The following is a 72,089-nucleotide window of genomic DNA, read 5'->3' on the forward strand; positions in this document are numbered from 1 at the left end:
CAAAGAGCCCTGGTTCATGCACCAACCCCAGGGTGCTCCTCCTGGAGCTTCGCCCTGTGTTGCTTGTTCTGTGGGACTAGGGGAGGTCTCTGCAGATTCCTTGTGTGACTCTTGCCCCTAGACCATCACTCTAGGTATGGGGGTGCCCTGCTTCTCCTTGTGTCTTCACTGCTAACACAGCCTTTCAGGGAGAAGAGGCTGTGTAAAGGTCTTCAGAATAAATGAGCCAGTGGGCAAGGGCTCAGATTATTTGTTGGCTACTTCCGTAAATAAGCCAGACAAACCCAAATAAACAGATAACTTAGGTTTTGAGAGTGATATCCCAAAAGGACAGGAACATGAATTCACTATGATCACCTTGATTATAATCTAAATCTTCCCCCATCAGTATTGCTGCTAAGTAAGCTCAAGTTTGCAAAACAGTTCTAATTTACATTCCAATGTATCCCCTTCTGGGTCACAAAACAAAATGGAAAACTTCCCCATCTCTTTTACAAAAGAGCAAAACTCCTGTACTTGAACTCGGTAACTACAAACACATTTTGATCCTCATCATTCACAAACTAAGACATTACATGTTATTTAACCTTCTATTAAACTATCAGAGTTTGAAATGTTTCTAAAGAAAGCAGAGATGAATCTCCATGTCATCATAGAAAAAAAGAACCCAAAGATGCTACACACCAGTTCCCCAAACTTGCCCAGGCCCTCACTTCTGAGAAGGCTGACCACTCCTTCTTCAATGACAGAGGGAAGGATCACCTGACTCCTGCTCTGGCTCAGGCGCCCTCTTCCTCCTCCCTTGCAGCCTCTGCAGACAGGGGTGGGAAGGCCCTCAAAGCCCTTTGTTTGACCCTGAGCACACATGCCATGACTTGCCACTTGCTGGTCTCCAGATAGGCCCGGGGATCCCACAGGAACTCATAGCGGGCAGAGTGACTGCACTCCCCGGGTGCAGAGGAGGCCAAGGGGGATGCAGCCTCCCCGAACTCAGCCCCCAAGAGCTGAACCTCCACCGCACCCTGGGCTTCGCCTGGGTCCTGAAGGTCTTCCTCGTGCCTGCTTGGCTTGCTCAGCTCACTCATCTCGACCATGAGTGTGTTGCCTGTGATGAAACCACAGACAGGGGTGAGGCAGGGGACAGATGGGTACCACAGGTCTTGGCTGAAAATCACACCCGGGATGGTCTGACACAGGCCACTTAAAAACCTCCTATTGAGGGGTCCCCTCAGTCCGCCCACAGGGTCCTCAGTCCTCCCTCAGGGTCCTCACCTAAACTCCTTCAGAACCTAAGAATCTCCTGTCCAATCTCTGAGGCCCCGCCCCTTACATCACATCTCCAGTGTTGCTAGACCCTGTGCCCATGCAGCCAGCAGAGTCGCCCCGGGCGGAAAGCGGGTTCCAGGATCTGTGGGGTTGCCTGTGCCCTCTCTCAAGGTCCTCATCTCGAGCCCTGGCAGATCTAGGGATGCCCCTTGTGTTGACCAGAGACAGGGCCCTCACACCAGGCCATCACTGACCTGACACTCTCAGGGGGAGTCTGCGGACATGACATCAGGGCTCCAAGCCCAGGGCTTCCCAGAACTGAGATGTTGCCCTGACATTCCTCAACCCTCCTCCTGCTCTTCACTTTGACTCTCAGCAGGTCTGGGTACCACACTCGTACCCCGACATTGCTCCCCTTAGAACCAGACCCTCCTCAGCTGGAATCCCTGAGAGGCAAGCAGGAGTAGGGCGCTCATTACCACAATCCTGCTGAGGTCTCCCAGGGCTGAGAGCATTGATGACCTTGATGTCCTGGGGTCCCAGTCGTCCCCTCAGGGTTCCACCTTGACTCTTGACACAGCTGGTCTCCTTCACTCTGCTGACCTGAACACGGGCACCTGACCCAGGCCCTCACTTCTCCCTTCCCATCAGGATCAGTGATGTCACATCTGGACATCAGGATGCATGGTCCCCCAGGGCTGTCGGGAGGGTGGCACATGCATCCCCTGGGGAGCCTCAGTCTCCTCTGGTCCTACCTCGTATCTGGGTAGGACGTGTGCACCTCCCTCTGCCCACCTGTGACTGTGCCCCAAAGACCAAGCCTCTGAATCCCTGAGTTCACTGAGGAAGTAAGGGGGCTTGGGGTCTCAGCCTGACAGCCCAGACGGGGCCCCCAGGAGGCCCAGTAGTGGTGGAGTTGTGTTCTATGGGGCCCTCTGTTCCGGGGTGCCTGGACCCCCTCATCCTCTCTCAGGATGGTGCCTCCTTAACACTTGAGAGAAGGCTGCAGTCCCAGCACAGATGCTGGATGGGAGGCTGCTGCACCCATGACAGTCAGGGACCACTCACCTTCCCATGGGGCCCCTCAGGAATCACCACACTTGTAAAGTTTTGTATTAAAGATATTTTAGCCAAAGACAGTGACGAGTGGCACATGAGTTAGCAAGAATTCAGCAGCCTGGAGATGGCCATGGCCGCGCATAGTGACTTCACACTCCTCCTCTCCGGGGTATCCCAAGGGTCGTCTCCTGGTGGGTCTCTTTCACTGGTCTACCTGGATGTCCCCCCACCATGGACCCTTCTTGTGCAGAGTGGCCAGAGGGGTCGAGGAGGCCACGAACTCCTTTGTTTTGGATTCTAAGTCCCCACTGCTTGGGTGACCTTAGACTCTTCTACCAGGAAGGAGAGGCATTCGGGAGGAGGGTGGGTGGCTGAGCTGCTGTGCCCCTGGGGCCCCTGAGGGCCAAGGATTCAGCCTCACTGCAGTCCAGCCCAGCCCCCATGATGGCCTGGCTGACCCCAGCCCCCAAAACTTCCCAGAGCACTGCTCGAAGATCAGAGGTGCTGCCTGAGTTAGACATGGGCATCCCCATGTTTGCTCAGGGCGGGGGCATGCAGAGCTCATCGTCTGGACGGTTTGCATGGGGCCTCAGGAATCCCTTGGTTGGGACCTCAGACCCTGGAGATGGGGACATTTCCTCCCTTTCCAGAGGCTCAGCGGATGGCTGAGCACCTTGCTGCCCATTCAAAGGCCTTGTTTGTCGGGCTGGGCATGGACAAAACTCAGGCCATGGTGTCTCATCAGTCTCCCCTGCCAGTTAGTAACTCGACTCGTCCCAGGGCCCTTCCTCATGACAGTTCCCACAGAGTCCCAGGCGGTTCCTCCAGCAGAGAGCTGGCACTCCAGACCACCGCCAAGTTTGCTCTTCACAGGTTAAGCCTTGTTTCTGTCATCCAGTAATCAGATTCTTCCAGCCTCCCCACCTCATCCCTGTTTGGCCATGGCACCGCCCTTTGTGAAACGACAGAGCAGGGGAGCCCAGGGGACGAAAGAGCCACTGAGGACCCAAGATGAGCACTTGGCCGAGGGAGGCTCAGGGAGAGCTGGTGGGAAGTGAGTTGGCCGTGGATTACCGGCTCCCCGGGGTCTGCCCTATTGGGCCCCCAAAGTCACCCTAAGCTAGCTGGAGCACCTGTGAGGCAGGACCCCTCTCTGAGACACCCTGTCTGGTTGAACTGCGTTTCCACTCTCCTCGACAGTTTTGCCTGTGCGGCTTCAGGGACAGAACAAAACCCATGCCTTTAGAGCCACCTGGCCTCTCCTCGGATGACCAGGGCATGCCTGGGGCTCGAGATAGCTTGACTGTCCAGGGCCAGCCCATAAGGGCCATGCTCCCTCCCTCCAGTCTTTTGTGACCTTATGCTGCTCCCTCTGCCCGGCCCAGAAAGACCCATGCTTAGCCACTTCACTCCACAGACATCAGTTGAAAGCTACCAAGGACTGAGTGGGGGGAGTGATGTACCCCATGGGTCTCTTTGGACGTCAGGCAGCCTTGGCTTTGTAAATAAAAGTTACCTTTTGTGACAAGCAGGTGACTTGAGATTGCAATCAGCACATCTCCACTTTATAGATTGACAGGTAAGCAGGTGCCACACATGCTGAGATTCCTGGGAATGTGGTTTTTAAAAGCAGCATCTGAATGTAATTCCAGGTCAGGTGGCATACGGAAGTCAAGACAAAAAAATCAAATGAAACCTTCTGAAAAGGTAAGGTGTTCACCGGACAGCGAACCTTCATAAGGAGCTGTGTTTTGACTTGGAAGTGAGTAGCTTGGTCAGGCGTCATGGCAGCTCAGTGCTGGGGCTGACAGAGGTCTGGCCTGCACCGCCCTGTGCCCTTTCTCAGGGGCCTCCTCTGCCTGCACCAGACTGCCAACAAGGAGACCCAGCCTTTCGGTTTTGGTGGACTGGTGTGCGCGCTCTCCCCTCTCCTGACCTTAGAGCCCTTGTCTCTGCAGCATGACCCTGGAGGGCTCTTTGCTATGCTCCTCAGGACAAACACTCTTTTAAGAGAAAGCGTGTTATAAAATGGACACCCCAGCAAGCAAAGGGTGCTGAGGTGTGACACCCTTGGAGTGCTCAGCTGAAAAGGGAAAAGAAAGGAGAAACAAGAAAATGTCACCAGATGCAGGCCGTGCAATGAAGCCAAAGCTCGGGCCTGCTGTCCAGACACCAGCGAGTCCCCAAACTGAACACCCGCAGGCCTCGGACAGGGACCACAAGCTCCAGCCCTGTGCATTGCAGGACAGGAAGGGATCTTTGTGGGCCCCCGACAAGGACAGGCTTAATTTCTCCTCATATGTCAAGTGAGGAGCCTCCTGGACAGTGTTCCTTTTTCCATGGAGCCACTCCACCAGGCTCTTGTCAAGCCCTTGATGGGTCTTTTCAATGAGTGGGTGCAGAGCATCTGAGGGGCTTCCCTGAGTGTGTACAAGGTACCCATATTGTGCTGGAGGTGGGCAGGCATATGTCCTGCCTTCCGAGCAAGCAGCTGCCTGAGGGGACTCAAATGTTAAGGCAGGCCCAGGATGGAGGCGCTGAAGTCCTGTGCTGGGTGGGAAATCCCTTGTGTTTTCAGGCTCCTTATTCCATGGAGTGTTCTGACGCCAGGACCGCCTCTATCTGTCTCAATAGGTTGCATATTTGGAGTCCTCTAGGGGTGAAACTGAACACCGTGGGGATTATGGGAAACAATGGCTGGAGTTTATGGGAAAGAGCGACTGCCTGAACAGCAATAGAAGGGGTTCTGGGCCTGAGTCATGATGGGCATCCAGATGGTGCACAGAGGTGCCAGCATGGCCACTGGGAGCTGCCCAGGAAGCAGGCTGAAAATCTTGGTGGGCACAGTGTTCAGGCCCACCACCACCACAGGAGGAGGCATGTGTTCAGGAGGCCAGGTGAAGCAGAGCCACGGGCACATGTAAAATCGGGAGAGGCCACATCAAAATCTGGATTTACAGCTCAATTAAAAAGAAAAAAAAGTTTTGGGGGGAACACTGACAATACTTGGCCCCTGTGCTTGGCCAGTGTTTCTCCTGGAGCTGGGCAGTTTTATTCATTTTATCAGCCAGCGAGCTCCCAACAGCATCTGTATTTGTGTGTTCCTTTTGTCTTTCCCTGCTCCACAACCTTCTGTTCTGGCCATAGAATGACCCTACTGTGACTTCTCACATAGGACTGTACTTCCAACTTCTGGGTTAGCGGTGCAGGCAGTGACTTTCCCCTCTCTCTCCTATTATTAGCTTTTCTACGAAGCCTCCTCCCAGTCTGCCATTCGTATCTGACCTTACTCTTCAGTGTCTCTTCTGAACCTTGTTCAGATCTGAGCAGGCAAACTTCACACCTGCCTCTGCCCTAGGTATTTGCATACGTTCTATGGCCTCCACTAGACTCTCATGATGATTTCTGTCTTACTGATTGCCACCTTGACTGCGGTTCCCCCTAGACACCCTGTACATAGTCAGTTCAGTTCAGTCTCTCAGTCGTGTCTGTTTGCGACCCAATGGACTGCAGCACGCCAGGCCTCCCTGCCCATCGCCAACTCCCAGAGTTAACTCACACACATGTCCATTGAGTCGGTAATGCCATCCAACCATCTCATCTGTAGGTGCTTAATACTTAACATACTGATAGTCCTGCTGGCTTGGCCTGATACTAAGGAAGGAAAGTTGCTATCAACATAGGAATAGATTCAGCACAGAAAATCATGGTACACTAACTCAGAGGAGCAGTGACAAGTGAAGGAATTCAGCAACAAAGACCATGGGAAAACACTCCTTGCTTGAACTGAGCTAAGCCTGTTCAGAGATATTCCCATTCAGAGATATTTCACAATGTGGCTCAGTGGTAAAGAATCTGCCTGCAATGCAGAAGATGAGGGTTTGATCCCTGGGTCAGGAAGCACCCCTGGAGGAGGAAATGACAACCCACTCTAGTATTCTTGCATGGGAAAACCCATGGACAGAAGAGCCTGGAGAACTGCGGTCCATGTGGTCACAAAGAGTCGGACACAACTGAGCGACTGAGCATGTAGGATCTCACTCAAATTGGAAGTGGCCTCATTCCTTGCAACAGCAATGCTCTCCTGACGGTGGCTGATCAATGGCATGCTGGCAGCTGGAGGAGTGATAGGTGGTCTGGCCTGTGCAGTCAGTGCTTGCAAGTCTGACGGTCACGTGTTCTGACAATCCCATGGGCAACGTGCTACTTCCCCTTCCCACTAGAACAGGCTAGACTGCAGGGTTGATGTGCAGAGCACAGAAATCACTATTTATTGGCTGTCTCCACCTGTGAAACCACCTGGAGACTAGGGAAAAGGCCACGAACAGACGTTTGGAGGTGGGATGGGGGCTGGAAAGAAAAGACCTAACTTCTATTTTCCTTTAAACCACTAAGATCAATTTTTCTCTGCGGTCCTTGCTCTTTAGTCATGAAAAAACTTCTTCTCCAGAATGAATGAAATCACGCTCGTAAGGAATTGAGAACAACTCTTGCTAGATGAGTAACTAACTGGAGCTTCTAGAAAGTCTCCACTGAAGAAATCAGGCTCGATACTTCCGACTATGTGTTTGTGCTAAGTCATTCAAGGACTGTAGCCCACGAGGCTCCTCTGTCCATGGAATTCTCCAGGCAAGAGTACTGGAGTGGGTTGCCATTTCCTTGTCCGCGAGATCTTCCCAACCCATGGGTCGAACCTGCATCTCTTATGTCTCTGGCATTGGCAGGCAGGTTCATTTCCACTGGAGCCACTTGGGAAGCTTTTATTTTATGGGTGGTAGAGAATTAAGCAGCAGAGTGACATGATCACACCTAGGCTCTCTCATCCTCCTCAGTTCCTTTTCTAAGTGGGATTTGGATCTGTTTTCTGGGTATGAGAAAGGCTTAAATGTTCTCAGTTTGCGATGTACTTATGAATACCTCAAAAGAAGGGCACCATTTAAACTCCCATCTAAGATCAACCATTTGCTCATTTTGACATCAAGTTGCTTCAATAAGACACACTTTCAGTTCACCTGTGTTCTCTATATTCTTTCAGATCAAACTCAATCCAGTGACTGCTCGACATCATGGCCCCAACTCATGAAAGCATGAAGTATTGATGAGGAGCTGAAAACATCAGCTGAGCATCGTCATTGTGTCTGATGGACTCTCTAACCTATGGTCATGTGCAATATTGCATTTGCATCTGAATATTGGTCCTAGGCCTATTTTTGTGCTTAGATTTCTATCACCTTACTGTCTTGACCTCTCTGTTGCTAGAAGGGTGGATTTGCTAACCAAACACAGTCTCAGGTCCTTTGGACTTACGCAAAAGTGAAACAGAATTACTCAATACTGGTTTCATACACTCACTTTTGTATAATAGTGACAGGAAGGCCATGCCTGGAATTCAGACTGTGCAGGCACTTGTATCTTGTGTACTGACATTTAACACATACACTATCAGGGAATGGTCAGAATGTTTATGCTGTTAGAAGAGTCAAAGGTCTCTGTATCTTGAATGTGCCACAGGATATGTTAGGAAAGGCCTGGGTTTTATACTTCTGGAAGTCATCAGAATATTGTATTCCTTCAAACCAAAATAGCATTCCTATTGTGTCTGGTTGGTCATTTCCTCCTAAATGCCACTTCTGTTCTCCCAGCACTTGGAGGACATGGGCTCAGCTTGTCATTCTATGAGGAACTCTTTCTTGTCACCATTTTGTTCTTTCACAGCAGTGATCAGATTTTCATGAAAAAAAAAAAAAATTGGATGTTTTAAACCTACCCATGTGCTCAAACAGTTCTGTCTCTCTTGGCTGTGTGTCAGGCACCTCTCCACAGATGTTTGCAGAGATGTCCTTGTGTCACTGCTCCCGTTTGTGTTTATGGTCGTGTTGACCTGTTACATGTACTGGGGGCCAAATAGAGTTGATCCATCCAGATTGCAGGAGCCATGAGTAAGACATTATTTAGCAAACACTTTCTGATCTCCCACTGTGTGCCAAGGCCCATGGTGGACACCAGGACCACAGAGCATGATAAGTAACCCTGACCCAGAGGAGCTCACAGTCTTGGTAGCTTAGTTGCTGCTAACTTTTGACAATTCTTCAGATTTCTGATAAAGATGGTTCTGACAATTTCTGTTTTGAGTTTTATTATATTTCTGAGGTTCTAAAGATTTTCTTCTTAGAAAATTTCAAAACGTGATATCCATTCTCTAATAGTTGTAGTACTATAAAGGTTATACATTTCATCAGGGGTGAGTTGGGTAGTTTGTGAATTTTGAAGAATTTTAAATTCCACTTAAGTTCCTGAATTTATGTACTATACATAGATTTGTTCTTAGTGTTTACTTTTATCCTTCCAACATCTTTGGTGTACAGGTTGTAGAATTGTAGTAATAGTTCTTCATTTCTGATATTAGTCATTTGTCTTCTGTTTTTTAGATTTTGAATATCTGGCTAGAGTTTTATCAATTTGGTTGATCTTTCCAATGAACCAGTTTTTATCCCATGACTTTTTTTTCTTTATTTTTGATTTCAATTTTTTTCTCTTCTGTTTTTGGTTTGTTTTTTTTGCAGATTGCTTTGGGGATAGCTTTCTCTTTTTCCATGTAAGATTTATGACAAAGGTAACTACGAAAGGAGATGACAGGAAGAGTTCTTAATGACCAATCCGAGAACAATTTGAAAATAAAAATATATAAAGTTGTATTGGATTGTAACCCAACATGTAATAAAGATACCATGATTCCATACTGAGAAACAGAAATAATTTCTTAATTACACAAACAAGGATAGGCAAGTGTTCCACACAGTAACATTCCAATTTATGCAGACATTCCCACTTGTAGAAAGGGGAGCATAACTCCTCACCCCTGAGGCATGGACTGCACATCGTGACTTTCTTCCAAAGAGGACAGGATAGAAAGGGGGTATAAAACGATCACTTTATCACATAGACACATGACAAGCACTACCTCAGCCACATGATCAATGGGAGCATCATCAGTGATCAATTGTGCTAATAGTATACACCCTTGATACAATGTGATGAGAATAGGATTTTACATCTGTAAAATTCCTCCCCCGAACTTGTAATCCCAGGCTAGTCAAGAGTAAATTATCAGACAAATATCAGTCAAGGGACATGGTACAAAACATCTACTGAGTACTCCTCAAAAATGTCAAGACCATCCAAAACAAAGAAAATATAAAGCTAAGAGGAACCCAAGGAGACATTACAAGTAAATGTAGGGTATTTTCCTTGCCAGGATCCGGGAATGGGTAAAACTAACAGAAATCTGAGTGAAGTATGGGATTTAGTTGATAATAAATAATGCATCAATACTTCCTCATTAATTGTAATAAATATATCATATTACTGTAAGATATTAGGAATAGGGGAGACTGGGTGAGGGGCATAAGAGATTTCTGCTATTTTCACAATATTTTTTTTTCAAATCATCATGGGTTACAAGGGTTAAAAGGGTTACAAAGGATAAGGTGAAAATAAAGACTATTTTCAAAATAAAAAAGGCAAGGAAACTTTGGGCAACACATGCTGAGTATGATAAAAAAGGAAATAGAAAGGAAACCAAACACAAGCACACGGAACCTGTAAGTGTGAAACAACCCTTGCTAAATTAGCTTCAACTTTTCCTCTCCCTTAACATCAATCCCATATAATATACTCACCGGACCACTTCCACCACAGAAACATCTCTGGATCCACTATTTTTCTCAAGTCCCACAAACACTGCCCTAATCCAACCTCATAGATGTTTTGCCTGGATGTGGCAAAAGCCACCAACCGAGGCCAGGGGTCGACCTGGAACTCCATACTTGCTCAAAAACCATTTTAAGACGTCTGCCAATATTATTTGCCACAGAAGTCTGTCAAGATCAAGGCAGGGGTCAATGTCTTGCCAGGGATACAAGGGTCCAGAGCAACCTTTAGTTGTGCATACATGTGAGTGCTCAGTCGATCAGTCATGTCTCACGCTTTGCGACACCATGGACTGTGGCACACACCCCTCCACCCCATCTCCTCTGTCCATGGGATTTCCCAGGCAAGAAGAGTGGAGTGGGATGCCTTTTCCTCCTCTAGAGTACCTTCCCACCCAGGCATTGAACTTGCATCTCCCACATTGCAGGCAGATTCTTTAACACTGAGCCTCCAGGGAAGCCATGAGGAAACACAGGGACTTCTCAGAGGAGCAGAACACTCACTGAGAATCCTTAACCCAAGGGTGGTGCCTGTCCAATCTGTGATGCCCTAGGAAATATCAGCTTGGGAACAGGGTGGTGTGTGTCCACACAGAGGCTGCTGCAGAAGATGCTGGATCCTGGAAATGACCTCCAGATAAGTCGGTGGGGGCGGGGGACAGTTTGGGCCTCCTTGCAATCAAAGGCCTGAGGTTCTTCTGTACCCAGAGCAAGAACCCAACCACACTTAACATTCATATCCCATAAGGCGCATGAGGAGTACCTGCCATGAGAACTGTCACATATACATCCTGGCGTGCCCCTGGGGCTGTGTTCCCAGCCTTGGCGCCAGAGCACAGATGTCCTCATGGAGACCGGGGTGGCAGTTCACCTGCAGTGACCTCTGCTCCCCACTACGTCTCCCGGCCAGCCCCGGGCAAGTCTGATGGGATCTCCAGGGGCTTGCTGCTTCCATGTCTCTAGGGCTGTTGACCATCTTTACAGCCCGCACCCTTGGGACCCAGATTCCTCTCCTGCCTGGCTCCTTTCTGAATCCTCACTGAAGTCTGCGACCTCGGGCGCTTGGGTGAGTGTCCTCCCAGGCAACCGCTAGAGCTTGACCTCTGCTCAAACAGCCTGACTGGGGTCACCAAAGTCCTAGCAGGCTCTGCGGGTGGCTGACCAGACACCCCTCTGCCTCTAACACTCAGGCTCAAAAGCCAGGACCTCACAGTTACATTCACAAGACCCCGAGCTTACTCCAACACCCTCTGCAGGGATTCCACAGGGAATGAAAGGTCTGATACACCTCAGGACCTGAGAGATGTGCCCCACACTTCCATGGCAATGACTACTGCTGACCTCTCACAAGACTTGCCCAGGGGCTGCTTCAAGACCTGCTGGTTCCACCTAAAGCACAGTGGAAGGGGATGCTGCTATGGGATTTGCAAATAAAGTTACACACATGAGGTCATCAGGACCAGGCCCTAATCCACTCTCAGTGGGGCATGGGGGGTGGGGGGTGAGAAGGAAAAAATCCAACGCCAGGTTCCGGGGGAGAGGGGGCACTGTGGGCAGCAGGGGTGGGGGGCATCGGGGCTGGGCCTCATGAGGAGGAAGCCCCCAAACCCAACAGGGGCCTTTGGCAAATGGCTGCTGCCCTCGTGATGGAGACTGACCACAGCCCAGAGGGTTCTGACAGAGAAGCTCGTGGGGGGCAGGGGCAGGCTGTGGGTCTTTTGTGCGGGTGGGTAGAATCCCTGCAGCCAATTCCCTGTGGGGCAGCCTGTCAAGGGTCAGAGGTGAGGGATTTTAGTCTCTGGAAGAGGAAGCACACTCGGAGTGGTCTGTGTCTGTGTGTTGTCCTGACTTGGGGATTAACCCCCAGGTGCCCGTGCCCCTTCAGAACAAATGGTCAATGACAAAAATGCTTCTGCTCAAAATTCACTGGACCCAGGTCACCATATGACCCTTCCTAAATGAAGAGGCCTTGACAGGGTCGTGTCCCCATGTGTGCAGGGAGAGAGGAAGACAAGAGGTGTCTGAACACCTGACATCTCTCCAATTCCACACTGCCTAGCAGATGCTCCACAAAGAGCAGCAGTTAAATATCTCCTTATTTGGGGGGAGGAGAGTCTGAGCAGTTCACATGGGTCTTGAAATTCTCCATCTTTTTCAAGCATCCACTGACTATCTGGCAGCTGCCATATATGTGACCAGAATCACATCACCTGTTCCCCTTGTTGTTTGGCACTCAGCATGGAGAGCTGCCCGTTCAGCCGCCTGCACCCATCCACACCCCCACTGCAGTGACCTCACCATCTCCTTAGGCCCGGAAGTTGCTCCTACCTTTTCATGCAAGGCACAGCCTTAACTTGGGTCTCTGCTACCTCCACACTACTGAACCTGCCTGAACCCAGGGATGCTGGCAGATGTTGCATCTTTACTGCCTACTAATTATTTCTCGTTTATTCGCATCTCAGAGACTTTCCCTCTCCCCTGTGGAAATTGTTTTGATTTCAGGACACCTCAGAGAATTGGCAGCTTAATTAAAAATGGAATAGAAAACCACTCAGAATTGCTGTTCTGTGTTTTCCTCTCAGAGAATGTATATCAATTTCGGTGTTTGTGTGTGTTTCGGGGTAAAGAGCAGTGTCTCCAGCTGGGTACAGCTCCCTCAAAATTCCAAGGATTCTTGTCACACAGCAGGTCCTGTCCACTTTTGCAGCTTCTCTTCACTCATTTCATCCAAATGAAATCTAGACCATGCTCACAAGTGAAAATCATAAAGTCCAGATGACCAAAGAATCTGTTATTTCAATGTACTTGTTAATCAGCTTCCCAAGGCAGAGACAAGAGGGCTAGCACAGGGAATACTGGCCATATACCAAAGAGCAAGATTCACATTTCTCTAGGTTTCCTAGCAGATGGTGGATAGAAAACACCTATTTCATCCCTGTGGACAACAGCTATGGGAAAAGAGCCAGGACCCCTTCCTGCCTGCCCTAGAAAGAGATCTCTCTGGGGTTTATCCAAAAAGCAAAAGGACACCTCACAGCAATGATCCATTTCAGAGATTCCCCTCACCCCCAAGACAAACCTCATGTGACTGCGGCTCCTGGGCCATTGCTGTAAGTGTGGGGGTGTCCTGCTTCTCCTAGTGTCCCCACTGCTAACATGGCCTTTTACGAAGCAGAGAATCTGTACATGTCTTTGGAATAACTGAGCCAGTGAGCAGGGGTCTCAGATAGTCTGCTACTTTTTTTAATAATCCAGGAAAATTCAATTAACTGAGATCATTTAGTTATTGTGAATGACAGACAAGAAGGACATAAGCATGAATTCACTATGATTCCTTTTATTATCTAATTCTTTTCCATTCAATACTAGTGCTACGAAAGTTCATGTTTTCAAAACAGTTCTAAATTCTATTCCATTGTATTCTGTTCAAGACCACAAAAAAAAAATGGAAAACTTCCCAATCTTTTACGAAACAGCAAAACTCAAGTTTTTGAACTGAGTAACCACAAATACACTCGGACAATATCATTCACAAAGCCAATGAAGCTTCTTCAGCCTTCTCTGAAATCAAACTTTGAAAAATTTCTCAAGAAAAAAGAGATGAATCCCCATGTCATCACAGAGAACAGGAACCAAAAGATGCTACACACCAGTTCCCCCAACTGGCCCGGGCCCTCTCTTCTGAGAAGGCTGACTACGGCCTCTTCAATCACAGAAGGAAGGATCAATCTGGCTGCTGCTCTGGCTCAGGCCCCCTATTCCTCCTCCCTCGAATCCTCTGCAGGCATGAATGGGAATGCCCCCAAAGCCCTTTCCATGACCCTGAGCGTAAATGACATGACGTGCCACTTGCTGGTCTCCACATACGCCCGGGGACCCCACAGGAACTCATAACGAGCAGGGTGGCTGTCAGGCACCTGCTGGTAACTCAAGTATCCCTCCTGCACCCATACTTGGGTCAGAAGCTCCCTGGGCTCCCCAAAGATACAGTGCTCCCTCCCAACATACACCCCCATCCTGCTGAGTGCTCCCCAGACTGCCTCCTCAGGGGCCGGGTCTCCAAACCGCATGATCACACTGAGGACCAGCACCAAGAAGCCGGCCCTGGGCAGGCCCTCCCCATCGCTCAGCATCTCATCACAGGTGAGGCCCAGGGTGGGGACCAAGATGTAGGTGTGCTCCGCTGGGTCCACCTCCTTCACATCCACGCCAAAGACCAGCTGAAGGCACTCTGAAACTTCACTGAAGACCACCGGGAAGTGCTCCTGGTTATCCCTGAGGACTGTATCCAGCATTTCCGCCTGGGAGGTCAGCTCCTTGGCTCGATACTTGAGGAGCAGGAACTTCATCAGGTTAGCCATCATCCTATCCAGAATTTCTTGGGGCAAGGCCTCCACATTAGCTGAGGACGATGCTAGGGCATAGGTGGCTAAGTGGAATGCAGAATCCCCCACCTCCGCCTCCAAGAGTGGCACCTCGACAGGGCCATGGGCCTCGCCTGCGTCCTGAAGGTCATCCTCGGGTTTGCTGCGCTCACTCATCTCAACCACGAGCACAATGCCTGAGGTCAAACAAGACACGGAAGTGAGGCAGAGGTACAGATGGGGACCAAGGGCCTTGGGGAGAGAGGAGCTGTGAGCAACCTGGGCTAAGAAACGCATCCTGGATTGGACGACACAGGCCACTTACAGCTCTCCCCTTGAGGGGTGCTCTCAGTCCTCACAGGAGCACTCCTCCTGGGAGGCCAGTCCCCTGGCTACCCGAAGGAGGAAGGGAGGTGGCTCCCCAGGCTGCGGTCAACACAGACCGAGATTTCTGGGTCCAATAAATTGGAAGGAATTGGGGTCTTCTGGGGCCCCCCCTCTGTTCTGGGATAGGGAGCCTCTGGTTCACTTCAGGTCACCCTCTCACCTTGACTCCTGATACTGCCTGGACCTCCTCTGCTGTCTGAACTCAGGACACAGGCTTCAGACCTCGGCCTTCGCTTCCTGGTTCCTGGAGCTCCTGTGAGAGAAATGGAAGTGACATCTAAGGGTAGTACTGTGCCACAGCCCTGGGCCTTCTGTGCTGGTAGGAGGGGGTGAACACTGGGAGTACAGCCAGTTGTGTGGTGGGTCCCTTGTAGTTCTCACCTTTCCCCGGGCATGGGCTGGATCGTCCCCTTTGGGGGAGTAGAAGGAAACTCAAAACAAGACACTGAGTAAACCAGATCTGAAAGAGTCACGTGCACCCCAATGTTCATTGCAGCAGTGTTTATAATAGCCAAGACATGGAAGCAACCTAGATGCCCATCAGCAGACGAATGGATAAGGAAGCTGTGGTACATATACACCATGGAATATTACTCAGCTGTTAAAAAGAATTCATTTCAATCAGTTCTACTGAGATGGAAGAAACCAGAGCCCATTATACAGAGTGAAGTAAGCCAGAAAGATAAAGAACATTACAGCATACTAACACATACATATGGAATTTAGAAAGATGGTAATGATAACCCTATATGCAAAACAGAAAAAGAGACACAGACGTACAGAACAGACTTTTGGACTCTGTGGGAGAAGGCGAGGGTGGGATGTTTTGAGAGAACAGCATGTATATTATCTATAGTGAATCAGATCACCAGACCAGGTGGGATGCATGAGACAAGTGCTCGGGCCTGGTGCACTGGGAAGACCCAGAGGAATCTGGTAGAGAGGGAAGGGGCGGGGGGATCGGGATGGGGAATACATGTAACTCCAAGGCTGATTCATGTCAATATATGACAAGACCCACTGCAATGGTGTGAAGTAATTAGCCTCCTACTAATAAAAATAAATGAAAAAAAAAAATAAAAAATAAAACTCAACATTCAAAAAACAAAACAAAACAGTAATAAAGTAACATGACCAGTATTAAAATACATGGCTAGTATTAACAACACACACACACACACACACACACACACACACAAAAACAAGACACAAGCCTGAACAGAAAGTGCTGTGGGGCCCCACATGCAGCTGCACCTGCCCAGGTCCTCGCGAGTGTCCTAGGCTGCGGAGATGCTTGGTCCTCAGCTCTTCCTCACGTCCTGCCTGGCCTCCAAGCACTGACCTCAGGGGCGGGGGTCTGCTCAGCCCAACCTCAGAGTTGGGGAGTCCAGCCTCTGCCAACCTGAAACCTCTGCCCTCTGCCCGTAAAACCTCACCTCCCGAGTTCCCTAAGCCAGCGGTCAAGAAACTGCTCACCCTGCTCACCCCGTTCTGGGCCCTCCAAGACCCTCTTCCAAGGGCCAAGATCCCTCCCTGTTGGGGTCAAACCGCCTCAATCCTTCCTCGCATGGAGCCTGGACTCCAGGCAGGACTCGCCTTTGTCGCGTCCGCCATTTTGAGACCCCGCCGCTTTCACAAGGCCTCCAGTCTCTCTGAGTCCCGCATGTGAGGAAGTCAGACAGACCCAGTGTGCTCTTCTCACCCCAAGGGCTCCCAGGACCGACTACAGGGAAGGGGATCTGTGGGGTTCCATCGATCCTCACTCAGGATAAACGCAGTCCTCCTTCAGGAACTTCACCTTGCCTCCACGCAGGACCTGGATTCTCTCCTCTCCGCAACTTAAGCCCCGCCCCTTATACCAGGAACCCAGTCTCTTGAAGACCCGGATGTCAGGAAGACAGCTCACGACTGTGGCACTCATCCTGACCCCACAGATGCCGTGCACTGACACCAGAGTCGGGCTTCTCTGAGGTCTCCTCTGATTAGGGGTTCAGGGTCCTCTAGTCCATTTTCAGGGTCCTCAAGGTCTTCAACCCTGCAGGGTCTGGGAATCGGCCCCCCTGTGACCCCGCCCCATATGCGATGTCCCCAGTCAGAGAACCAATGTCAGGAAGCGAGCCCATGCACTTTGGGCTCATTGTATCCCAGGTCCAACAAGGACCAACAGAAGCTCCAGGCTATTCTGAGGTCTCCTCTGTTTAGGGTCCAGGGTCCCCTCAGTCGCCCCTCAGGGACCTCAAATTGAAACCCAGGAGGAGCTGAGCTTCTTCCCTCTGCTCACCTGAGGCTACACCCCCTTTCCCATGTCCGCAGTTTCTCTGAGACCCAGATGTCAGGAAATGCAGCATGTGCTCATCTACCCTCTGTGCTCCCTGAAACTTGATGTGAGGATCCCGCCTCTGGTCAACACAAGGGGCATGCCCAGATCTACCAGGGCTCAAGATGAGGTTCCTGAGGGAGGATGTAGGAACCCCACAGATCCCTGACCCTGCTGTCAGCCCTGGGCCACCCTGGTGATGGGATGAGCACTTGGCAGCCTCTTCTGACACCTGCATCTGTGTCTCAGAGACATTAGGCAATTGTTAGGAGGGGCAGGGTCTCAGATGGACAATGAGAAAGATCTTCTTTCTTTTGAGAGTCAAGGTGAGGACACTGAGGAAGGACTGAGGAGACCCTGGACCCCAGAGCAGAGTGGGCTATGGGGGGACATATGGTGGATGAACATATGCTGCATTTCCTGACTGGGTCTGAGAGAGACTGGGGACCTGGTATGTGGGCTGCCTTCCTAATATCTGGATTTCAGACTGGTGTCCTAGTATAGAGAGCGGAGTTACTGACATCTGCATCTCAGAAAGCCTGGGGTCCTTGTGTGAGGGTTGGGGCATTAGAAGGGGGGAGGAGAGAATCTGAAGTCATACCTGGAGATAAGGTGAGGTCCCTGAGGGAAGGCTGAAAGGACCCCAAGTGAAAACTCTAGGGATCCCAAGATAAGAGTGGTAGAACCCCACAGATGCCTGCCCCTGCCATTGGCCCTGGGAGCCCTCGGGGTGAGAAGAGCACACTATGTCTGTCCTGAGTTCCTGACATCCAGCTCTGTGATAGAGGGAACCTGGTGTGAGGAGCAGGGACTACAGTGGGGAGACGACAGAGCATAGATCCTCCTGGAAGTCAAGGTGAGGACCCTGAGGGAAGAGTGAGGGTAGCCAGATCTCAGAACAGAGGGGACCCTGGTAGTCCCTGAGCAGGATGACCTCGTGCCGCATTGCCTGACAACTCTGGCATAGAGACTGGGGACCTCTTGAAAGCAGGGGAAACTCCAAATGTCAGACGGGACAACTTCAGGACTTGTCTGGAGTCTAGGCTGCATGCAAGGAAAGACTAAGGTGGTTAGATCCCAACAGGGAGGGATCTTGGCCCTTGCAAGAGGGGCTTGGAGGGCGCAGAGTGGGGTGAGCAGTTTCTTGACCGCTGGCTTAGGAACCTCGGGTGGTGAGGTTTTTCAGGCAGAGGGTGAAGGATTCAGGTCGGCAGAGCCTGGACTCCTCAACCCCAATGAAGGACTGAGCAGATCCCCGCCGCTGTGGTCAGTGCTGGGAGGCCAGGCAGGACGTGAGGAGGAGCTGAGCACCGAACATCTCCCTAGCCTGGACCCCGCAGTAGACCCTGGGCAGGTGCGGCCGCATGTGGGGGCCCTCAGCACTTTCTGTTCTGTCTCGGGTCTTGTTCTGAGTTTCCCTGCAGGCCCCAAGAGGGGATGGACCTGCTTGTGCCAGGGGAAAGGTAAGCACTACAAGGGAGCCCTGAGGGGACCTCTCACTACACAACTGTGGGGACCTCACAGTGTACACCCCTCGTACCGTCAGAGAATGCTCACGGCTGTGCCACAGGATACCACAGACGTGCCCCTCCATTTCTCTCACAGGAACTGCAGGAATCAGGAGGCGATGGCAGACGTCTGAGGCCCATGTCCTGAGGTCAGAGAGCAGAGGAGGTCCAGGCAATGCCAGGAGTCAAGGTGATGAGGGTGCCCTGAGTGGACAACAAGGGCTGCCCATCCCAGAACAGAGGGGACCCCAGAAGGACCTATTCTCCTTACCTTGCAAGTCCTAGAAATGTCGAGCTGTGCTGACCACACCCTGGGGAGCCACCTCACTTCATTCTTCAGGTAGCCAAGGGACTGGCCGCTCCAGAGGCATGCCCCTGTGAGGTCTGAGAGCACTTTTCAAGAGGAGACATGCAAGTGGCCTGTGGCCGCCCAGGGTGTGGGTCTCAGGTGAGGCTGTTCACAGCCCATCTATCCACCATCCAGGCCCTTGGTCCTCATCTGTCCCATTTGCCCCCATGCCTCACTCCTTCCTCACTCTGTAGTTTGATCCCAGGCATCATGTTCGTGGTCAAGATGACTGAGCTGAGCAAGCTCGAGGAAGACCTTCAGGACCCAGGTGAGGTCAGGGCCCTGTGGAGGTGCAGCTCTTTGGGCCTGAGGTTGGGGAGGGTGCATCCCCCTCAGCCTCCTCCCCCACAGTCTCCTGCTCTGCCCTTGTGGAGGCCTTGCCCCCGGAAGCTCTGAAGGAGATGGTGGCGAACTTGATGAAGTTCTTGTTCCTGTAGTATCTGGCCAAACATCTGACATCCCAGGCGGAAATGCTGAAGAAGGTCCTCAGGGATGACCAGGAGCACATCCTGGTGGCCTTCAGTCAAGCTTCAGAGTGCATACAGGTGGTCGAAGGCCTGAAGATAAAGTAGTTCGACCCCGGCGAGCACATCTACATCTTGGTCCCTACCCTGGGCCTCACCTGCGATGTGATGCTGAGCAGTGGGCAGAGCCTGCACAAGGTTTGCCTCCTGCTGCTGGTCCTCAGCCTAGTCATGAAGAATGAAGATTTGGCCCCTGAGGAAGCAGTCTTGGGAGCATTCAGCAGGATGGGGGTGTGTGTTGGAGTAACCACTGTGTCTTTAGGTAGCCCAGGGAGCTGCTGACCCAAGTGTGGGTGCGGGAGGGATTCCTGGAATACAAGCAGGTGCCTGACAGCCACCCTGTTCCCTGAGTTCCTGTGGGGTCCCCTGACCTATGTGGAGACCAGCAAGTGGCAAGTCTTGGTGTCTGTGCCCAGCGTCAAACAGAGGGCTTTGAGGGCCTCCCCACTCCTGTCTGCAGAGGCTGCGAGGGAGGAGGAATAGGGGGCCTGAGCCAGAGCAGCAGCCAGGGTAATCCTTCCCTCTGGGACTGAAGAGGGAGTAGGCCAACCAGCCCTCTATGGAGCCCATCTTCTGGGAAGGACAGTCGCCAGGGCTGCATTCTGATCCCTGAGGTCTCTCTCGGTGGTAGATGAGCCAGGACTCACCAGGGCCTGCCCTTTTAGCAGAAGGCAGCCACAGGCCTGCCCGTTGGAAGGGGAAGGGTGGAGCCAGGGGCATGGTTCTCAACCTGTCCAGGTCTTGGCTCCCTGAAACAAGGCGCAGGGCAGCAGATGGAAGCATTTGCAGGCAACCTGAAACACACTTCTCTATACTTTCAGACAGGAGATAAGCTGGGGATCACATATCTGTCCCCAGAACCCCCCTCCCACATGGGGCCAGGGCTGTCCCTCCACATCACCTCTGTGACATCATGAAACAAGTAAGGAAGCAGACTACCTAATTGGATGCCTGGCCCACCACCCAGATTCTAGAATTTCCAGACAGTATTTATTGGCCACTACCACCCTGCCCTGAGGCCCTTCTGCCCTGATCATTCACAGGTTGGGTAGAAATGCTCTTGGACTACACTAGCTCCATGGATAGTCAGAGTTCCACTGAGGCAGGTGCAGCCCAACTCACCCCATTCACTGATGGAGAGCCCGCAGCAGGGCACCCTCCTTATGTCGCCCAGATCCAAATGTGGATTCAGAGGAGGCTTTGGAGAAGTGGCGGGACCAACCCAAGAGCCCAGATCCTGGCTCCCAAGACAACCCACCCCACAGGACCCGAACCCATCAACAGCCAATGAGGAAGAGAACAATGCCGTCCGTGGGCTGTCCTTCCCCAGGAAGCTCTGGATGAGTTTGGAGGATGCAGCCTTCACGTCAGTGCACTGGAATGATGAGGGAGACATGGTGGTAATTGAGGCAGATCGCTTCCAGACAGAGGTCCTCCAGCAGAGAGGCTCGGACAGGATCTTCAGGATATCACCAAAAGTTTCATCCACGAACTGAACCTGCATGGGTTCAGTAAAATCCACCATTCATGTCGCTCTGCAGGGAAGATGTGGATGACGGTAATGTAGAAAGCCCTTCTGGGGAGAGTGGACTAGACAAGCCAAGTGCTGGGTGGATTTCAATTTCCAGGAGAACTTTTTTCTCATGAGAGGGTGGTTAAGGGAAGAGGAGAAAGCAGGCCTTGTCGTGTTGCACGAATCCCCTTAGACAGGATCCACAGGAGTGACACCAGACCCTGAGAGGCCACTTGATTTCAGGGAGTGCCTATAACAACTGCCAGGAATGAGAAGACCTTGTTTCCATAGTCAGGCAAGGTCGGGACAGTGGTGGGAAGAAGGGCGGTGAGGAAAAGCTATTCTCCCCCACGATGGCTAAAGTGATTCATTTCCTTTCAGATCTATCACTACTCCAAGTTCCAGAGAGACAAGCCTCTCCTCCTGCATAACATCTAGAGGAAATGCGACCCCAGAAGAACTGCTCAGCCTGTCACCAGCACATCAACGACCCCAAAGAGAAAGTAGCAAGCAGTGGTGCCCAGATGCGCTCTTCGATTCCATCATTAGTACACTGGAGAGGCTGACAAGCAGGTCCAGAAGGGACCTCAACTGTTCACGGAACCCCCAGACAGCACTCATTTGTGCTCTGTGGCCTTTGGTTTATGGGCAGTGGAGCACGTGGGCCCAGGTCAAGCCATGTCCTCAGCGAGCAGGGCTGCCCCAGTGGAGAGGGTCCTTTCAGCAATATCATGTCTATACCCCCGGTCACTGCTGGAAGGGATGGTGCAGGGGAACTGCCCCAGAGCTCCCCAAGGTACCCAGATTATGGTTCAGCGATTACTTTGTACAACACCTATGATTCCATCATGAGGGGAGCCTTTTCAGTTGTGGACCCAAACGAGGCCCCCTAGGCAGAAGAGGAGCAGGAATTGTCCTTGGATTACAAGTGTGCCCTCTGTGAGGAGTTTAAGGATAAGCCCAATACCTGACCTGCCAGATCCCCAGGGACACTCAAAAGCACTCTTTTGTAATCAAAAATCTAGTTTTGGCTCTAATAAAATACACCAGAATTTCACAGGAGTAAATAAAGAAGCAAATGAGAACTACTAGTCTGTGTTCTTTCTGTCTGTCCATGCTATTCACATGCCACTGGCTGAGCGAGATGAGGCTGGAGGACCATGACGCAGGCAGGACTCAGTCTGGTCCCCACGTCCCTTTTCACCTGAAGCAGCAACATTTCACATGGTCTGCCAAGAATGTGGCTCCCGAGCCATTCGCTGAGGCCATCCCAGGATGGGTGGGTCCCTGGGCCTTGCCTGCCGCATAGCAGAAGACCAAGTCCGGCTCCTGACCATGGAGGTGTCACCTTCCATGAGTCCTGCACCATGAATCAGAAGGGGCTCCTCCTGTGTCCCCAATGATGCCACAAGTTGCTGAGCAGCAGCTGAGCATCGCCAGCTCCCAATCCAGGGCCTTCCCCAAGAGCCTCACTGGAAAGCAGGGTCACCCCAACCGCCAAGGGCCTTGCAAACACGTAGCCCCAAACCTAGAAACAAATGCAAGGTTTCTACATGGTGAACACCAGTCAGTGTTGCTCTGCCCTCACAGCTTTATTTAGAATCCAGGCACCACACCCAACACACAGTCCCTGGTCCAGACATCAGCCCCTTAGAGGATGCTCCTGGTGACACAAAAGGGGGTGGTCACAGACGGCTGGCTCTTTCCATCTGCCTCCACGCTGTCCACTGACAGGAGGGTGGCAACACAGAGGACCAGTCCATCACGTGCAGTCTGCAGGGAAGTCAGGAAGGAGGGCTGGACAGATGGAGAGAGGCACGTGGTGAGTTCCAAGACAAAGGGCCCGGAAACCTGGGAGCACTGAGGGAGGGCGGGTCCCTGGGAGGGCGGGTCCCCCTGGCTTTGCAGCCCAGTGCGGGGCTCTGGTCCTTCCTCAGCACAGACAGGTACATTCCTGTGCTTGACTCCCCCCTGGCTCCCACTCCACCCTTTATCTTCAGGCCCCATCACTTCCAACTCTGCAGATCCCCCATGTTACCACAGGCCTGCTGAGGGCAGATCTGTGCTAGCCAATCTGGACTTGGCCCTGCGGCTGCCCTAGACGGCCCAGCCAGGTGTCTTCCTCATGTGTTTGCGAGGCACCTTCCTCCCAGCCCTTCCCACTCCACTGTCAGCAGATGCCCCGGCCACTGCCCAGGGCCTACAGAAAGAACGAGGAAGAGCAGGGACGACTGGGTCGGGTGTTCTCCCTATCCTCACCAGGCTCTGGAATGGCACCAGGCAGGGATCACAGAATTCAAACTTCAAATAGCCCGCTAGGTTACTGTCACACCTTTCAGCGGCTGAGGAGGTGCTGAGGAGGTGCCGAGGGATACAGAGATAGCCCATGATTGCAGGGGATCTGACCACAGGCGCCTCCATCCTCACTTCTATCCTTGTACCTGGAGAGGGGTCCCTGTTTACTGGAGGCGGGGAGAGGCAGAGGAGCAGAGCTGTGGGCCTGAACCTCAGCACGTTCTCAGCATCTCACACAGCTTCCATTTCCACATGGCTGTAAGGATGGGGACAAGGTCCCAGTGGAACCCAGCCAAGAGCCTCCCAGGCCTTTCCATCCCGAGCACAGCAGAGCCACAGTTCCCACAGCCCTCATGAGAGCCAACGTCAGCCAACATCTCAACCCCGGCTTCTGGCGCCCTGAACCAACACAGTTCATAATCGGAGTCACCCAGCCCATGTGACCCTGATGCGACTGCCAGCAAATGAAGTCAGAGAGTCAGCCCTGTCCAGACAACCCTACCCAGGGGCAAGTGGGGAGTGGGGGGCTGTGACTTCTACACTCCCAGCACCTCGGGCACACTCGTCCACCTCTGCACAACTTCATGCGTCTGTTTACACCTCCCAGTTTCAGGGGTCCCACAAGTTACTGACTCGTCCCTCCTGATGCAAGGGAATGGAAAACTCATTCTGCCAATACAGCCACTCAAATTGACCACACACTCACTGCCTGAAGAGCCATGCAGGAGGAGGCCCGGAGCATAGGGCACACACCCAAGGTGCTAACAGACACCAGCACACATCCTTCCACAAAGGCTCCCCCATGTCCATTCCCCCAACCACAGGCAAGGGCGCCATGTCCTCACGCACTGGCTGGCCCCGGACATCAGCATCATCATCCCACTGAATCTTTGTCCACCTGATGGGTGACAAAGTGTCACCATCATCCCTGGGTCTGGGTGAGTTTCCAGGGATCCCGGCTGGCCCCTGGGGTTTGGCCATTGCTATGTCTTCTACTGGGGTATGTGACTGGATCCCAGGCTTGCCCACTATCCGCCACTCAGTATCTCAGCCAACCCAACCTCCTCCTTCTGGTCGCCACCGAAGCTCAACTGTGTGGGTCTGATGACTGAGCAAGAAGGGGCTGCAAGCACTCCTACCTCTGGAAGCAGAGGGTGCCTGCTTGGTGGCCAGGGAAGAAAACACTCTTCTGCCTGCTTGTCTGGGCGACCTCACTTCCAGGAGGGCCAGAGAAACAGGAAGAAAATCCCCTGTGACCAGAGAGCAATGTTGGACAACAAGCCAACACTTTCCTTCTCGGCAGGGTCCTCAGACCCCAGGGATCCAGGAGGGCAAAACGGATTTTGAACACATGTGCAGGTTTCTTCAGGGTGGGTTCTGCTAATCACAGGATTGATTGCTAGTCTTCAGGATTGGGATACGGACCGCACGATGCCTCAGCATGCATCCTCCAGGAATGATGGTGATTTATAGCCCAGGAAAACCCACAAGGAACAAGAGAAAATGACTCCTCCCCTCACACTGCCACTCTGGAAGCATCTGGGGGCCGTCACAGTGAGTGGGCTGCCCTCCATGGCCTCGTGATTGGGCCCCACCAGGAGGGGAACCGCGGATAACCCACTGAGTCCTGCAGGGTCAGGGCTTGCCTGGTGGGGGCGGCTTGCAGGGATCAGGTGGGGCTTGCGTGAAGTCACAGTCTGGGGGCGGGGCGGGAGGCTAGAAGGAGGTCGAGGACTCCTTGGCATGTGTCCCACGGCATTGCTGGGACAAACACCTGGAAGGAAAGTGGGCGGGGACTCTGACCATGGAAGGGACTGGAAGTGTGGCTTGGCCTTCTGGCAGGCGCTCCTTGTCCCAGAGCCTGGAAACCCCTGCCGAAGGTAAGGTTAGCACACGAGGCACGTCCCGCCTTCCTGCAAGCGGAGCTAGTCCCAGGTGCTTTGGGATGGCCGGGCTGTATTCACTAGGCAGGACAGTGTTCTGCCACCGGGGCCGGAGACTGTTGACAGGTGACAGCGCCGACTGGCCTTAGTCCCGTCGCGTCCACAAACACTGAACCCCCTGATTTTCGGTGTGTATGGCTTCCTATACTCACGTAGGCACAAAGGCACGCAGTTACGTAGGCACTCATGTTGGCACAAACACACATTCTCCTGCCAGCCCTGTCCCTCAGGAGACAAAATAGGATCGGCCATGCTCTAAGGCGCATGGATATAGGGCTGGGAGGAGCCTACAGACCGGCTGGCTAGAGCGGGACCTGCAGGAGGACCAGAAAGTGAGCAGTCAGGCGGAAGAGAGGGGAGGAGGTGGAAGAAGCAGGGCCAGAAATCTGTGGCTGAAGTGTGGGAAACACCTGGGTGAGTAAGAGCTTCTGGAGAAGGAGGCAGGGCTGGGGGCAGGGCTGGGGTGGGGCCGGGCGGGGCTGGGCTGGGCTGACAGGGATGGATCTGTGGGTACTAGGAATGCACGGAGGCTAGGCCTGCCCCACTCAATGTGTAGGCCAGACTGTGCCCTTTTGAGTTTGTCATAGGGGTCCAGTCCGAGAAACTCGGCGAGAGTCAAAGTGACAGCGACTGCATCTGAGCTTCAGCATGGACCCCAGGGGCCAGGGAAGCGGGGAGAGGCGGGGCCTCTGGGCAGAATTCTGCATCTCTCCGCTGAAAGCCCAGGCCAACTCCCTTCCAAGCCAAACTGGGGCTGCTGCCTACTGCTGACCAACAGACTTTATCTGGATTTTGTTTTTTTGCAGATGAGAAGGAAAATCCTCACTGTGTTTCCTGCTGCCCCTGGGACCTGAGATGTCCCAGAGAAAGGCAGCTTCACCTTCAAAACTGTTTCCTGTCCTCTTCCTCTGGTCTGGGGGCTCCGCCCACCCAGGGCAGCCACCTGACTCTGCTCCTGACTGCTGCCCTCCCTGCTGTGTCCCTGCCTCCCAAGTGCCTGATCAGAGGAAATGTTCCTCTTCCTGCCTCCAATGCTACCATCTGAGCTCAGACAGCATGGCCTGGGGCCAGTGCTGTCAGCCTAGGCCCGCCCTCCCACCGGCCTGAACCCCCTCGTGTCTCTCCTCCTCCCACCGGTGTTTCACATACCATGGTTCTGTGTCACACCGCAAGCACATCTGTCCTCGTCAAGCCCGGATGGAAAGCACAGCCGAGCCCTCTCCTTTTTCAGCCCCAATGTGTCCATGGTGCCCTGGGGGGTTTCCTGTGGTCCTAGGTCTCCTTCCTTGTCACCCAGCAATCTGGGTGGCTGTGCTGGCCATGCACTCTGCACAGAGCTCATCCAGGACCCAACACTTTCTCATGAGGTTCTGCCCCTGGATGACTGGCTCCTCTTAACCTGACCAGCTACTGTCCTCCTTCCAGGCAGGACCGTAACATCCCTTTCTCCGAACGCCTGAGTGTCAGGTGCTCTCGGAGATCTGGGAGTTCTGGGGCACCCTGCGTCTTCCTACAGCCTGCCTTTGCCCCCCTCTTCCTCCCAGGCTGTGGCTGCTGTAGACAAGACTGGACCCTCTCGAGCTTAGCCAAGTCCCAGGAAGGCAGGGTCGGTGTCTCACTGGTTCCAGTTACACAGGCACCAACACAACTGCTGCCGTGGGAATGTTGAGTCGGCGGAGCAGTGCTTTCCCTTCCCGCGTGCAGCCTGCTCTCTCCTTGCAGAAGCCTCCGAGCCACAAGTTGAGGGGCAGAGACTGCCTCCTGGATTTGAGGCCTCAGCATTGCCAGGACCTGAGCAGTCGCCAGATACAACTCCCTCATGCTGGCATCCTACTCCTCACCCCCAAGAGTGGTTCCCAGCAGCCTCCAGACACCCCAGAATCTCCTGGTAGTGATTTCAGATCATGAGGGGGGTCCTGTAAACAGTTGGTGGGCTACCGCTGTTCGTCCCAAATCTTGGTTTTGAAGTAGACCTTGCCCAGTGAACTGGAGACCTTTGACATGTGGCCGCTGATGGGGCAACAGTGAGGACCTGCTCTGTGACATTTCTCTGCACTTGTCCCTTCCCTGCTGCTGGCCGCAGCTCTCCTCACATGCTCAGGTGTGAGGACCGAGCCACAAGGACTGCTGCATCCTACTCCACCTGGGTCTCTGAGGCTTGGTGAGGGTTCCACTTTGCTCCTGCAGGTCCGTTTGCAGGCAGCACTGACCTGGGGCGGGCTCGACCCAGATTCTCGGGTTCCCTCGTGTCCACCTTGACCGATGTGCTTTCCTCTCTGAAACGCGTGTTGCCCATCTTTAAGCTGAGCTGTGTGTCCTTTCGGTTCCGAGTTGTGGGCACTTCTTTCAGGGTCTGGGTACTCATCCTGCCCTGGACTTTTTGTGTTTCAGATTTGCCCTCTTCTGTTTGCAGCCTAGCAACAGGCTCAGCATTCACCTGGTGTCTCAGAGCCATAAGTGCCCCACAGGTCAGTGTGTCTCCCTCAGGCCCTCCCGCTTGGGGATGCAGTCCATCCCCAGGCTGGCAGCAGGGGCGAGCAGTCCCTGAGGGGATGCTGCCCTGGCATCTAGCACTCTCCCTGTGAGAGAGGGATCCTTCATGTCCGTGTCAGTTCTTGGCCCCAATGTAGCTTCAGTTCCAGGCCTTGGATTCCCACAGCACAAGCCCAGGAGCAGCCGTGTAGCTCTGTGACATCAGCCAGCCTTGCCCTCTGTCCCCAGGGCAACTCCCGCTGGCTCTGCCCCTCTCCATATGGCCCAAATCGAGGGGCCAGCCTGAGAACCAGATGTGTTTCTGATTTCATCTCAGTTCACTACAGTTCCTTGAGAGGACACAGGTGTCCACTTTGCTGCCACGTCTCGGGGTGCTGCCTGCCCAGGGGAAGTGTCACTGCACAGGGGGACGTCAGGACCTTCTGTGAAGATCTGGTTCGGCCCCACTTGCATTCACATCACAGGCCTTTTTATTGCATCTGACCCGACAGCAGGACATGCTGGTTTGCACGTCTCCATCACTCCTGAACTCTGGGGTCTACTGCTCTTCACTGTCCTCCATCTGGGCAAGTTGCCCTGACACAGGCGCCAGGCCCCCAGCACTGGAGGGGGCTTCAGGACAGCAGGCTGCAGCCCACTGAATACGTCCAGCTGTTTGTTTCTGAGATCGAGGAGCAGGGATGGCGGTCTGGAGTGCACATTGCCATCCCATACCCATGGTGAGAAGATTTCAGTGTGTGGACCCTTGTGCTCTGGGCGGGAGCCCCATCTGGCTATCCTTTAAGTACTTGCGTGTTCACCATTGTGACTTGGCTGAGCACATATAGTGTGAGGAGTAAAGAGAAGAGAGTGCCCATGAGGCACCACCAGAGGTGAGAAGGTTCTCCACTTCATGAGTGGGATGTGTATCCCCCCCTCTTTTTCTATGCATTTCTCTTTTACTCACTGGAGTTTATGGAGGATTTCTGTTCAGGCTCACCAACTTTCACTCACATCACATGTTCTCCCAGGTCTCGCTAAGGCCTGCACTGGCTCTGGGGGATTCTGCATTCCAGGCTCTCCCAGCTCAAGACCGACTGATGATTCCTCGGGACTGGGCCTGTGTCCCTTGCCCCTTGACCCCCTCTGCTCAGAAACCCCAGCCCAGGGGGTCCTGCCAAAGTGACTGCAGAGTCAGATGTAACCAGGTCTGTCATATTGATGTCAAGTTGACCCTGTATCTAGCAACATCCACCCCTCTGAAGGTCCCACCTCCCTATGTGGGGTCACTGACCAAGAGCCTGTGGTCCCTTTGGGAGGGACTGGGGTCTTTCCCTTTTCTGTTTGCTCTGGTGTTGCAGCATCCTTCCCCCCCATCCCTGTTCCTCGGTTCCAGATCTGAGAATGGCTTGGGGGCTGAACCTGGACGTGGGATCTTGACCTGTTTGCTGGGGTGGCTGCCCTTGGCCTCCGTGTCATTTTGGAGTGCACCTGAATCCGTTGTCCATCCATTGAGCCCCCAGGAGGCCGTGTTATACTGACCACCTGCCCCGCCCTGTGGGTCCGATCTTCTGGGCGGTGGCAGACCTAGACATGGCCTTTGACTCCTAGCCACTCAGTGCGACCCTGCAAACTCTGCTGCAGTGCCTTGGAAGTGGGGACGGCGAGTGGGGGCTGTCGTCCTTCTCCTCCATCATGAGGCCCCGCGAGCCCGGCCTGTGTTGTGTGGTGACTTCACTGCGCTTGGTGGCTGGGCAGTGGGTGACCAGCGCTCCCCACGGTTCCTGGGCTCTCCTGCTGGTAGTGCTGTGGTCCTCCTGCAGCTCGGGACAGCCAGCTCCCCTTCTTCCTGGGACAGAGGGCACCTGTGAGGGAGGACTCTGGTCCCGTTTGCTCTCTTGGCAGTTGGGTTAGGGAGTCACCAGCTCTTTATGGGGTAGGGAGGGTGGGCTGCTGCTGCAGGCCCAGAAATTCAGAGACATCTGAGTAGTCCTGGTCTTCAGGGGCCTGCCTCCCGGTCTCTCTGGCACTCGTATCAGGGATGCAGGTTTGCCCAAGAGGACCGCCGATGACAGCAGGTCTGGCTTTCCTTGGTGGAACATTTGTCTCTTTGAGGTTCAGCAAATCCTATTGAATCCTAGACTGATGCTGGTCCACTGCCTGAAGCTTTGTCAGATACTGGGAGACCCTGGCCCTCTGCCCCTGGTTCTCACTGTACTTCACCCTAAGCTGCTCAGGCCCCTGTGGACAGCAGAGTGAAGAAGTCACTTCCCTCTCTTCCCTCCTTGTCCCACACGCCTGGGTCTTCTCACTTCCCAGGGAATTCCTCTCTCCCTGCCAGCCCAGTGAAAGTTCCAGCAGCTGGGCTATGGCCTTGAGCCCAGGGCTGAGTGCACCACAGACTACCCCCAGGATGGAATCTCATAGCCAGTGGGGCAAGGGATGTCAACCCCGTAGCAAGGCCCCATCTCGCCATCTCAACGCAGACCACTCCAGGGCCAGCCTTCTCGGGATGGGTCCTTCATGAGACTATTCCCCTGGGTGGCGGGGGGAGTTGGTGCAGGAGGCTGTCTAGGGACTCACCACCAAGGGGACAGGGAGCAGGCAGGGTTGCGTAGGGCATCGCTTCAACTGCGATGTTGACCTGACAGTTCCTGCCAGCCAGTCGGGAGGTGCAGAGCACAGACAGGCATTGGAGGTGTCCACAGTGGGCCCTGGTGGTTGGGCCCTCACAGTGTCTGAGGCCTCATGATCGCTATTGATGAAGCAGGAGAACTGACACCAGGAATGGGTGTTTGAGCAGTGGCTGTGTGTGCAAACATGATGCCAAGTGCCTTTGGCCTGGTGGCACTATGCTCTGCCCTGCTTGCAGTCTGGTGTTAGGGGATCTTGTCATCTTTCACATCAGACAACTGCTGGGTTGGGCGGGAGAACTGCTTCCAGTGTGCTGGCCACCTGACCATCAGCTAGACCCAGTGTAAGCACAGCCTGATGTGAGAGGGCCAGTCTGGGTGCAAGACCTCAGTAGGCAATGCACATTCAATTCCACCGACACCCATCCTGCAAGAGGGTCCCCCACTGTGCAGGGCATCAGGTGTTCACTCACCCCTGTCTCACTCAGGGCTGGGGGTGGGGAGGATGGACTGCATCTTCCAGGCAGATCTATAAACTGCAGTGCCTGAAATGAGGCAGAGGTTGGGAAGCATGAAATGTGGGGAAACAAACACTGACTCACATCAAGGGACTGTGGAGGGCTTTTAGATGGGAGTGTCATCTGGGCTGGGTCTCATAGTGAAGAGGGTCTCTTTGGCTGGGAAATGGGGGAAAGGCCCCAAGAGGGGTCAGACCCATGGAGGAACTGAGCCTAGTTGTGTAGCTGGAGCAAGGTTACCAGAAATGACCTGGGATTCTAGCCTGGGTCCAACTCAGGGGCGACTCTAAGGCATCTGGCTATAGCCCTGCATACAGTTGATTAATGCTCTCATTTCAGTTTTGAAGGCAAGCCATTGCCTCTCTGCCCGAGAAGAATTCACTGAGTCAGTCATTTGGCTAGATAGTGATTTGACAAAGCTTTGTGTGCCTCACATACACAGGGTCAGGCTTCAGATAGACAAGAAGTGTGCACAGGTGAGTCAGGCGACTAGCATGGCTCTTTCCAGGATGAGCGGTCCTGGCAGCTGGTGCCTGTCCTTGCTGAACTGGGCATGGGCACCTTCTTCCACAGGCTGACTTCTCCTGGCTTATGATGAGGTTTCTAATTATGCTTCTTGAATCCAGAATGAAGTTTAGAGATATGACATTAGGTCTTTATGTTCTGAGAGTTATTTGTCAGGAGACGGTTAGATACCATCAGCAACTCAGTGGACGTGAATTTGAGCAAACTGGGAGATGGTGAAGGACAGGGAAGCCTGGCATGCTGCCTTCCATGGGGTCACAAAGAGTAGGACATGACTTAGCGACTGAACACACACAGAGGTGAGGGTGTTGGTCCCAGATTCTCCTGGCCCCCAGCAGGAAGTTGATTTTTCCCCTGTGGCACCCAGTGTCCCCCAGGCTGAGCAGAGTGGCTGCTGCTGGTGCATTGTGCAGAGAAGGAACAAATGGTGCAGGTTTGCCCAGAGTAACTCCCCAGTGGCCTGAGCTGTGGCAGCTTCAAGTGCCAGGAGGAGTTTAGCAGTGTGGGCACCCCCTTCGCTTACTGTCTTTGAAGGAGTAGTGCAGGCAGTGAAGACAAGATGAATGGGGATGGTGGCCTTGGCCTGTTGTATTGCACACCTAGTGTTCCCAAATGACACTTGGAGGAGACTAGGAAAGGGACCAGCTTTGTGTCTGAAGTGAAACTAGAGTTTGACAGTAATGTGCTGCTTGCTCGTGCCATCTGCTGACCGACTCTTCCAACTTCACTTTTTTTTTTTTTTTTTTTTTAATTGAAGTATATTTAGGAGTTCCCTCATAACTCATTTGGTAAAGAATCCACCTGCAGTGCAAGAGACCCCAGTTTGATTCCTGGGTCGGAAAGATCCCCTGGAGAAGGGAAAGGCTACCCACTCCAGCATTCTGGCCTGGAGAATTCCTTGAACTATATACTGTAGAATTCATGGCGTCACAGGGTCGGACACCACTGAATGACTCTCCCTCACTTTCACAAGTTTGATTAACAATGCTGTGTCTGTCGTTTCTGGTGTGCATTAAGGTGATTCACTATATAAATACTTTCAGATTCTCTGCCATTACAGGTTATTTTAGATAGTGAGTGTAGCTCCTTGTTCTATACAGTAGGACCTTAATTATGTATTTTATATATTGTTGTTCAGTCACTCAGCCGTGTCCCACTTTGTGACCCCACAGACTGTAGCACACCAGGCTTCCCTGTCTTTGACCCTCTCCCAGAGTTTGCTCAAACTCATGTCCATTGAGTCGGTGATGCCATCTAATCTTCTCACCCTCTAGCACTCTCTCCTTCTGTCTTCAGTCTGTCCCAGCATCAGGGTATTTTCCAGGAAGTTGGTTCTTCACATCAGGTGGCCAAAATATTGGAGCTTCAGCTTTAGCATCAGTCCTTCCAATGGATATTCAAGGTTGATTTCTTTAGAATTGACTGACTTTGTCTCCTTGCTGTCCAAGGGACTCTCAAGACCCTTCTGCAGCACCGCAGTACTACTACTTTATACATAGTCGTATGTATCTGTTAATCCCAAACTCCTAACTTTTCCCTTCCCCTGCTTTTCCCCTTTGGTAACCAGACGTTTATTCTCTGAGTCTGTTTCTGCTTTGCAAATGATTTCATTTGTATCATGTTTTTAGATTCCACATATAATTAATATCATTGGATATTTGTCTTTCTCTTTCTGACATACTCCACTTAGTGTGATAATCTCTATGTCCATCCCTGTTTCTGTAAATGGTATAACTTCATTATTTTTCATGGTTGAGTAGTATTTCTCTCTGTGTGTGTTTGCATGTCCGTATACCACATCTTCTTTATCCATTTATCTGTTGATGGACATTTACATTGCTTCCATATTCTGGCTACTATAAATAGTGCTGCAATGAACATTGGGATGCCTATATCTTTTCAAACTGGGGTTGTTGTATTTTCCTGGTATATATCCAGTAGTGGAATGGCTAGATCATATGCTAGTTCTGTTTGCAATTGTTTAAGGAACCTCCATACTGTTCTTCATGTTGAATGTACCAATTTACTTTTCAACCACCAGTGTACAAGGGTTCCCTCTTCTCTACACCCTCCCCAGCATTTATTCTTTGTAGGTTTTTTTTTTTTGATGGCCATTCTGTCCAGTGTAAAGTGATACTTCTTTGGACTTTTGATTTGCCGTTGTCTGATAATTGAAAATATTGAGACTCTTTTCATGTGCCTTTTGGACATCTTTGTCTTCTTTGGAGAAATGTCTATTCGGTACTCTGACCATTTTTTAATTGAATTGCCTTTTTTTTTTTTGCAGCTTCAGTTTTAATTAAATGTTTTTAGCAAAAAGAGCTTCCACGGCAGAAAGCTTCATGCCGTGCTTGGAGGGTGTGAATATAAAAATGAGGTGTTAAACCTAATATGTAATACATTGTAAAGTATTTAATTTCGTTTTCCTCCTTGCCCATTTCTGCCTTCTTAATCCTTCTATCTTTCCCAAGGCATGGAGATGTCAGATACATAGCAATGGATATTAAAATGGATTCTTAACTCTCATTCCCATAAAGATATAGCAAGTGAATTTGCATGTTCCATGCATTGAGCTTAGAGCAGGAGCCCAGGCATTGGCACAGAAGCCCATTATTTGTATCCCACGGGTCCGCGAGGGTGGATGGCTCCATTTCTGAGTGAATGTGTCCATGTAGCTCATAAGCTGGGCCAATGCATAGGGCACACAGAGGGGCTGCCTATTTGTGCTCATGATGTGAATGGCATGATCCAGAGTCTGGGCTTTTGGATCCAGGGACCTGGGTTTGGACATCAGCTCTTCTCTTGCTGTGTAGCCTAGGCACTTACTATCTCTGGGTGTCTCTCTCCTCTGTTGAAAACCAGGTACCCAAAATGCTGCTCATGTCACAGGGCTTTTCCAGGGCACAGCATCGGATGTCATGTGTCTCCCAGTGGGGCTCAGGGTCTGTCTTTGCTTCTACTTCTGCAGTTGCGAGGTTATTCCAGCAATACTGCCTATGAAGATCTTTCTTGATTCCCAGACTTTGTAAATTTCAGAATCCTCTAAGAATGGTTAAGGGACTATAAAGTGATCTTGGTGAAATTCCCTTATGCTATTTGGAAGTTGTCAGTTGTGCCTGCAGAAAATTAGATGATTGGTCCTGAACAGTGATTCTCCAACCTTTGTGTCCATGGGCTATTTAACTGGGGGATGGAGTGGGTTCCAGCCTCCTAAACAGATCACAGGCAGGCTGCTCAGCTGAATCGAGGCCTGCTCCTCATCCCTCTTCTTTGTAATCTCTTCCTGACTCACTCTTCATAGAGGCCCCCAAAGTTGCCACAGAACACAGTTTGAAAACTAGATCTCAGATTTCAGTGTGCATTCAGATCCCTCGGTGATCTTGTCAAATGTGGCTTCTGATTCAGATGTTCTCAGGTGGACCTGAGATTCTGTGCTTCTAACCAGATCCCAGTTGATGCCTAAGTGTCTGGTCCATGGATAGCATTTTGAAATGCAAGGGTCTGATCATAGACTGCCTTTGACGTTTCACATCCTTTGATTTGGAGTTCTTACTGTTACTCGGATTGTGTCATAAATTAAAAATCTGTGTTGAATGAATGTTTCTATTAAGGGCAAAATCCTCAACTATACAGATCTGGAAACTGACCTGCAATATGAAGGAGACAGAAAGTATTTGTTTCTCAACTGCGAGTGTCTGAAACATCTGTCAAATATTTTCTGAAGTTGAAGATACTGTTTCACTTTGTCAAGAAGAGTTCCACTTTGGTTTGGTTGTAGTCTGGATCATAGAGAAAGTGTTAGTCGATAAGTTGTGTCCAACTCTTTGCAACACCATGAACTGTAATGCATCAGGCTTCTCTGTCCATGGAATTTACCAGGCCAGAATATTGGAGTGGATAGCCTCTCCTTTCTCCAAATGATCTTTCAAACCCGGGGATCGAACCTGGGTCGTCTTCATTGCAGGCAGATTCTTTACCATCTGAGCCACAAGGCAAGCTAATGCACACTTTTCTAAGGGAACTTCTGATGGAAACAAGTAACCTGTTTTCAGACCCTGGCTGAGGCCTGTCTCCACACTCTAGGTCTAAGTGAAGGTTCAGAATTGTGGGCAGCTATTGGTCCTTCTGGCATCCATGTGCTTTTTTGATAATCTTAATGACATGGCATCTAGAAAGACAACCTTCATGTAAGGGACCTCCACTCTTTCTGTCCATTGCTGAGTTGAGTGTTCCAGCTTCAGTGTTGTAGAATGTTCTGTCTTCAGCACGCTGTTGGAACTCCTCTGGTGTGTGTCCAGAAGACCAGCTGCTTTGAAAGACCGTAGGTCTTTGCTTATCAGTCTTTGTTTCAATTCAGTAACATCATGGCTAAGGCAGGGAACCTTACACATGCAGCTCCCAAGATGGATCCCAGTCACAACTGATAGGAAGGAGGCCCAGTGTCAGTGGGCATCTCAGGGCTCTTATGGATTGGAAAGGACTGAGCACACAGGCAGAATTTTATAATTAGCACAGCTTGGGGTCATTAAATACATATGAGGAAGATGATTCAGGGGTTTGAATAGCGTCTTAGTGTGTGGACTGAATTCTGTACAAAATACCTTTGATAGGTCTTCAACTGCAATTCAGCTGCAGTGGGAAACATGAGTGTCTTGCTGAACCAACAGAACCAACAAAAAGATAAGCATTAAGGGACCCATTTACCTGGATGGATGTAGAATGTTTCTGGCCAGTAGCAAAAATCCTTGAGTTCAGGATGTGCTTCTAATCAGACCTCGAGTCTCTATATGGATATGTTCCGACTGACCCTTTGACCAAAACTTAACAATTCTATCCAAGTTTGGTTTGGGAGCTGCCACTGCAGGCATGGAAAACCCTGCCCACCACTTCCATGCCTGTGCCCACCCACCCCCCACAGCTCTGTCTCTCTATGTTGGGGTCAAGGAGAAAACCAGGCAAGGCTGCCTTTGGTAAAACACCACTGGTCCACACACAGGGCCATGAATGAGCGCGCAATATCCCTTTAAATCAGGTTCTCTTCTTCGTCCTAGACAACATCATCAAGAGGATCTTTAATATTCTGATGTTCGCCTGGGTCCTGTTTCTGGCAACCGTGGACAGTTTCACAATGTGCCTCAACTCCATCTCCACGCAGTACATTGACATCTCCACCAACCTGAGGATAGAGTGCTGCATGCTAACCAGAGAGATCAAGAAGGTAGCCCTGCTCTCGACCCTGCTTCGCTTCTGCCCGAGTCACAAATGTTCTGACAGCCAGGGTCCAGATCTCCACGGAGGCTCAGACAAAACCCTCCCTCCCCAGTATTCGCATAACACCTCTGCTTTATTGTATATATATATTTCAGTCTGTTTCATACTCAGAATGAAAATATACACACACACACACACACACACACACGCACACACACAGTCCTGGGATCTCGGCCAGGAGTTCCACTCTGTCTCCTCTCGTCACCGTGGTCCCCAGCTGCACTGACTCTGCTGTGTCTCATACAGGCTCATCTGCTTTAGTCTGGGATGTTTGACCTGAACCTTCTTATACGGAAAATTAGGAAAATACACGCCTGGAGGCTCAGATGGTAAAGAACCCACCTGCAATGCAGGATATCCGGGTTCAATCGTTGGGTCCATAAGATCCCCTGTAGAAGTGAATGGCAACCCACTCCAATGTCGTACCCTGAGAAATCCCATGGACGGAAGATCTTGACGGGCTACAGTCCATGGGGTGGCAAATAATTGAACATGACTGAGCGGCGAAGACAAATCATAGCCATAGAAAGTTTATAGATTACATATGAAAAAAATAGTCACAGCTGGAAAGGTTACTCTCACTTAACAAATTATCTACATAAGAGAAGGAATTTCTTTTCAATTTTTTTTGAGATGTGGGTGACACACCATTGTATTCATTTCAAGCTTACAACATAATAACTTCGGCATTTGTGTATATTGTAAAATGATAACCACAGTAAGTCTAGTTAACCTCCATCACCACACCTGTTATAAATTCTTTCTTGTGAAGGCTTTGAAGATCTATTCTCTTAATAACTTTTCAATACATAATACAGTATCGTTAACTCTAATCACCATTGCATCCCCATGATTTATTAATTTCACAACTGCAGGTTCATACTTTTGACCATACATTTGACCATACAATTGACCACCCTTAAACTAAGGGGGATTTCCTGTTCATCATGACCCAGTAGCATCTGGCACCATTAATTCAGTGAGTTGACATCAATCCTTAGCTTGACTAGATTGATTTTTCATCCAGCACAACGTGTGCATGATGGTGGAGTGTTGTCCATACTGAGAAGCGTCAGTGTCTACACAGGGCTGTGACAGTGATTCCCTCTCCACAGGGCATCGTCCCGACCCCGGAGTGCATCCACATGTACTACCAGAACCACATCATGAACCTTTCCAGGGACTCAGGACTTGACACCATCGACGGCCATGCTGGCACCGTTGCAGGCGCACAGACTGCCCCCAGGAAGGACAGCTTGGACTCCCATGACAGCATCTCCAGGTATGTCACGTACTCCATGGTGGTGCTGCTTTCCACAGGAATGACAGAGGTGCAGGATGATGGGAGAGGTGCAAGCTTATCAGAACCATGTGGGTGCCAGCCGCTCTGGGCTGTCTCCATGGGCATGGCCCAGCAGAGCATTGCTGCCCTTGCTCTGGACAGAGAGTAACAGCAATCAGTAATAAATTATTAGAAAGACCCAGAAGGCCAACGGGACCAAAAGGTGTATTTCCAAGCTGGAGTCAAGTCACACAAGCCTCCTGACATAAAATGAGTAATTGTATCAAGAACTGCATCTTCAATGCCTTTAAAATGCTGTTCCACAAAGTATCTTCTGTTCTGGAATCTTCTGCCACCTGCTTCTGTCCTCCATATTCCCTTTTCAGAAATTTTATTTTATGATTCAGAATCATAAAAATTTGAGAAGTGGTTCTGTGAACCCCACCTTCCGAGTTGTGGGGTCATACCCCTGCTTCACACAGGCCCCTGCACTGACCCTTCCCAAGGGCTTCGCTGACAGTGTGTGTGGGTTTCCTCATTTCTTCCTTAACTGACCCCTTGAAATGTACTGTTATCATCCCCATTTGACGGGGACATGAACTTCTCATGAAAGTTCATGAGGCTGTAGACTGGTTCCCAAAGGGGAAAATCCCACAAAATTACACATTATTTTCCCATAGAACTTCAGGCATTTCACAGGCTTCCTGAGTAATATGCTTGAGCCTGGCTTAAGATTAGTGTCTCAAGAACCAAACTCTGAACCAAATGAATCAAACAGAAAATTAGAAAGTGAACTGAAAATCAGTTATTCATAAAATAAATATACATAGCTCCTGTATTCGTAAATTTCAGCTGTGTAACAACTAATAATATGGTCAGTTAAGAAAGTAACTACATATTGTAAACCACAAATTTGGGAGGGAGATTAAGAAAAAGAAAACAAAGACTGGTTAAAATAAAATCAAGTAACTGCCTTTAAAACTGATCCAAGATGACAAATCTGCATCCATAGTCAAAACCTGTGAGGTGGGAGATATTAATATTCATTGTTTGCCTTTTAACAAAGACTGACTGTCAAAATATTCCAACATTTTTAAATGGTCAATCCGTCCATAAATTTACTACTAGAAAACCAATACCTTTAGAATTATTTCTAAGGTCCTTTTACTCATTATTTATAATGTAAAGAAAAGGGAGACAAACTATAGGTCATTTATCCCCTTAGTAACTGAGTGAACTTATTTGCCCTCTTCTTAAAGGCCAAGGAGAACTTCTATTTTGTTTGTTTGTTTGTTTAGGAAACTTTCAAACTTTACAAACAATTGTGTGCCTGCAATAGAGTCCATAGGCTGCCACACTGATTTCTGAGGAGACAGTGGCCTTCTTTGGGAGGGACCGCAGTGTGGACATTTGCTGTCACTACACCTGTGCTTGGGGCACGTAGCACCACCCCCAAAATGGGCGCAGGGACCCACATGCTCTATGTGGCCTGGACCCTCAAGGACACAGCCTGCAAGGAGTTGCCCCACCTGCCCCGTCTCACCCACTTTTCTCTTCAGCAGACAGAAGAGGAGATTAGGGTAGGAACCTAACAAATGTGCTTATGTTCCCTTTGACTTCTTGGAACAGTCATGATTTCTTTCAAATCCAGATGTAAAAAATGGCTGTTTTATGAAATCAGGCATCCTCTACCTTCCCAGAAAATAAATTAAAGTTCCTTCAGGAAACATTGGTGACATCCCAAGGAACATTCCTAGATACATTCAGAGTGGTTATTATTTGAGCCTTCATGACAAGAGTTTAAGGGGGTTTCCTCTCTGGGGTTAAACTCTGCATGTGAACTGCAATCATGCCTCCATCTGAGCTGTAGCAGCTCAGTCCTGAATCTACCTTGATTTTCTCCCAGACGTTGAGTGACAGGCACTGAGGATTCAGTCAGTAGGATCTCGCTCTGCTGACACCTGCTGAGACCTAGAATATGATCAGAGAGAATAGCTCTCATTAGGCCCAATGAACAGTTAACAGGCAAAGTGACCCTGCTACTTCTGGACTTCCTATGTTGCTGCCTTCGTACCATTACTTTTCTTTTCTTTTTGATGTTGGTTATATCCAGTGGCATATGAAACCAGCATCTCTTCTTCAATCCATCCAGTTTGGTTCAACTGCATATCACTCAGAAGATGGGGTGGAAAATTCAGTTTGTTGCAGTCAATCCGGAACTTCCTTCTTTTCTTTTGGAAACTGTTTTCTTAAATGGCAGTTTTATATAAATTATACTTGAGCAGGAATTTCTGCATAAGAACTGAACTCAGGATTGGGGAAAGGAGGCTCTGAATAAAATATATTTCCTGTCATAAAAAAAAAAAAAAAAAAAACCTCAGCTATACAATTGTAAAGATGAATTCTGCTCTGTGAGAGGTCAGGACTTGTCATTAATCTAGTTCCCTGCCCCACCCAGAGAGCGACACTTCATCCTTTATCAGCAGTTCTGTTCTCAGCCCAGTGCTATCCTGTCTTCATCCCCTCTGTCCTGGAGCCCCGGTGCCGTGGACACTGTCCGTGGTGCTGGAGTGGCATGTGATCTGCTACATGGCGGCATCTGGGTCTGAGGTCTGTAACTCGTGTTCCGGTGCTGTTTTAACACTGTGCCTCTGTAACTGTTTGTGCTGCTAACTGCTACATGGAAGCAACCATGCTGTTCTCAAGGCAGTCCACCCTTGATGATTTTGTTGAAACAGAAACTGTGCCTAAAATGGGGGAGTACACTCGGCCTGGTCTCCATAAAATGCTCAGCATGGATGTGTCCTGATGAGGTGCTTAGCCTCCAGGCGATCACCCGCGCATGCTTTGTCCATGACTCAGTGAAACCCTCCCTATGTCATTGCACAGATGAGTTATTGTGACCTGTGTGTTTTCGTTCACTTTTGTCTTAAGAAGGTGCATGCTTAATGATAGCATAGCAATCATCCTTCCAGGGACACAACTGGTCGTTCCCAGGGTAGCATTCTATTCAACTAACTGCACTTTGTTTTTGTCTGTTAGGAGTTTCTTAAAAATCCTACATAAACATAGTCCTCCATTTTGTAAATATGTCACAATTCCTATTTCCAAAAGAGCAAGCATGTTTCCTCCTTGGTTGAGGGTGCCAGTGGGCAGTACTAATGGGGACAAATGGTCAGGAAGAGTAGGAAACTTTCGCTTAATTTTGTCCAAAGATCCACACTGCTGTTGCTACTAAGTCGCTTCAGTCTACACAGTAGGAGATAATCCCAAATACTGTATATAGTCATATTTGTTCAATACAGAATGAAACTCTCCACATGCTACATGCCCAACTGCCATGAAAGTTAGAATATTTTCCACCATTGTTTTTAAAATAATATTATGCAGTAGAATATATTACCTTGGGAAACCTTAACTTGTTTGGTTTGGGAAAGATTGCTTTGTGTCTATTCTTTCTCATTAAATCCCACGATAAAAACTATGATCAGGCATAGAAATGAAATCACTTGCTTAAAATTCAAAACCTCTTCTTTGAAAAGTCAACAGGAACACAGAAACACAAGCTGTATTCTGCTTACTATGACACTAAACAATCACGCAAATAACCCAATCTGAAACTAAGTTCAGTGTTGACATGTGAGCCAGAGAATTTTTAGCATTACTTTACTAGTGTTTGAGATGAGTGCAATCGTTCAGTAGTTTGAGCAATCTTTGGCATTGCCTTTCTTTGGGATTGGAAAGAAAACTGACTTTTTCCAGTCCTGTGGCCACTGCTGAGTTACCCAAATTTGTAGGCATGTTGAGGGCAGCATTTTCACAGCATCATCTTTTAGGATTTGAAATAGCTTAACTGGATTCCATCACCTCCACTAGCATTGTTCATAGTGATGCTTCCTAAGGCCCACTTGACTTCACATTCCAGAATGTCTGGCTCTAGGTGAGTGAAAACTCAATCGTGACTATCTGGGTTATGAAGATCTTTTTTATATAGTTCTTCTGTGTATTCTTGCCACGTCTTCTTAGTATCTTCTGCTTCTGTTAGGTCCACGAGGCCTTGAATAATGTCCAATTACAAAAGAAGATATTTTAAAGCTCATTAACACCTTAAGTTCTGTGTCCTTGTTACCAGGAAAGAGGGTAGTTCCATGGATTTCTTGGTCATCACTTCAAAGGAGTGTGACTAAAGTTGTCCAGGATTCCTAGAAGATATGGTGTGGAAAACACCTCCTTTGCCCCTATGGTCAACAGCAATGTGACAAGAGCCAGAACCCCTTTCCTTCCTGCCCCAGAAAGAGATCTCTTTGGGGATTTATACAAGATGAAAAAGGACACCTCACAGCAATGGTCACTTTCAGACAACCCCATCACCTCTAAGTCACAATGTAATACTGAGGGGTGCCCCCTTGCAGCCTCATCACAATCACCTCTCACAGAAGGAATCCAGCTTCCCACAGCCCCAAGAGCCCTGGTTCATGCACCAACCCCAGGGAGCTCCTCCTGGAGCCATGCCCTGTGTTGCTTGTTCTGTGGGACTAGGGGACATCTCTCCACCTTTCTTGTGTAACTCTTGCTCCTAGACGATCACTCTAGGTGTGGGGGTGTCCTGCTTCTCCTTGTGTCTTCACTGGTAACACAACCTTTTAAGGAGCAGAGGCTCTGTAAAGGTCTTCAGAATAAAGGAGCCAGTGGGCAAGGGCTCAGATTAATTGTCGGCTACTTCCGTAAATAACCCAGACAAACCCAAATAAACAGGTAACTTAGCTTTTGAGAGTGATACCCCAAAAGGACAGAAACATGAATTCACTATGATCACCTTTATTAATATCTAAATCATCCCTCTTCAGTATTGCTGCTAGGTAAGCTCATGTTTCCAAAACAGTTCTAAATCCAATTCCAAAGTATCCATTTCAGGGTCACAAAACAAAATGGAAGGTTTCCCCATCTCTTTTACAAAAGAGCAAAACTCCTGTACTTGAACTCAGTAACTACAACCCCATTTTGATCCTCATCATTCACAAACTAAGACATTACATGTTATTTAGCCTTCTATTAAACTATCAGAGTTTGAAATGTTTCTAAAGAAAGCAGAGATGAATCTCCATGTCATCATAGAAAAGAGGAACCCAAAGATGCTACACACGCATTCCCCAAAGTTGCCCAGTCCCTCACTTCTGAGAAGGCTGACCACTCCCTCTTCAATGACAGAGGGAAGGATCACCTGACTCCTGCTCTGGCTCAGGCGCCCTCTTCCTCCTCCCTTGCAGCCTCTGCAGACAGGGGTGGGAAGGCCCTCAAAGCCCTTTGTTTGACCCTGAGCACACATGCCATGACTTGCCACTTGCTGGTCTCCAGATAGGCCCGAGGACCCCACAGGAACTCATAGCGGGCAGAGTGGCTGCTCTCCCCGGGTGCAGAGGAGGCCAAGGGGGATGCAGCCTCCCCGACCTCATCCCCCAAGAGCTGAACCTCCACAATGCCCTGGGCTTCGCCTGGGTCCTGAAGGTCTTCCTCGTGCCTGCTTGGCTTGCTCAGCTCACTCATCTTGACCACGAGTGCATTGCCTGGGATGAAACCACAGACAGGGGTGAGGCAGGGAACAAATGGGGACCACAGGTCTTGGCTGAAAATCACACCCGGGATGGTCTGACACAGGCCACTTAAAAGCCTCCTCTTGAGGGGTCCCCTCATCCCTCCCCCAGGGTCCTCAGTCCTCCCTCAGGGTCCTCACCTAAACTCCTTCAGAACCTAAGAATCTCCTCTCCAATCTCTGAGGCCCCGCCCCTTATATCACGTCTCCAGTGTCCCTAGACCCTGTGCCCATGCAGCCAGCAGGGTCACCTCGGGCTGAAAGCAGGTTCAGGATCTGTGGGGTTGCCTGTGTCATCCCTCAAGGTCCTTATCTCGAGCCATGGCAGGTCTGGGAATGGCCCTTGTTTTGACCAGAGACAGGGCCCTCACACCAGGCCATCACTGCCCTGAGACTCCCAGGGGGAGTCTGCGGACATGACATCAGAGCTCACATTCCTCAACACTCCTCCTGCACTTCACTTTGACGCTCAGCAGGTCTGGGTACCACAATCTTACCCCGACATTGCTCCCCTTGGAACCAGGCCCTCCCAAGCGGGACCCCTGAGAGGCAAGCAGGAGAAGGGGGCTCATTTCCCCAACCCTGCCGGTTTTTCCCAGGCCTGAGAGCATTGATGACCTGGATGTCCTGGTGTCCCAGACCACCCCTAAGGGTTCTACCTTGACTCTTGACACCTCTGTACTCCTTCACTCTGCTGACCTGAACATGGTCACCTGACCCAGGCCCTCACTTCTCCCCTCCCATCGGGATCAGTGACGTCACATCTGGACATCACGATGCATGGGCCCCCAGGCCTGTTGGGAGAGTGGCACATGCATCCCCTGGGGACCCTCAGTCTCCTCTGGCCCTCACCTCGAATCTGGGTAGGACGTGTGCACCTCCCTCTGCCCACCTGTGACTGTGCGCCAAAGACCAAGGCTCGGAATCCCTGAGTTCACTGAGGAAGTAAGGGGGCTTTGGGTCTCAGCCTGACAGCCCAGACGGGAGCCCACAGGAGCCCCAGTAGCGGTGGAGTTGTGTTCTATGGGGCCCTCTGTTCCAGGATGCCTGGAACCCTCGTCTTCTCTCAGGAGGGTGCCTCCTTAACACTTGAGAGAAGGCAGCAGTCCCAGCACAGATGCTGAATGGGGGGCTGCTGCACCCATGACAGTCAAAGAGCACAGGTAACCACTCACCTTCCCTAGAGATGGGGACCTTCCCTCCCTTTCCAGAGGCTCAGCAGGTGGCTGAGCACCTTGCTGCCCATTCACAGGCCTTGTATGTGAGTCTGGGCAAGGAAAAAACCCAGGCCATGGTGTCTCATCAGCCTCCCCTGCCAGTTTGTAGATCGATTCATCCCAGGGCCCTTCCTCATGACAGTTCCCACGGAGTCCCAGGTGGTTCCTCCTGTAGAGAACTGCCACTCCAGACCACGACCAAGCTTGCTCTTCACAGGCTAAGCCTTGTTTCTGTCATCCCGTAATCAGACTCTTCCAGCCTCCTCACCTCTAGAGACACCTGGCCTCTCCTCGTGTGACCCGGGCATGCTTGGGGTTCAAGACAGTTTGACTGTCCAGGGCCAGCCCATAAGGGCAATGCTCCCTCCCTCCACTCCTGTGTGACCTTAAGCTGCAGCATCTGCCCGGTTCAGGAAGACCCATGCTTAGCCACTTCACTCCGCAGATATCTGTCAAGAGCTACCAAGTACGGAGAGGGGGGAGTGATGAACCAAATGGGCCTTTTGATGTCAGGCAGCCTTGACTTTGTGAATAAAAGGTGACTTTTGTGACAAGCAGGTGACTTGAGATTGCAATCTGCACATCTTTGCTTTCTCTATAGCTTTACAGGTAAGCAGGCACCACACATCCTGAGGTTTCTGGGAACGTGGTTTTTAAATAGCAGAATCTGTGTGTGATTCCAGGTGAGGAGGCATACGGAAGTCAAGACAAAAAAATCGAATGAAACCTTCTGAAAAGGTAAGGTGTTCACCAGGCAGCGAACCTTCATAAGGGGCAGTGTTTTGACTTGGAAGTGAGCAGCTTGGTCATGCGTCAGGGCAGCTCAGTGCTAGGGCTGACAGAGGCCTGGCCTGCACAGCCCCATGTCCTTTCTCAGTGGCCTCCTCTGCCTGCACCAGACTGCCAACAAGGAGACCCAGCCTTTCGGTTCTGGTGGACTGGTGTGCACACTCTCCCCTCTCCTGACCTTGGAGCCCTTGTCTCTGCAGCACAACCCTGGAGGGCTCTTTGTTGTGCTCCTCAGGACAAACACTCTTTTAAGAGAAAGCGTGTTATAAAATGGACACCCCAGCAAGCAAAGGGTGCTGAGGTGTGACACCCTTGGAGCGCTCAGCTGAAAAGGGAAAAGAAAAGAGAAACAAGAAATTGTCACCAGATGCAGGCCCTGCAATGAAGCCAAAGCTCGGGCCTGCTGTCCAGATACCAGCGAGTCCCCAAACTGAACACCTGTGGGCCTCGGACAGGGACCACAAGCTCCAGCCCTGTGCATTGCAGGACAGGAAGGGCTCTTTGGGGGCCCCCAACAAGGGGATGCTTAATTTCTCCTCATATGTCAAGTGAGGAACCTGCTGGACAGTGTCTCTGTTTCCATTAAGGCACTCCACCAGGCTCTCGTCAAGCCCTTGACGGGTCTTTTCAATGAGTGGGTGCAGAGCATCTGAGGGGCTTCCCTGAGTGTGTACAAGGTACCCACATTATGCTGGAGGAGGACAGCCATATGTCCTGCCTTCCGAGCCAACAGCTGCCTGAGGGGACTCAAATGCTCAGGCAGGCCCAGGATGGAGGCGCTGAAGACATGTGCTGGGAGGGAAATCTCTCGTATTTTCAGGCTCCTTATTGCCGTGCAGGGTTTTGACCCCAGGAACTCCTCTATCTGTCTGAATAGGGGGCATATGTGGGGTCCTCTAGGGGTGTACCTGAAGGCTGTGGGGATAATGGGAAAGAATGGCTGGAGATTATTGGAAAGAGGGGCTGCCTGAACAGCAATAGAAGGGGTTCAGGGCCTGAGGCATGATGGGCATGCAGATGGCACACAGAGGCACGAGCATGGCTGCTGGGAGCGGCCCACGGAACAGGCTGAAAATCTGGGTGGGTACAGTGGTCAAGCCCACCACCACCACAGGAGGAGCCATCAGGTCAGGAAGCCAGGTGAAGCAGAGCCACGGGCCCTTGATGGGCAGGGCCACCTCCATCAGGACTGGGATTCGAGAAACTGGAGATTGTGTGCCCTTGGGCAGGCATCAGGACGCATCAAGGGGTTCGGGGCTTCTGTCCTGAACCAGCAGCAGGGGTGGCAAAGGTCCTGGCCAGGGGGTGGCGGGGGTGAGTTCCAGGTGGCCCATGGTTTCCTGGGCACCCTCAGGGCAGGGTTACAGGCCTTCCTGTGGCTTCATGGTCCTGCACACAGGAGGGACATCCAGGGCTACTGGCCTGCCTTCTACCTGCTGAGATGCTGACTTAACGCCCTCTCTACTCTTGATCTTCCCAAGGAGGTGTGGGCTGTCTCTCTTAAAAAGGGGGCTGGAGCAGAACTGTAATGGGGTTCACCAAAGAGAGATAGAATGGCAAAATCTGAGTCTCAAAAGGCTTACTGAAACCAGCACCATCCCGGCTAGGCCCCTGGGTGGCCTCACCCTGCCATCCCCAGGCCTCACGGAGAAAGCAGGACCCTGTCTCACAGGAGTCGGTGTCCCACCTTGCCCATCTTCAAGGTTCAGTAACTCATCACCTCTCGGCCTTGGTAAATGACAGAGCGGCCCAGGAGTATTCGCTGAAGGCCCAGAGTGGGGACTTGGCATTTGAAGCAGGCAGACTGCACAAGCTTCTCTGCTTTCTATGCAGGTGTCGACCCATGGCCTGCACTTCTTCGGCTGACCAACACTTCCCAGGAAAGGACCTGTGCTTCCTTATACTAAACTTCTTCTCCATAGCTATGGGAGTCAGGTGCTTAGTCAGTCAGTCATGTGCGACTCTTTGGGACCCCATGGACCGTAGCCCACCAGGCTCCTCTGTCTGTGGGGATTCTCCCAACAAGAACACTGGAGTGGGTTGCCATGCCCTCCTCCAGGAGATCTTCCAACCCAGGGATCGACTCCAGGTCTCCCGCCTTGCAGGCGGGTTCTTTCAGTTCTGAGCCGTGAGGGAGTCATGGGGACACACAAACCCCTCCCCCCACCTGCCTCCACCGTGGGCCCATTTGTACCCTGGAGGAGGACAGGAAGGTCCAGCATTTGAGCAGTGTCATCTCTTTCCCTGGTGTGACTGGGATCTAAGGGTCCACGGGTCAGTGGTACAGAGTGATTCCTGGCCCCCGGGTATCCTGACCTGATCCCTACTGTGCATTCAGCTCACCCCCGTCATCTCACACAGACATCCCCACCGGAGAAAGAGAGGGGCAGTGACTTCTTTGTGCTGAGAACGCTTAGGATCTCCCCCTCACAACTCCCCAGTGCAGCCTACAGCACTGGCAGCTCCGGCAGTCATGCCAGTTCCCAGTCCTGTCTTTACACAAAGCTTTCCCGGCAGGCCAACCAGGACCCCGGCAGCCCTGAGGTTGGCACCCACCCCACCCCCAGGGCCCAGCAGGTACTCCCATGCCTCTACCATGCTCAGGACACAGGCAGGTGGCTCCTGCATGAGCAGGGTGGTCAGGCAGAGGGAGGTGAGCACATCCTGGCACGCTTTGCTGAATCCATACAAGCTAAGCTGACGGAAAAAGCTCTTCATGCAGTCTGTCTCAAATACATTGTCTGAGCCCACCCTCTCCAAAATGTTCTCAAAGAGCTCCTCATTGATGCCTATGCAAGTGGCAACTTCCTCCCACCAGATAGACACAAAGCGGTGACAGTTGACGATGGACCACCACTTCCTGGGAATGGGGAGGGAGAGGTGGCTGCCCTCTCCCCCAGCCAGGGCAGCACACTGGGTGTGCAGCCTCTTGAGTAAAGGCTCTTAACTCAAAGCCTGGGAAGCGCTCTCTTCAAGCAGCAGCCTGAAGCTGTGGTGGCCTGTGGGCATGAGCTGGGCCAGGGCGACTGAAAGGTCCACACTGAGGGGCACAGCTCCTTGAGCCAAGGACCAGAGGCCCTGTGTTTTGAAGAAAGGGAGCGCCCCGAGGCTGGGTATCCCATCCATCATGGCACCCTCCTTGTCCACAGCCCCACGGGGGAGTCGTGTATCCTTTCTTCTTGGAATAGGGACAGGGCAATGGCCAGGAGCAGTCCAGGCTGTCAAGTGTGTTCAGCCCCTCACCAAAGGCCTCTGCTTTCTCAGGGCTGACATCACAAGGCAGTCATTAAGTGACCTAATAAAGGGCTGACTGCACCCAGGCTGGTCAGCATGTCAGCCTCCTGGTCCACGCTCCTCATGGCAGTGAGCACCATGACACTTGTACATGGGCGTGAAGTTTCAGGCTGAGCACTCCTGCAAACCGGGCATGGCCTTCTGGTCCTGGAGCCCTGGAGCCTAGGAGACACGCACCGACAGGTGTGTGACCCTCAAAGTCAGCCCCTCCTCTGTATTCATAGGTGTCTTGAGGGTTCGGCATGGCACCCTTGCACGCAAGCACAGCCATGTCCAGGGTGGGGGTCCACGGTCAAGGGTACAGCCATCTGGCCCTCTGGGCACTGTCCCTACATGGGCAGCCAGTCCCCGACACAGATCCGCTCTTGGCCCTGCCATCAGTCTGCAGGAGCCAAGGGTGGAGGCTCTGCAGGCAATGGGTAAAATCTTGGGGACACAGAAGGATAGCCTGCCATCCGATGGGCTCAGCAGCCTGCTTAGGTCCACCACAGGCTGACCTTGCTCTGCACAATGTGATCCCAGCAGGTGGGAAGGAGTGGTCACCCTGGGCCTTCATGCACAGTGTGGCTTCCTTTTCTGTGACTGAGGTCCACAGGACCTCCATCTGGCTCTGTGTCCACGCCATGAGAGGTGCCAACCTGCTCTTTGGCCTGGTGCTCTAGCATCAAAGAGGTGGCCGTACAAGGTGGCCCTCATGGGCATCCCACCCTACTAACGCCTTCCCCCACCCCAACACTGTTCCTGGGGTTGAGGATCGTCCCAGGGCTTTCAGAATCAGAAATGCCTCTGACCTTGTGGCATCAGCCATCTGCAACCCAGGCACTAGGCCCAGTGGGTGAGAGAGAGGGCTCCAGTGAGGAGATGCCACAGTAGGCAACACAGCCCTGCTGATCCCCAGCTGCCTGGCTCACCCAATCTGAGACTGCTTCCCCACATGAGTAACCTAGGGACACCTGCTCCAGAGGGTCCTGAAAACTCGGAAGAGGTACAGGAGGTGGCGATGGTCCTGACACTTAAGACTGCCACGTGGTGATCTGAGGCGCATAAGCACTGATCTCCCGGTAGACCTAGGTTCCATGCTGGAAGCCTCCCGTCACCATTGAGGGGTGGGCTACCTTGTCGATTCTCGCAGACTGGGAGCTGAAACACCGCCTGAATTAAATGTTTCTAGACACAGCTCGGGTGAGCTAGATGGAATTGCCCAGTGTCTCCCATAGACAGAAGCCTTATTCAGTACCCTCAAATGTGACCCAGGGATGCCTCATACCCCTGAAAAGGCAAGTTCCATTTTAGACTGTCTGGGACCCCGCAAACACTCTTGGGTGCCTCCTCAGCTATCAGGATTGTGGCAGGGTGCTCCCTGACAATGACTGAACCTCCATGCCCCCCCTTTACCTCCCTGTATGTTCTGATTGCCCCTACATATTCCTGAGAGATGCTCCCGCACCCCTAATCCCCTTGGCTACCCATGGCAACTTGAGGTTCCCTTTTGTTCTGGCTGAGAGACTTCCCACCGTCCTGGTCCAGAAAACTACTAGAGCTCGTCAATGAATTCAGTGAAGTTGCAGTATAAAAAATTAATATATAAAAATATATTTGCATTTCTGTACACTAACAGCATGTAGCAGAAAGAGAACTTCAGTGTATTAGCCATTTACCTTTATAATCCCATTTAACTGCTTCAAAAGGAATGAACTACTTAGAAATAAACCTATTTAAGGAGGCAAAAGACCTGTACTTGGAAAACTGTAAGATACTGACAAGTGAAATTGAAGACAGCACAACAAATGGAAAACTTTACCATGTTCTTTGATTGGAAGAATCAGTTTTGTAAGATGAATATACTACACAAGGCAATCTATAGATTCAAATTACCAATGGTATTTTGCATAGAACTAGAAATTTGTATGGACACATAAGACCCCAAATAGCCAAGACCATCTTGGGAAAAAAGAACAGAGTTGGAGAGACTTCAGTGGTGGTCCAGTGGCTAAGACTCCATTCTCTCAATGTAGGGGGCCCAGGTCTGATCCCTGATCAGAGAACTAGATCTCACATGCAGCAACTAATAGTTCACATGCTGCAACAGAGATTCACATGCCACACCTTAGAGTTCACATGCTGCGGCTGCTGCTAAAGACCCTGCATGACACATCTAGAAAGATCCCAGGTGCTGAAACTGAGGATTCTGAATGCTGCACCTGAGGATCCCACATGCCTCAATGAATATCAAAGATCCCATGTGCTGCAACATAGACCAGACACTGTCAAAGAAAGTAAAGAGAGAAAAGAACTGAGCTGGAGGAACCAAGCTTCTTGACCTTAGACTATACTATGAAGCTATAGTAATCAAAACAGTATGGTACTGGCACAAAAGCAGGCATACAGATCAATGAAATAGGATAGGAATCATAGAAACAAGCCTATGCACCTATTGTCAACTAATCTACATCAAAGGAGGCCAGAATACAGAATACAGTATACAGTAGAGAAAATAGATTCTCTCCAGTAAGTGGTGCTGGGAAAACTGGACAGCTGCATGGAAAACAATGAAATTAGAACATTATCTAATACTCTATACAGAAACAAACTCAAAATGGATTTGAGACCTATGTGTAAGATGGAATATGGAAAACTTCTGGATGAAATCTTGGGCAGAACACGTTTTGACAGAAATCACAACAGCCTTGTTTTTGGATCCATCTCCTAAAGTAAAGGAAATGAAAGCAAAAATAACCAAATGGGCTTCCCAGGTGGCACTACTGGTTAAGAACTTGCTTGCCAACGCAGAAGACAGAAGAGATGAGAGCTCAGTCCCTGAGTTGAGAAGATACCCTGGAGAAGGGCATGGCATGTATTGCAGAATTCTTGCCTGGAGAGCTCCATGGCCAGGGAAGCCTGTTGGGCTGTAGTCCATAGGGTGGCAAAGAGTCAGGCACACCTTAAGCTACTTAGCATAGCACAGGGACCTAATTCAACCAAAAAGCTCTTGCACAGCAAAAGAAACCATTGAGAAAATGAGAAGAACCAACTGAATGAGAGAAAATATTGCGAATAACTGATTTGGGGTTAATATCCAACATATATAAATAGCTCAAAAACACAGTGTCAGGAAAAAAGAAAAAACACTTTAAAAATGGGCAGAAAGACTAAATAGAAATTTTTCTTTTCTTTTTTTTTTTTCTAGAGAGCCCCACTCCTGCTTTTTTTAAAAATTTTTTTAATTAGTTTTAGGCTAATTACTTCAAAACATTTCAGTGGGTTTTGTCATACATTGACATGAATCAGCCATAGAGTTACACGTTTTCCGATCCCGATCCCCCCTCCCACCTCCCTCTCCACCCGACTCCTCTGGGTCCTCCCAGTGCACCAGGCCCGAGCACTTGTCTCATACTTCCCACCTGGGTTGGTGGTCTGTTTCACCATAGATAATATACATGCTGTTCTTTCGAAACATCCCACCCTCACCTTCCCCCACAGAGTTCAAAAGTCTGTTCTGTACTTCTGAGTCTCTTTTTCTTTTTTGCATATAGGGTTATCATTAACATCTTTCTAAATTCCATATATATGTGTTAGTATGCTGTAATGGTCTTTATCTTTCTGGCTTACTTCACTCTGTATAATGGGCTCCAGTTTCTTGCATCTCAGTAGAACTGATTCAAATGAATTCTTTTTAATGGCTGAGTAATATTCCATGGTGTATATGTACCACAGCTTCCTTATCCATTCATCTGCTGATGGACATCTAGGTTGCTTCCATGTCCTGGCTATTATAAACAGTGCTGCAATGAACATTGGGGTGCACGTGTCTCTTTCAGATCTGGTTTCCTCAGTGTGTATGCCCAGAAGTGGTATTGCTGGGTCATATGGCAGTTCTATTTCCAGTTTTTTAAGAAATCTCCACACTGTTTTCCATAGTGGCTGTACTAGTTTGAATTCCCACCAAAAGTGTAAGAGGTTTCTCTAAGTTAGATGCACAGATGGCCAACATGCACATGAAAAGATGCTCAACATCACTAACCCATCAGGGAAATGGAAATCAAAATCACAATGAGCTGTCACCTCATACCTGTGAGAATGTCAATCATCAAAAAGAACACAAATAACAAATGAAAGCAAGAATGTGGCAAATAGGGAATATTGGTGCAACATTGGTGGGAATGTAAATTGGTGTAGTCACTGTGGAAAACAGTAGGGATGTTTCTCAGAAAACTAAAATTGAGCTATGTAACCCAGCAATTCCATTCCTGGGTATATATCTGAAAAAAACAAAAACCCTAATTTGAAAAGATACAAGCACCCCAATGTTCATGGTAGAATTGTTTCCAATTGTCAGATACAGAAGCAGTCTAAGTGTCCATCAATGGATGAATGCATAAATAAGGGGTGTTATGTGCACACACACACACACAAACACACACACACACATACACATAATGGAATACTACATAGACATAAAAATGAATGGCATTTTGCCATTTGCAGCAACATAGATGACTTGGAGTGCTATATGCTAAGACAAATACTCTATGATCTCAATTTGATGTTGAACTTAAGAAATAAAACAGACTAATAACCTCAGATACTCAGATGACACCAACCAAATGGCACAAAGCAAACAGGAAATAAAGAGGCTCTTGATGAAGGTGAATGAAGAGAGTGAAAAAGCTGGCTTAAAACCCAACATTACAAAAACTAAGATCATGACAACTGGTTCCCTCACTTCATGGCAAATAGATGTGAAAACAATGGAAACTTTGACAGACTTTATTTTCTTGGGCTCCAAAATCACTGCAGATAGTTACTGCAGCCATGAAATTAAAACATGCTTGCTCCTTGGAGAAGGAAATGGCTACCCGCTCCAGTATTCATGCCTGGGAAACCCTATGGACAGAAAGGCATGGCAGGCTGCAGCCCAGGGGGTGCAGAGATTCAGACATGACTGAGGAACTGAACATACACATGCAAGGCTGGGGTGGGCCGGGTGGTGGTGGTGGTGGATACAGTGTCTGTGAATGTTCATCCACTTGGGTTCTTACTGGTGTGCTGGATATTTTCAAAAATTGACTGTGGTTGTGCTCGTCTGGCTCTCCAAACACACTAACAATGACTGAATTTTACACTCTAAATGGACGAATTGTGAGCTATATGAAATTGTATCAATAGACATATTTCAAACAATATTTAAAAAGAAGAAAGAGAATACCTAAATAAAACTATTAAAAGTCAGGACTTGGGGGACTTCCCTCGTGGTCCACTTTTTAGGAATCTGCCTACCATAGTGGGGAATGTGGGTTTGATTTCTGGTCTGGGAAGATTCCACATGCCATGGAGAAACAGGGCTCATGTGCCACAAGTACTGAAGACCGTGCCCCCTGGAGCCCATGCTCTGCAACAAGAGAGTGGTCTCCACTAGCTGCAACTAGAGAAAGTCTGCAGGCAGCAACAAAGTCCCAGCACAGCCAACAATAAAAGAAATAAAATTCTTTAAAAATTAAGAAGTTTTAATTAGTATGTAAAACTTCTTTCCACAAAGAAAAGCCCATGCTCAGATGGCTTTACTGCTGAATTCTACCAATCATTAAAAGAATGAACACTGATCTTCACACACTGTACCAAAATCTTAAAGAGAGGGGAACACTTCCCAATTCATTTTACACAGCCAGTATTGTATACCAAACTGAATAAAGTCAGGACAAGGAAAGACAATGATAGGCCATGACAAATGTACAAAATGCTCAACAATATGCTGATCAACTGGATCCAGCACCACATAAGAGGGATGATACACCATAGCCAAGTTGGGTTTATCCCAGATATGCAGTTGTTTTAACATGTGGAAATCAACTAATGTCATATATTATATTCATGGAAGAAAGGACAAAAATCACAAGATTACCTTCATATATACAGGAAAAGCAGTTGGTGAAATCCAACAGCATTTTATAATGAAAACTGCTCAATGAGTTAAGAAGAGAAGCATAATTCCTCAACCTGATAAGGGTATCTATAAAGAAAAACTTACAGCAAACATCATACTAAATATGAAGATGCATTCAATGATACACTGAAAATGAGTGAAGAGTAAATTCTCTGGTATGTAATATATATGTCAATAACATTGGTAGGCCAGATGTTCATCTTGGTCTCCTGGGTGCTATCTTTGATTGGTAGAGAGAAAGAGCAATTACCAGGAACTTATGGCTTGCCTCACTGGAGAGTAACTGAACTTGGTAGTTTCCATCACCATGGCACTTTCTCTTCCCTTCACCCTTTCCCACCTCACCGCCTGTTGTCCACAGGTACCATCTTCGCCAGGCACTGTGTGACCCTGGGAAAGGGGAGCAGAGAAAAGGAAAGGGAGTCATATGTGGGGGAACGGGGCTAGGAGACATGTCAGTATGAGAGAAAGGATGCTTTTAACATTTCCACAATGGCTGCAAACCATTTAAAATTGAGAGAGGCCACATCAAAATCTGAATTTACAGCTCAATTAAAAAAAAAAAAAAAAACGCTCAGGGGGAGCATGGACAATACTTGGCCCCTGTGCTGGGCCAGTGTTTCTCCTGCAGTTGGGCAGTTTCATTCATTTTTATCAGTCAGCGAGCTCCCACCAGCATCTGTATTTGTGTGTTCCTTTTGTCTTTCCCTGCTCCACAACCTTCTGTTCTGGCCACAGAATGACCCTATTGGGACTTCTCACATAGGACTGTACTTCCCACTTCTGGGTTAGCGGTGCAGGCAGTGACCTTCCCCTCTCTCTCCTATTGTTAGCGCTTCCATGAAGCCTCCTCCCGTTCTGCCCTTCATTCAGTGTCTTTTCTGAACCTTGTTCAGAGTAGGCAAACTCCACACCTGCCTCTGCCCTAGGTATTTGCATGCTTTCCTAGGGCCTACACTAGACTCTCATGATGATTTCTGTCTTACTGATTGCCACCTAGATTGCCATACCCTCTAGATACCCTGTACATAGTCAGTTCAGTTCAGTCACTCAGTCGTGTCTTACTCTTTGCGACTCAATGGGACTCCAGCACACCAGGCCTCCCTGCCCATCGCCAACTCCCAGAGTTAACTCAAACTTATGTCCATTGAGTCCGTGATGCCATCCAACCTGCTCCTCAGTGGGTGCCTAATACTTTACAGACTGGATGGTCCTGCTGGCCTGGCCTGATGCTGAGGAAGGAAAGTTGCTATCATAAGAATAGATTCAGCACAGAAAATCATGCTACACTAACTCAGAGGAGCAGTGACAAGTGAAGGAATTTAGCAGCAAAGGCCATGGGAAAACACTCCTTGCTTGAACTGAGCTAAGCCTGTTCAGAGATATTCCCATTCAGAGATATTTCACAATGTGGCTCAGTGGTAAAGAATCTGCCTGCAATGCAGAAGATGAGGGTTTGATCCCTGGGTCAGGAAGCGCCCCTGAAGGAGGAAATGACAACCCCCTCTAGTATTCTTGCATGGGAAATCCCATGGACAGAAGAGTCTGGCAAACTGCAGTCCAAGGGGTCACAAGGAGTTGGACACAACTGAGCGACTGAGCATGTAGGATCTCACTCAAATTGGAAGTGGCCTCATTCCTTGCAACAGCAATGCTCTCCTGACGGTGGCTGATAAATGGCGTGTTGGCAGCTGGAGGAGTGATAGGTGGTCTGGCCTGTGCGGCCAGTACTTCCAAGTCTGACAGTCACGTTTTCTGACAACCCCATGGGCAAAGCGCTACTTCCCCCTCCCACTAGAACAGGCTAGACTGCAGGGTTGATGTGCAGAGCACAGAAATCACTGTTTATTGCCTGTGTCCATCTGTGAAACCACCTGGAGAGTAGAGAAAAGGCCAAAAACAGAGGTTTGGAGGTGGGGTGGAGGCTGGGAAGAGAAGTCCTAACTTCTGTTTTCCTTTAAACCACTAAAATCATTTTTTTTTCCTCCGCAGTCCTTGCTGTTCAGTCATGAAAAAATTTCTTCTCCAAAATGAATGAAATCATGCTTCTAAGGAACTGAGAACAACTCTTGCTAGGTGAGTAACTAACTGGAGCTTCTAGAAAGTCTCCACTGAGGAAATTAGGCTCGATTACTTCTGACTATGCGTGTGTGCTAAGTCGTTCATGGACTATAGCCCACCAGGTTCCTCTGTCCATGGAATTTCCCAGGCAGGTATGCTGGAGTGGGTTGCCATTACCTCCCCCAAGGAAGATTCCCTTCCCAGGGGTTCTCCTGCAGCTCCTGCCCTGCCGGGGAATTATTCACTACTGGGTGGCAGTAGGGATTAAAGAGCCCGCTTGCCGACGCAGGACTGGACTGAAGCGACTTAGCAGGCACGCGGGAGTCACTGGGGAAGCCATTCCTGACTATGGAAGACGCAATGACCCCGCATTCACAGACTATACAAGGCAGAGGACCACAGCACCAGGCGCAGTGAAGTGAAAGTGTGAGTCTCTCAGTAGTGTCAGATGCTTTGCGACCTCTTGGAAGCCACCAGTCTCCTCTGTCCATGAAATTCTGGGGTTGCCATTCCCTTCCCCAGGGCATCTTCCCCACCCAGGGATTGAACCAGGGTCTCTCACACTGCAGGCAGATTCTTTACCATCTGAACCACCAGGGAAGCCCCTCTCCCTCCTGGAGATCTCGTTAATATGCAGATCTTGGCTATGTAGTTGGGTGGAGCCTGAGATCCCCTGTCTCTTCTCTGCACCCAGGTGATGGGGTTGCTGCTGGTCCAGAAGCACTGGTGGGCAGCAGAGGAGGGCAGAAGTTGGGGTGGGGGTGGGGAGGGTGGGTTGCAATGGAGACAAAGCAGCCATAGTTGGGCTTGGGTCACCCTAGGCACAGGTGGATGCACTCTAGTGTTCCTCGAGAGGGCGCGGGATTTGTTCAAGCAGCCCTGGCCCATCGTGGCTACTTTTGGCTTCTCCCTTCTTAGAGATCGGATATCCCCTGTTGTCTAGGAATCACGGTAAAGAACCTACCTGCAGTGCAGCCGACCCGGGTTCGATTTTGGGGGTCCAGGAAAATCCCCTGCAGAAGGGAATGGCAATCCATTCCAGTGTTGCCTCAAGATTTCCATGGATGGAGGAGACCAGCAGAGAATTGGACACAACTGAGCGACTTTCACTTTTCCTTAAAGATCCAGCAAAGATGTTGAGGGTCCTGGAATCAGTCACTATGCGTAGGAAAATGTCAGTGTGTAATACTGGGCGTGGGATGGGATGGGATGAGACTAGCATATGACTTCCCCAATGTGTCCTAACCCATCGTGCCAGAGAGATGAGTGGGACAGTCTTTTAGGGATGGCCTTGGGAACATAGGAGAGACCCCCACAACTCTCCCCAGTCTCTCTCCTCAAGGAGACCCTGGGGCCACTCTGGAGGTGCCCTGTGGCGCCTGGCAGTTCTCCCTCAGTCTTAAGCTTCTTTGATTCCCACTGACCAAGGGCAGAGCTTCCCAGCTGCACCATGGTGAAGGAGTCACGGGCTGGGGATTCAGGGGACCTGGAATCTCTGCCAGACCGGGCACACCCTTGGCCCCAAGCGTGCAGGCACCCCAGGGATGCTGGCCTGCAGAAATTTCCTTCCTGTCGGGGCATCTCTCCACGGGTGCAGGTGGCAGCCCACACAGCTCTTGTCAATGTCCCTCCTTCAGGAGCCCGCAGCGCCCAATCGGCAGGACAATGCAGGCCCTGGTGTCTCCGGTGACCAAGGGCATCTTCGTGGCTCTGTTCCTCTTCACTACGCTGCTCATCCTCTGCGTAATCCTGTGGTACATTTGCTGGGACCTGGACAATGACTCCATCTGAAGCAGTTAAAGCACTGCCTCAGCCCTCTGAGGCTCCAGCCCCGGGACCCTGAGTTCGTCCCAGAATCCACGTCTCTTCCCAGGACCCCGTGCTCTTCCTATGGATTCTGAGTTGCTCCCTGGGACCCAATGCCCTCTCCCACTCCCACATCCTTCCCCGGATTCTTGGTTCTCCCATCTCTGACCCCGTGCCTCTTCCCCAGACCACTTGCCCTTCCCTTGGACTCGAAATTTCTTCCCTGACCCCAGTGCCCTTCCCCAGATTCCTTGCCAATGACCCAATTCCATGCCCCACCTCTCACCCCGTGTGCTCCTCTCCCCGACCCAGCACCCGTTCCCAGGAACCTAGCACCCTCTCTTAAGCATGGCATCCCTTCCCTGCACCCCGTTGCCCTCCCCAGACGCCCAGAGTCCTCTGGGAAATCCCAAGGGCTCCATGTTCTTCCCAAGACCCTGTCGTTCCTTCCTGATCTGTGATCCTGAGCCCTCTCCCTGGACCCCACACCTGTTTCTTGGAACACTCTCCCCTATCCCAAGCCCCAAGGCCCTCTCCCCATTTCTGAAATCTGCTTATTGCCCCTACTCCCCAGCACAGCCCCACATCCTTTTCTGACCCCACACTCTGCAGCTTTCTCCAGACCCTGGAGAAACCAAGTGTCTTCTTCAGAAACCCATAGCCCATAAGCCAGCACCCCTCATCCCTCCACAAGTCCGGAGCCCCCCTCTGTCGTGACCTTCCCAGGACACCTGGGCCTTCTCCCAAGCTTGTGCCCTTCCCAGGGTCCTTTGCCCTTCTCTGGATTCTGCCCCCACCCACCCCTGTCCCCACCCCCAGGACCTGCTCCCCTTTCCAGCTCCTGCCAGGTGCATGGGCTCACTTCACTGCCCCCTGCCACTCTGCTGTTGGGTTTTTGTGTCTGAGCAGCAGGTGACTGAAGGCCAGTGGGGGAACTTTTGGTGGCCAGGGGCCTCTTGTCCCCAATCCCCCCAACCTGGTAGGCTGGGGTGGCCCACTTCTTGACTGCCTACTTCCCCCGGGAGTGGCAGCCAACTCCGTGCCTTGTTTTGCCCTTTAGGCAGCGGGGTGGAGCCCCACAGTGGCTATCCAATGCTGTTGATGTGGACTGTTTTCAACTGGAGACTTCCTCCCCTTACCTACAGAAAGTCCAGAGACTTTCTCAGTGGTCTTTTCAGTGCTTCTAGATAGTTCCTCATCAGCAGTGTGGAGCACAGATTTGAGGTCCTGGGAGTAGAGAGCAGTTAGAAGACCAGAAAGAATGAGGGCCTGAATTCAGCCCGTGGCCATGGGAGAAAGTGGGGTCGAGACATCTCTGACTTAGAACTGGTGGAACTTGGTGGCTGGATGAGTGTGGAGCCTCAGGTACTGGTGTGGGTGGGAAAAGGACAGGAGACACAAAGCTGATCCAGTTCAGACTGGGTAAGAAGCCAGTGATGTCATTCACATGTCAGTGACTCTGGGAAAAAGAGGTTCCCTAGGCCTGTGCTCCTTGGCTCCTGATAACATTGACTCCTGGATTTTCCTTCCTCTCATCCTACTGCCCAATGTGTCTAACCAAGTGCCTGGCTCAGAGAAAGAGCTCAGAGAGCAGTAGCCTAGTTATATCTCTCAAGGCTTCACTTGTAGCTTCAGTTTCTGCAGAGGCCACTGGCTTTTGTCTCACTTGGCAAAGTATTTTGTGCCCATAGATGGGGTCTATGGACAGCCTGTGGCATATTGAGCAGAATATGTGTGAAAATCAGCTTGTACACACAAACAGGTCCCTGTCTGACTGTGCAAACCAGAGCCTCCCCAGCTCCTAACTCAGCTTAAAGAACAACCTCTGAACCAATTACTACTGTGTGTTCAAACCTTGATGTGTGACATGGATCATGGAGTTTTCCTTTCTTCCAGTTCCTCCTCGAGAATCAACTTGTGTCATGCAGCATCAAACAGGGGATTTGAATCCCTGAAGCAGGTCATTGAGCTTAGAACTTCAACTCCCCCAACCCCAAAACTCCACACAGATGCTATCACCCAACAGTACTGATCCAAGGCTGGGCTACATGATCGACTGCTGGTGCTTGTTCATTGAAGTTAACAAACACAATGGGTGCAAGGGAACCACACGTTTGGGTTATCGATATTACTCTTGACTCTGCAGCTGACAACCAATCAGCGGATGGCTCATAAAGGCCTTTGGAATTCCTGCCTTTTTGCTATGTCCCTTAAGCATTTAACAGCAAGATACCTGGGGATTCTGCTGCCCTGTCAAGGATTGCAGGCTTTAGTTGAGTTGCAGCTGTTATCAGAGACAAGCAAATGACTAAAGCTATGGGTTGCACTTTCTTCATATCTTTCCAAAAGTTATCTTAAAAGGATAACATTTATAACATTTTAAAAGAATGTTATATCCTCCTCTAGGTGCTATATCACTAAATTCAACCAAAGAGAACCTTTCACGTGTGTATGAGTGTAATATACGTCTACCCCCAAGCCCTCCCCAACATCTGAATCCCCCTCTAGAAAATCACTAGCTAGAAATTACCCATCACATCCTTCTCTAGAAAGAAAAACCATTCTATGTACCCTACCCCCATTCAAATAGTTAGAGGTTGGTTCAGGTTGGAATAAGTATCAATACATCCTTATTTCTTTCCACTTAAGTCTTTATTTCAATCCTACTTAATGGTTAAATAATATGTCACTGACCAACTGAGCTATCAGCGAAGCCCTGCATAGATACATATTCTGTCTATTCATCAATTATTGTACATTTGGGTGTATATCAGTATAAATTGTTACACTGGTAGATACCAATATATTGGTATACACTACTACTTTGGTATTGATATACATATATCAGGAGTGACCAGCAAACTGTCTGAAGATTAGATCAGAAAAGTCATAGAGAGTCAGTCATGGAGGACCAGAATAACCTAGACTTTCCTGCCATACACAATCTCCCAAGGCCTTTCCAGGTTCAACATCACACACATCTAAAAGCAAAGGTGGCAGGGAAGATGGAAGGAGCAGTTTACATTATGTTATAAGTGAAAACACAAGTGTGGACAAACCTACTAGCATGCCTTTGATTCCTTCAGCTCCTCCACCAGCCTGACATCTCCCAGGAAATTGGGTCACAGTCGACTGGTTACCTCCAACGTGCCTGAAGTGTGGCAACTCTTTTGACATGATTCAGGAATTAAGCCCCAAGGTGAGGTCTCCAAAGTTTCTTGAGGTACTGGGCAATTTTAAGTAATGGCAGTTGTAATATATTCACAGCTCCTTATAAAGCAACTTGTTTGGGGTCCCTATAGCATAAGGGGCCCCTACAAAGACCTGTTTTTCTGAGAGCATCACAGGAAGCTGCCTGTCTGGCTTTCCTCGCTGGCACTCCTTCCCTGTAGGGAACTGCCTTTGCAGGCGCTGGGTTATTCTGTCTACCCTGGGCTGCTGACCACCAGTGCTGGAAAGCAACATGCATCTTCAAGTGCCAGGGGAACAGACAAATGAAAAACCCAGAGCTGGGCTCAGAAGAGCACAAAAAGGATGGGACTAATTAGAAGCTGATCGCAAATAATGAGTATTCCTGTTAACGTGAATTTCCCACTCAGGCCAAGGCTCCCAGTTACATCTGCTATAGCAGCAGGATGTGTTTGATGGCCAACAAAAGCACATGCCCATGAGAGGGTGGTGGGAAAAGCATAAGTGAGTGTTTGGGGATGAGCAGCACATGTCAGGATGTTGATCTACTGATACTTATTTATCTAAGTGAGAAGAGGCTAGGGAATACCAATCATCTGGTTTCAAATCATTACTGTGACCTCTGTGATCTGAAATTGCAGCAGAGATGACTGGGAGAGTGAAATGCAAGGTATACCCTGCAGTTTAGCTATTGGAGGCTTAAATCATGGCAAGGCAGGTCATCCATGTAGAACTTTGGAGAGGTACAATAGCACCGTCTGGAGCATGGGAGGATCTGAGGGCTTCCAGGCCTCCGTCAAGGATAAGGATAACCATACAGCATGCTTTGCAGGAGGCTAAGAGTTTCAAGTTCATCACATCTCAGGGGAACACAAATTTTAGCCCTGTTTTACAGACTTTCCAAGTTCTGTTTATTGAGCTGAATGACAGAATCCTGAGGCTACACAGCAGTGTCTGGTGAGGTCAGAATTTGCTGATTTAATAAGCACTCACTGGGCACTTACTATGTGCCAGGTGCTGTTGGATGTGTTTACAGATATTACCTGGTTTTGTCCTCCTAACTGCCCAATGAGTTAGGTGCTATTGCTATCCATGCTTTACAGATGAGGGAACTGAGGCACAGAGAGGTCGAAAGCTACACAAGATCACTCAGCCAGGAAGAGGAAGAGTCAGGATTGAAGTCTAGGCTGGCTGGATTCAGAGTCCCTGTTTATAGCCATGTGCTTTGCCAACTCCTTTAAACCTAAGTCTGACTAAGTATTCTCACCCAAACTAAATATATTTGTGATTATCCATTTTTGTTGTCTATATGCCCTGGAACTTCTAGAACATTAAGAAGGAAATTTGTTATGTGGCCATTTATTGTTAATCAGATCTACAGCAATACAGAAAAGTATCTAATAAAAATCAACATCCAGGCATCACAAAAAGAAGAGTTAATCCAAAGTATTCAACTGGAATAGTGAGTTTTGGGGAGGAAGACCTGAGAGACAAAGTACCAGTCTTATCATATTATATCAAGGGTACATACTATCCACATGATTTATCTCCATTGATATTTACTTTGCTTACCTAGCTGAAGTAGTGTTTGTCACGTTTTCTCCTCTCTTGAGCCCAGATGCAGAAATAAGGAAGAGAGAAAGCTAGCACTTGGAAAATTTCCTAAATAACCAGCCAGAAATCACTGCTAACTGTGGCTAACTTGTCACACAGATCACAACCCAACAAAAAATATTCAGCCCTATTTCCTGCAGTGAAACAGAAGTCTTCCAACATGGGATACAATAAATGGGATCATGGTGTAAATAGAGAATATATGGGGGTTTGTGTCCAAATTAGAGGGACCCTGAATAGCAGAGGAAAGGGTGTGGACCTTATTTTACATGCTAAGTCGTTTCAGTCATGTCTGTCTCTTTGCGACCCTATGGACTGTAGTCCTTCAGGCTCCTGTGTCCATGTGATGCTCCAGGCAAGAATACTGGAGTGGGTTGCCATTTCCTTCAACAGGTGATCTTCCCAACCCAGGGATCGAACCTGCATCTCTTATGTCTCTGGCATTGGCAGGCAGGTTCATTTCCACCGGAGCCACTTGGGAAACTTTTATTTTATGGGTAGTAGAGAATTAAGCAGCAGAGTGACATGATCACACCTGGGCTCACTCATCCTCCTCAGTTCCTTTTCTAAGTGGGATTTGGATCTGTTTTCTTATATACTCGCCTCACTGGATATGAGAAAGGCTTAAATGTTCTGTTTGTGATGTACTTATGAATACCTCAAAAGAAGGGCACCATTTAAACTCCCATCTAAGAATAATCCTTTGCTCATTTTGACATCAAGCTGTTTCAATAAGACACACTTTCAGTTCACCTGTGTTCTCTTTATTCTTTCAGATCAAACTCCATTCAGTGACTGCTCGTCATCATGGCCCCAAACCCAGGAAAGCATGAAGTCTTGATGAGGACCTGAAAAAACCAACTGAGCGTCCTCATTGTGTATAATGGACTCTCTAACCTATAGTCATGTGCATCATTGCATTTCCATCTGAATTTTGGTCTTAGGCCTATTTTTGTGCTTAGGTTTCTATCACCTTACTGTCTTGACCTCCCTGTTGCTAGAAGGGTGGATTTGCTAACCAAACGCAGTCTCAGGTCCTTTGAACTTAAGCAAAAGTGAAACAGAATTACTAAACACTGGATTCATACACTCACTTTTGTGTAATAGTGACAGGAAGGCCAGGCCTGGAATTCAGACTGTGCGGGCACTTGTTTCTTGTGTACTGACATTTAACACATACACTATCAGGGAAGGGTCACAATATTTATGCTGTTAGAAGAGTCAAAGGTCTCTGTATCTTGACTGTGCCAGAGGATTTTTTAGGAAAGGACTGGGTTTTATACTTCTGGAAGTCATCAGAATATTGTACTCCTCCAAACCGAAATAGCCTTCCTATTGTGCCTGGTTGGTCATTTCCTCCTAAATGCCACTTCGGTTCTCCCAGCACTTGGAGGACATGGGCTCAACTAGTCATTCTATGAGCTCTTTCTTGCCATCATTTTGTTCTTTCACAACAGTGATCAGATTTTCATGAAAAAAAAATTGGATGTTTTAAAGCTACCTATGGGCTCAAACCCTTCTGTCTCTGTTGGCTGTGTAAGTGTCAGGCACCTCTCCACAGATGTCTGCAGAGATGGCCTTGTGTCACTGCTCCCGTTTGTGTTTATGGTCGTGTTGGCCTGTTACGTGTATTAGGGGCCAAATAGAGTTGATCCAACCAGACTGCAGGAGCTGTGAGTAAGACATTATTAACAAACACTTTCTGATCTCCCACCGAGTGCCAGGGCCCATGGTGGACACCAGGACCACAGAGCATGACCAGTAACCCTGACCCAGAGGAGCTCACAGTCTTGGTGCTTAGCTGCTGCAAACTTTTGACAATTCTTCAGAGTTCTGATAAAGTTGGTTCTGAATATTTGTTTGAGTTTTTTGAGATTTCTGAGGTTCTAAAGATTTTCTTCTTAGAAAATTTTAAAATGTGATATCCATAGTTGGTATCAAGTATCCATGTGATATCTAACAGTTGTAGTACCATAAAGGTTATACATTTCATCAGGGGTGAGTTGGGTAGTTTCTGGATTTTGAGGAATTTTAAAATTCCACTTAAGTTCTTGAATTTATGTACTGTAAATAGATTTGTTCTTAGTGTTTCCTTTTTATCCTTCCAACATCTTTAGTGTGGGGCTTGTAGAATTGTAGTGATAATATTTCATTTCTGATATTAGGCATTTGTCTTTACTTTTTTTATTTTGTTTATCTGGCTAGAGTTTTATCAATTTGGTTGATCTTTTCAATGAACCAGTTTTTTTACCATGATTGTTTTTCTTTATTTTTGATTTCAATTTTTTTTTCTCTTCTGTTTTGGATTGTTTGTTTGCAGATTGCTTTAGGTATAGTTTTCTTTTCTTTCTCTAAGGTAACGTGAAAACATAGATTATTGATTGAGGTCTTTCTTCTTTTTTAATCTAAACATTAAATGCTATAGTTTTCCCTGTTAACACTGACTTGGATGCACCCCATAAATTCCAATATATTGCCTTTTCATTTTCATTCATTCCAGTGCAGTTTCTATTCCCTTGAGAATCTCTCTTTTACCTGGGATGGTTCTTTAATTTCCAAGTGTTTTGAGACTTTTCTTCTCCTTCCATATTGTTTCACTACTAGTTTGATTCTTTTCTTGTCAGAGAATATACTCTGCATCATTTAAATTTTTTTTTAGTTGGTTTAGAGGATATAGGATTCTATCTTGATGAATGTTTCCCACGTGCTTGAAATAAACGTGCATTTTGCTGTGGTTGATGCAGTGATATATCTAGATCCACAGTATTTGTGAATCACGCAGGGCCCAGGCTGCCCCTAGGGCAATGGTTCAGTTCTCCATGCTTTTGATATTCTGTCTCTGGTGAGATTCCTGCATGCACAGCTCAGGTTGAACTCAGGAGTTCCTAAACTTGCTGGAATTCCTTGCTCATATTTGATCATGCCCACTATCTGCCCTCACTCTCTGCTACCAAGAGACTCTCCTTCTGGTCCTCTCACACAGATTGAGTGGTATTTAGTTTCCTCTGTTGGGTACTTCCCTTGAATGGATCCGCCTAGATGACTAAGCAGTTAGATAATACAACAATAGCACAACAGTGTGGGATCTTAGCTCCCTAACCAGGGATCAAATCCATGTTTCCTGCATTTGAAGTGCAGAGTCTTAGCCACTGGACTGCCAGGGAAGTCCCCGTTTGTCCTTTTCAGATTCCACATGTAAATGATAACAAACCATACTTATCGTTTTCTGTCTCACTTATTTTACTTAGAATAATGCCTTCAAGCTTCTTCCAAGTTGTTGCAAATGGCAGGATCTCCTTCTCTCACATGGCTATATCCTGAATATGTTGCATCTTCTTTATCCATTCATCCACTAACCGACGCTTAGGTTGTATCCATATTTTGGCTATTGTGAACAATGATGCGATAAATGTAGGAGTGAAGATATATTTTCGATATCCTTTTTCATTTCCTTTTGAATATACACTCAGAAGTGGAATTGTTGGATCATATGGTAGCTTCCTTGATTGTGTTCTTTGATGCACAGACTTTTTTGTGTTTTTTTTTGATGAGGTCCTATTTATCAATGTTTTTCCTTTTTTTGCCTGTGCTTTTGGTGTCATCCCCGTGAAATCATTACCATCTAAAATATTTCTAGATATATAAAAAAGCACAGGTTAAGATGTACACCTATAATTCTTTGCCCTGTCTACCAACGGGTGCCCAGAAGCAATGACCCTTCAGTACCAATGAGCACACTTAGGGCACAGATCTAGTTTTGTCAATACCATTCGATAATTAAAGGAACAAGGGCTCCATGAAAAAATTGATGATTCTAGAATTGGGACAGGAAATATGGAAAATGAGCCTGGAGCATCTTGTACAGTGTGAAAATAAAAAAGAGAAAAAGAAATGCTCAAAAAATTTTCAAAAGACGAAGCAACATTTCCAGGCGTATGACAAAGGTATATACAAAGGGAGTGACAGGAAGAGTTCCTAAAGGCCAATCCGAGAACAATTTGAAAATAAAAATATATAAAGTTCTATTGGATTGTAACCCAAGGTGTAATAAAGATACCATGATTCCATATTGAGAAACAGAAATAATTTCTTAATTACACAAACAAGCATAGGCAAGTGTTCCACACAGAAATATTCCAGTTTATGCAGACACTCCCACTTGTAGAAAGGGGAGCATAACTCCCCACCCCTGAGGCATGGACTGCACATCGTGACTTTCTTCCAAATAGGACAGGATAGAAAGGGGGCATAAAACAATTACTTTATCACATAGACACATGACAAGCACTACCTCAGCCACATGATCAAGGAGAGCATCATCAGTGATCAATTATGCTAATAGTATAAAGACTTGATAAAATGTGATGAGAATAGGATTTTACATCTGTAAAATTCCTTCCCCAAACTTGTAATCCCAGGCTAGTCACAAGTAAAATATCAGACAAATACCAGTCAAGGGACATGGTAAGTAACATCTGCCAAGTACGCCTCAAAACTGTCAAGACCATCCAAAGCAAAGAAATGTTAAAGCTAAAAGGAACCCAAGGAGACATTACAAGTAAATGTTAGGGTATTTTCCTTCGCAGGTTCTGGGAATGGGTAAAATCTATAGAAGTCTGAGTAAAACATGGGCTTTAGTTGATCATAAATAATGCAATAATAATTAATAATTATTATTATAAATAATTATTTATAAATATAAATTTATTTATATTTACATATATATTATTATAAATATATAATGATTATAAATATATATAAATATGTATTTATTATATATTATATTATATTATACATATTACATATATTATATATTATATAAAATAATTTAATATAGATAATATTATAATATATAAATATGTAATATTTAATATATAAATATATTATATAATAAACATATAAAAATATAAATTATATTTTTATACATTATATTATATATATTATATATTATATTATAGAAAAATAAAAATATATATATATATTTATATATATAAATATAAATAAATTGTTATAATAATAATAAACAATGCAATATTTCCTCATTAATTGTAATAAATGTATCATATTACTGTAAGACATTAGGAATAGGGGAGACTGGGTGATGGCCATAAGAGATTTCTGCTTTTCTCACAATTTTTTTTTTCAAGTCATAATGGGTTACAAGGGTTAAAAGCGTTACAAAGGAAAAGGTGAAAATAAAGACTATTTTCAAAATAAAAAAGGCAAGGAAACTTTGGGCACAACATGCTGAGTATGTTAAAAAAGGACATAGAAAGGAAACCAAACACAAGCACATGGAACCTGTAAGTATGAAACAACCCTTGCTATATTAGCTTCAACTTTTCCTCCCTTAACCTCCAATCCCATATAATATACTAAAACCGGGCCTCTTCCAGAAACATCTCTGGATCCACTTTTTTCTCAAGTCCCACAAACACTGCCCTAATCCAACCTCATAGATGTTTTGCCTGGATACGGCAAAAGCCACCAACCAAGAGCAGGTGGAGACCTGGAACCCCATACTTGCTGAAAAATCACTTTAAGACGTCTGCCAGTATTATTTGCTACAGAGGTCTGTCAAGATCCAGGCAGGTGTCAATGTCTTGCCTTGAATACAAGGGTCCAAAGCAAACGTTTAGCTGTGCATACATGTGAGTGCTCGTGTCTGACTCTTTGTGACACCATGGACTGTGGCACACTCCCCCCACCCCCGTCTCCTATGTCCATGGGATTTCCCAGGCAAGAATAGAGGAGTGGGATACCTTTTCCTCATCTAGAGTATCTTCCCACCCAGGGATCGAAGTTGCATCTCCCACATTGCAGGCAGAGTCTTTAACACTGAGCCTCCAGGGAAGCCATGAGGAAACACAGGGACTTCTCAGAGGAGCAGAACACTCACTGAGAATCCTTTACCCAAGGGAGGTGCTTGTCCAATCTGTGATGCCCTGGGAAAGATCAGCTTGGGAACAGGGTGGTGTGTGTCCACACAGCCGCTGCTGCAGAAGATCCTGGATCCTGGAACTGACCTCCAGATAAGTCGGTGGGTGTGAGGGCGAGTTTGGGCCACCTCGCAATCAAAGGACTCAGGTTCTTATGTACCCAGAGCAAGAACCCAACCACACCTAACAGTCATATCCCATAAGGAGCATGAGGAGTACCTGCCATGAGAGCTGCCACATACACATCCTGAAGTGCCCCCTGGGACTGTGGTCCCAGCCTTGGCCCCAGAGCACAGACGTCCTCATGGAGGCCAGAGCGGCAGCTCACCAACAGTGGCACCTGCTCCCCCTCCCTCTTCCGGCCAGTCCCAGGCAAGTCTGATGGGATCTCCAGGGGCTTGCTGCTTCCATGTCTCTGAGGCTGTTGACCCTCTATGCAGCCTGCACCCGTGGGCCCCAGATTCCTCTCCTACCTGGCTCCTTTCTGAATCCTCATTGGAGTCTGGGACCTCTGGCGCCTAGAGTAGCATCATCCCAGCCATCTGCTAGAGCTTTTCCTCTGCTCAAACAGCCCGACTGGGGACACCAAAGTCCTAGCTAGCTATGCCGGTGGCTGACCAGACAGCCCTCTGCCTCTCACACTCAGGCTCAAAAGCCAGGACCTCACAGTCACATTCACAAGACCCTGAGTTTCCTCCAACACACTCCACAGGGATTCCACAGGGAATGAATGGTCTGATACACCTCAGGACCTTAGAGATGTGCCCTGCAATTCCATGGCAATGACTACTACTGACCTCCCACGAGGAGTCTTGCCCAGGGGCTGCATCAAGACCTGCTGGCTCCACCTGAAGCACAGTGGAAGGTGATGCTGCTCTGGGATTTCCAAATAAAGTTACACACATGAGGTCATCAGGACCAGGGCCTAATCCACTCTCCTTGGGGCTGGGAGATGGGGGGGGGGGGCAGGGAAGCAGGACAAAACCCAAGAGAAGGTTCTGGCAGAGAGGGGGCGCTGTGGGCAGCAGTGGTGGGGAGGCCTCGGGGCTGGGCGCCACCAGGAGGATGCCCCCAACAGGGGACTTTGGCAGCTGGCTGCTGCCCTCCTGATGGAGACTGATCACAGCCCCAAGGGGGCTGACAGTGCAGCTCGTGGGGGGCGGGGGCAGGCTGTGGGTCTTTGGTGGGGGTGGCTGGAATTCCTGAAGCCAGTTCCCTGTGGGGCAGCCTCTCTCAAGTGTCAGAGGTGAGGGGTTTGAGTCACTGGAAGAGAAACCACACTTGGAGTGGTCTATGTCTGTGTGTTGTCCTGACTTGAGGATTAACCCCCAGGTGCCCATGTCCTTTCAGAACAAATGGTTGTTGACAAAATGCTTCTGGTCAAAATTCACTGGCCCTGGGTCATCATATGACCCTTCCTAAATGAAGAGGCCTGGCAGGGTCATGTCCCCATGTGTGCAGTGAGAGAGGAAGACAAGAGGTGACTGAACACCTGACATCTCTCCAATTCCACACTGCCTAGCAGATGCTCCACAAAGAGCAGCAGTTAAAAATCTCTTTTGTTTTGGGGAGGAGAGTCTGAGCAGGTCACATGGGTCTTGACATTTTCCACCTTTTCCAAGTGTCCACTGACTATGTGGCTGCTACCTTGTATGTGGCCAGAATCACATCTATTGTTCCTGTTGTTCTCTGACACTCAGCATGGAGAGCTGCCCCTTCAACCCCCTGCACCCATCCACACCCCCACTGCAGTGACCTCACCACCTCCTTAGGCCCGGAAGTCGCTCCTGCCTTTTCATGCCAGGCACAGCCTTAACCTGGGTCTCTGCTGCCTCCACACTTCTGAACCTGCCTGAATCTGGGGATGCTGCTGGATGTTGCACCTTTACTGGCTACTACTTATTTCTCATGTTATTCGCATCTCAGACTCTGTCCCTCTCTCTTCTGGAAAATGTTTTTGTTTTCAGGACACCTCAGAGAATTGGCAGCTTAGTTAGAAATGGAATAGAAAACCCCTCAGAATTGCTATTCTGTGTTTTCCTCCCGGAGAATATATATCAATTTCGGTGTTTGTCTGTGTTTCGGAGTGGAGAGTAGTGTGTCCAGCTGGGCACAGCTCACTCAAAGATCACAGGATTCTTGTCACACAGCAGGTCCTGTCCACTTTTGCAGCTTCTCTTTACTCATTTCATCCAAATGAAATCTAGACCATGCTCACAAGTGAAAATCATAAAGTCCAGATGACCAAAGACACTGTTATTTCAATGTTCTTGCTAATCAGCTTCCCAAGGCAGAGACATGAAAGCTAGCACAGGGAATACTAGGCCATATATCAAAGAGCAAGATTCAGATTTCCTAGGATTCCAAGCAGATGGTGGATAGAAAACACCTATTTCATCCCTGTGGTCAACAGCTATGGGACAAGAGCCAGGACCCCTTCCTGCCTGTCCTAGAAAGAGAATTCTCTGGGGTTTATCCAAGAAGCAAAAGGACACCTCACAGCAAAGATCCATTTCAGAGATTCCGCTCATCCCCAAGACAAACCTCATGTTACTGCAGATCCTGGACCATTGATGTAAGTGTGGGGGTGTCCTGCTACTCTTAGTGTCCCCACTGTTAACATGGCCTTTCACGGAGCAGAGAATCTGTACACGTCTTTGGAATAACTGAGCCAATGAGGAGGGGTCTCAGATTGTCTGCTACTTTCTTTAATA

General features: G+C 49.2%; 1 protein-coding gene across 1 annotated transcript; it reads right to left on the reverse strand.

Annotated features, from left to right (window-relative positions):
- Positions 1–13,789: 13,789 nt before the first annotated feature.
- On the reverse strand, positions 13,790–14,695 carry LOC136155279 (melanoma-associated antigen 10-like). The gene has a single exon (XM_065917106.1). The coding sequence runs from the start codon at positions 14,693–14,695 to the stop codon at positions 13,790–13,792; it is 906 nt and encodes a 301-aa protein (XP_065773178.1).
- Between the last annotated feature and the right edge of the window lie 57,394 nt (positions 14,696–72,089).

Source organism: Muntiacus reevesi, unplaced genomic scaffold (assembly GCF_963930625.1).
Source record: "Muntiacus reevesi unplaced genomic scaffold, mMunRee1.1 SCAFFOLD_111, whole genome shotgun sequence".
Lineage (NCBI taxonomy): Eukaryota > Metazoa > Chordata > Mammalia > Artiodactyla > Cervidae > Muntiacus > Muntiacus reevesi.

What these genes read in the sequence shown, in the direction of transcription:
- LOC136155279 (XM_065917106.1), bottom strand. Translation starts at nt 14,695, where the DNA reads ATGCGTTTCTTAGCCCAGGTTGCTCACAGCTCCTCTCTCCCCAAGGCC.